The sequence below is a fragment of the Vulpes vulpes genome, chromosome 8, assembly GCF_048418805.1.
Source record: "Vulpes vulpes isolate BD-2025 chromosome 8, VulVul3, whole genome shotgun sequence".
Classification (NCBI taxonomy): Eukaryota; Metazoa; Chordata; class Mammalia; order Carnivora; family Canidae; genus Vulpes; species Vulpes vulpes.
The window spans coordinates 73581475-73651237 of NC_132787.1; the positions used below are offsets into that span (position 1 = coordinate 73581475).

Below are 69763 nucleotides of genomic sequence, written 5' to 3' on the forward strand. Positions count from 1 at the left end.
TCTTTGGAAGTTCTTGTGTTTGTCTAAATCTGGTTCCTCACAACCTTTTTTTCTCTTATGCTTGGGCTGTTCCTCCTCTGGTTTTTTTCTGCCTTCCTCTGGGTGCCTTTTCCCCTTCTGAGGTAGCTGTTTATGACTGGCACTGTTTTCTGAGGAGAGGTGCTTGTGAACTCCAGATTCTATGCTGTATGAGCTACAGTTATACTCTTGCTGACTAACGTTCAGGGGTGCTGGTGTTTCTGAGAAACAGTCCCTGGTGAACTGACAGTAGCTCAGGGAGCCAAGTCTTAGCCTGCTGGCATGAGCTGGTAGCCACTGAGGTAACCGGTTTTCCACTTTTTGTGAACTAGGGCATGATCTTGGGTAGGTCTGCACAGTTTCAGATGAGAGTCTTCGATCAAACATTCTATACCTTGGTCTGTAATCAGCCTCTTTGTACCTACAAGTTTCCCAACAGTCCTCTCTCAACTTTCTGAAACAAGTCTTTGGCTCTAAGCCTCTAGCTTTCTGCACTTTGATATAATCTTCAAGTTCATCTTGAAAAGAGTCATAGGTCTTCTTTGAATGCTTCATTGGGTTGACAAGGGATTCTCTGTAGAGAAGATGGGAGAAAACTCTTCTTACTAGATTATTTCATTCTGAATATTTTCTAAGCTCTTGAAGAGAGTGTCAAAAAAACAAAACAAAGAAGCCCAAACGAATTAAAACCTAATTCAGCATAAAAGTTAAATATCATGACATTATATGTCAAAAAGGTGCATTAGGATAGTTAAATATCTCCTGGGCTACTCACAAGTAACTCTTTCTCAGAAATGGGATGAAGAAGGCAGAAGGGAGATGGCATATAGGGTTCTGTTGTATGGCTAAAAATGTAAGGCATATAGGGATGTATGGATAAGAACTACACATCCCTGATAGATGGCCTGATCGCATGCTCATATGATTTCTAAAGCTCTGATTTAATCAGTTTCTTGTATATTGCTTTCTAAGAAAAGTAATAGACCACAGAGGGGTAATTTAATCTTTAAAATCTTCGGTTTACTCAAACAAAATAAAATAAACACATACTTACCTGACTAGAGTACTCTAAGACTTGATAAAAGGATATTTACAAAATAGTTTGGGAATGCTGGAAATTAGAAATTCAGCTATGAGACGAAACTACTCTTTAGTACGGGGCATGAGGGAAGATGAGGGAACAGAGTTCTGTACCTTCCGTACAGGGCTTGGATTTCATTCTGTGAGTTCTGATTGGTGAAAAAAGCATTCTAGAAGTCTTCTGGTTTGTTCTCTATTAAAGTACTGGTGGGAGCGTTAAGGGAGGAAATAGAGGTGAAAGCTGAGAGAGGGTCAGACTGATGCAGAGCAAAGTTTCAGGAGGAATATAGAGCCGATAGGCTAGTTTTTCATTGGCTTGTTTGATAATTTTGGTAGAGGCAGCACTATTCCTGATTTCCCCTCCCTCAAATCCTGCGTAAGTGCAAATATAGTAGAAAACACACTACAAGACGACAATGCCCTAGATATTTTTGGTGATATACTCTGTCTCCCAAAATTAGGATGCAGCATAACCCATGTAGAAGTTTCTCCCCTTTAATTGAAAGAAAGAAACCTGATAATAGCACTCCAGGGTCACTAATAATCAGCTATCTTTTCTGGAAATTTGAGATTAATAATAAAGTCTAAATGAAGCCTCAGTTGGCGAGTCAGAAAATTTAGCTCCTATTCAACTTAAATAGTATAAAAATTCTAACAGAATAATGTAACAAATATTTGATTAAATATAGGCAAAAGATTTAAACAGACACTTCAGAAAAGAATACACACAAATGGCCAATGAACACATGAGAAGATACCATTAGTCATGGAGTCAATGTCCATTAAAAACCACAATGAGACACTACTATGAACAGGAACATTCACTACGGTGACTGAGATCAAAAGAATGATATTATCAGTGGTGTTGGTGAGGATATGGAACAATTAGAATTCTCATAAATTTCTTGTAAGGGATGTAAAATGGTACAACCAACTAAGTATGATCTAGTTATTCCATTCCTAGATATTTCTCCCAAAAGAAAAGGAAATATATGTCCATACAAAGACTGATACATGAATGTCCACAGTAATTTTATTTATAATAGTCCCAGAAAGGGAAAAAACCAAAATGATGATCAACAGGTAAATGGAACAATCAAATAGTGATATATACATACAATGAAATATTATCAGCAATAAAAAGGAATGGATCATTGATACAGTCAACAGCATGGATGAATCTCAAAATAATTAGGCTGAGTGAAAGAAGCCTGACAGAAAGAGTATATAATATATGATTCAATTACATAAAACTCTAGAAAATGCAAACTAATGTATAGTAATAGTTTTTGCTTGGGGATGAAGCAGGAAGGGGTGGGTGGGATGATTATAAAGGGCACTTTTTGGGGTCTGGATGCATGTTTTGTACACTGATCACTTGAAGATATATACGTCTGTCAAAACCCATCAAAATATGTATTTTAAATACATAGTTTATTATACGTTAACTGTGCCTCGATAAAGCTATTTTTACAAAGTCACTAACAAGATTAAAAAGACATTAATAATTGTTGAAACTGGATAATGGGTATATGAAGGTTCATTACACTATTTTCTCTACTTTTATGTTTAAAAAACTTTTATACTTCATACCCACAAAGATGGCTATAATAAAAAAGAGGTAGATGATATTAAGTGTTGGCAAGGATGTGGAAAAGTTGGTAACTTCATTCGTTGCTTGTGGGGAGGTAAAATGTGCAGCTATTTTGAGAAACAGCAAGGGCTTCTGGCCCTGTGCACACAGGTCTGAGCCTACCCAGAGCCAGGTAGACAGTCACCATGAAGTTCCACCCCTTTGTGACTTCAGATGGTAGCAAAAACCCCCAAATGCCACTTAAATCTCCCCTGCACATGCGCAGGAAGATCACGTTTTTCCTACTTTCTAAGGAGCTGTGGGAAAAGTACAACATCTACTCCAGGCCCATCTGCAGGGATGATGGGGTCCAGGCAGTTCAAGGACACTATAAAGGTTAGCAAATTAGCCAGGCAGTCCAGTCATACAAAAAGAAATAGGTCATCTATACCAAGTGAGTACAACGTGAGAAGGCTAATGGCACAACTGTCCATGTGGACACTCACCCAAGCAAGATGGTTATCACCAGGCTAAAACTGGACAAAGATCAGAATAAAATTCTTGAATGCAAAGCCAAATCTTGACAAGTTGGAAAAGAGAAAGGCAAATATAAGGAAGCTTACTGAGAAAAATGCAGGAATGAATACAACCTGTTATGCAACCATAGTAGATTTTTATCCTACTCTGTATTCCTTTGAGACTTTTCAAGATGTCTCTTAAGCATTTCATTTCCTTCCTGTTTTGTTATTGCTATGTGAATCTACTTTTGCTGTTTTGTAAATCTACTTTTGCTGTTTTGATTAATAATTTTATGAATAACCACTGGAAAAAAGAAAACAGTACGGCAATTCCTCAAAACATAAAAAGTGTTACTGCATGACCCAGCAATTTCACTCCTAGGTACATACCCAAGAGAACTGAAAACCTATGCTCACACAAAAACTTGTACAGAAATGTGCACAGCAGCAATATTCATAACAGCTAAGAGGTAGAAACAACTCAATATCCATGAACTGCTGAATGGATAAAATGCAGTATATTCATACAATGGAATATTACTTGGCAATAAAAAGGAATGAAGTGCTGATACATGATACAACATGGATAAACCCTGAAGGCACGCTAAATGAAAAAAGTCAGTCCCCACAGCCCACAGGTCATGCACAGATCAATAAAGAGGTGAATGGAAACTTACTCGTATCAGGCTGAGAACTTGGTGAAGAAATCTGATCATAGTCACCCATTAATTGCTTCAGTTTTCTAGCATGAACTTTCCCCACATGGTGAAACTGTGCAACAATCAGCAAGCTAAAAAACACGATGCAGAGATCCCCAAATCGATTTCTGTGTAATACTCCATTCCCAGTCATCTGAAACCAAGTACAATCTTGTTATAATTTAATTATATTTAATTACATTAAATAGTTCAAAGTTTAGAATTTTACTATCAACATAGATCCATCATGTCAGAAATCCATCTCCAATTTCTTATTATTTCACTTCCTGTAAGTCTGAAAGTTAGGCTAACTCTCTGAGCATGTATTTTACCCCAGAATAATAAATATTTTGTTTTAGAACAAAGTGATCCCAAATTTCCACCTCTAAATTTGCAGATAGTATTCATGATTTTTAATATATTTAGTCTAGATGAAGAGTTTAGGAATAGAGTTTTGCTCACTCACAAATCAAAGTATCAGCTTCAGTAGAAATAATCCTATGATCTAGAAGATCTCTAGTTTCAACCCACCTCATAATGTCAAATCCTTTGCAATTCAAACTATATCACTACTCCCCGTATGCCTTTTACAAAGGGTATCTGTAAAAGTTCAATATTTATTCATTCATGGTATCTATGAATAAAATAAAGGGAGATAAGATAGAAGATCATATTAAATATTTAAGGTAATATTTTTTTAAGGTTTTATTTCTTTATTGACAGAGAAAGAGAGAGTACAAGCAAGGAGAACAGCAGGCAGAGGGAGAGGGAGAAGCAGGCTTACTGCTGAACAAAGAGCCTGATGTGGGGCTCCATCCTGGGATCCTGGGATCATGACCTGAGCTGAAGGCAGATGCTTAACCGAATGAGCCACCCAGGTGCCCTAAGATAATTTTTCAACCTTTAAATAGATATCATTTCATATACCATCTCAAATCTTAACTTCCTGAGAGGTTTCAAGGCTATATACTAGCTTTTTTGCTAATTACAATGAAATTTCAGTATGAAAACATTTAGGAAGCCTCTAGTCTTTAATATGGTAATATAGTTTTATTTAGTCCAGAAAATACCATTCTGAAAGAGAAGTTACTGGGTTACCAGTATGAGTGTATATCTTTTCTGATACCAATCATGGAACATCAAAATTGTACTTCCTATGCAGCCATTTATTTATTTTTTTTTAAGATTTTATTTGTTCACCAGAGACACAGACAGAGAGGCAGAGACATAGGCAGAGGGAGAAGCAGGCTCCATGCAGAAGCCGGATGCACCACTCGATCCCGGAACTCCGGGATCACGCCCTGAGCCAAAGGCAGATGCTCAACTGTTGAGCCACCCAGGTGTCCCCCTATGCAGCCATTTAAATGAATGCGTTGGAACCACATATACTGTCATGGAGAAATGTCCATGATATATTAATGGGGAAAAACGATGTAGAAGTCTATCTACCTATTTACCTATCTACTGATCAATCTAAGACCCAATTTTAATATAAAAACACTCAACATACAGAACCAAAAACTAAATAAATTCATATATGTATATTGTAAAGGAGTCAAAGGAGCTAGGCTGCAGTCCATTAACTTCCTTTCTGGGGGCGGGGAGGGGTGAGGGAAGAAGGCAGGTGACTTCTGGACCCCTGACTAAAAGACCAATGAATGCTATTAGCTAGGAGAAGGGGAATTTATCTTTGACATACCCTTAGCAAGATGTCTCTGGTTAAGGATTATCTATAGTAAATAAATTCAGGACCTATGAGGCAAAAGCACTCCAAGGAATATTACATAAATGGAGATGATTCATAATTTAAATACTTTGTGTGAGGTGACCCTCACTTAGAAACCCCATCTAGGGGATCCCTGGGTGGAGCAGCGGTTTGGCGCCTGCCTTTGGCCCAGGGCGCGATCCTGGAGACCCGGGATCAAATCCCACATCAGGCTCCCGGTGCATGGAGCCTGCTTCTCCCTCCACCTGTGTCTCTGCCTCTCTCTCTCTGTGACTATCATAAATAAAATAAATAAATAAATTAAATAAAATAAAATAAAAAAAGAAATCCCATCTATTATTTTGGGTCAGAGATGCATGACTAACGTAGGAAAACATAGTTTGAGGAGCCATCTTTCATGTTCTAAATATCTCTGCTTCTTTAGAGTTGTCTGATTGCTTGTATCCTTGAAATATGTAGTAAACCTTGATACTAGGTAATATTACTGATTTGTGTTAGTTTTATTTATTTATTTATTTATTTATTTATTTATTTATGATAGTCACAGAGAGATAGAGAGAGGGGCAGAGACACAGGCAGAGGGAGAAGCAGGCTCCATGCACCGGGAGCCCGACGTGGGATTCGATCCCGGGTCTCCAGGATCGCGCCCCGGGCCAAAGGCAGGCGCCAAACCGCTGCACCACCCAGGGATCCCTGATTTGTGTTAGTTTGATTTGACAATCTAATCTTGTATCCAATACCCACAGGAAAAAAATCAGAAAAGATATACACTAAACTTAATGGGGCTTGGGAAATGGGTTTAGGAAAGGAGTAAGAGACATTTAACATTTTGCTCTCTGCACACATCTGTATTAATTTCTGCAAGTAACATTACTCTGTAACTAAAAACTCCATAAAAAGTTGATTTAAAGGTTCTACAGGGTATCTTCAAATTAAGCTTAATTTTCAGTTACCAGTATATAGAGTAAAAAAAGTTTGCTTAAAAATATTATGAGTTCTGGATGCCGGGATGGCTCAGTTGGTTAGGTGTCTGCCTCCAGCCCAGGTCATGATCCTAGGGTCCAGGGATGGAGGCCCGTGTCCAGCTGCCTGGTCAGTGGGGAGCCTACTTCTTCCCCTCTCTGCCAATCCCCCCCACTCCTGCTTATGCTCTTTCTCTCAAATGAATAAATCTAAAAAAAATTATGAGTTTAAGAACTGTTAATCAAAAACATTTTAGAAAGGATGATGAATATTTTAAAATGTTTCTCTATTATATATAGTATCTCTCTAAATTACTTGAGTTGTTTTAAGGTTTATAACTTAATTACATATGGCTCTAAAGTTAAAATGAAAAGCAAGCCATAAAACAGGAGAAAATATTCCCATCTCACATATCAGACAAAGGACTTATATCCAGAATATATAAAGAACTCATATGACTCGATAAAACAAATCCATATTAACATGGGCAAAATATCTGGACACCTCAAAAAATATATATATGTAATTTAAAACCCTACACCATCACTGGAAATGATTAAAATTAATAGGATTGATAATACCAGAAGTTGGTAAGGATATTGAACAATTAGTTAGAATTTAAAATAGTACAGCTTTACAAAGCAGTTTGATATTTTCTTTAAACATTAAACAGGGGATCCCAGGGTGGCTCAGTGGTTTAGCGCCTGCCTTCAGCCCAGGGTGTGATCCTGGAGTTCTGGGATTGAGTCCCACATCAGGCTCCCTACATGGAGCCTGCTTCTCCCTCTGCCTGTGTGTCTCTATGTGTCTCTAGTGAATAAAATCTTAAAAAAAAAAAAAATTAAACATCTACCATATGACCCAGCCATTTCACTTGTATTAGCCCAAGAGAAATAAAAAGATACATCTCTGCAAAGACCTGTACATGAGTATTCATTGCAGATTTATAATAGCCCAAAACTGAAACCCTAAGGTCTGCCAATAGGCTAATGGATAAACAAAACATGGTGTATCTATATAATAATTATTCAGCAACAAAAAGAAACAAAAATATACACACAATGTGGATGAATCTCAAAACCATGCTTCCTGCAAGACACAAGAGCATGATTCTATATTTGTAAAAAGTTCTAGACATATAAACTAATCTATAGTAATAGAAAGTAGATTAGTGGTTGTTGGGGACAGAGGTAGAAGGAGGGATGGATTATAAAGAGGCCTGAGAAAGCTTTTGTTGTTGATGGAAAATATCTGGCATTTATTGTTTACAAATGGTTGTGTGGGAGTATACAACTGTCAAAAACTCACTGCCTTGTATACTTTAAGTATGTGTATATTTTAAGTATAGTGTATCTTAATAAAGTGTATCAGAGGAGCTTAAAGATCTGTAACAGATATTTTTGGAAAGGAATAATTTTACCTTAATTTGTTAAACTGGATTGTTAAATGTTGGCTTTGTTTCCAGGAAGATTGTTCACCTAACAAAGGCCAATTCACTTATGCAGAACTACTGCCGGTATAATATGTCACTTATCTCACTGCTTCTAGGAGCCAGACATAGGGACTCTGGAGTCAGTTCTGGCACTTATTAGCTGTGTAAGCTCGGTTAAATTTCTCAACCTCTCTGTGCCTTAAGTTCCTCATCTTTAAAATAGGGATATAACATACACCTCAAAAGAGTTGTGAGCCTTAAGGAAATGAATACATGTAAAATGCTTACAACGGTATATGGCCCATGGTAAGTGCTGAATGAATGAGCTACTTTCATTGTTATTTAGGATTTCATTTATTTAACTGACATAGTGAAATGTTCTCCCAAGCATTCTAGTAACTACAGAAAGCCAAATAAAGGAAAGGTTATATGTAAACAGAGCAGGAGTGCCTGACAGGAGGAGTACCTAATAATTTTTATTTCAAGCTAACTCATGTTTTAGAGGGACTTTTTAAAAATGAAAGCTGAGGGGCACTTGGCTGGCTTAGTCAAGTGTCTGATTCTTGATAACGGCTCGGGTCATGAGATCAGGCCCCGAGACAGTCTCCCTGCTGCCTGGGATTTTCTCTCCCTCTCCCCCTCTCTCTCTAAAATAAGTAAATCTTAAAAATAAAATTAAAATGAAAGCTAAAAGTTAGACTTGATCAGTCAATATTGTCTTTTATGATTGCTGATTATGAACCAATTTTTTGAAGATTTCAGTTTATATCCTGTTAATGTGTGTCATGTATATTTTAATACTCATAGGAGTATGGAGTATCAAGCAGACCTAAGATACTAGCTAATTTTACTATTTATAGGCTGGTACAAGGTCCTAAGCAAGAAACAGTTTGTCTTGACCAAAACTCATTTCTAATATTTTTGGAAAAAAATCTAACAAAATTCTGAAAACTTCCTATTTATACTGCACATATACCACAAACTTATAGATGAACACTCATAATGCTATTTACTTGCTCATTTACCTCTAGGAAATATATCATAGTGAAAAGAGCAAGAATATGGTATCTTTTATTTCAGAGAAATGAAACTATGTAGGTTATTCAATAGCTGGAGGCTTGGTCTTTATTTCAGTAAAAACATGGAAAGCCATTGTGGAAGTTAAAACACCATACATCAACTATTGTGTTAAATATGAAACACATGAGTAATATGAATTACTCATAATTCAAAACTGCCAAAAAGAGCTTCATATCTTAATAAAAAACTAAGAACCGCTCTACTTTAATTCTAAAACTGTCAAGAGAGAACTTGTTCCATTCCACCCACTCATTTAGAAATTGTAAAACCTGAACTTTGGCACTGTATGAAATGTTCTTAATAAGTCTCGGGTTTGGTGAATAAATCAACTGATTTTAAGTGAAAAATCTTATTAAAAAATTTTATGCCCCACATCATTGTGTTGTGCCATGGCATTTAAACCTCATACAGCATGAAGGTCTTAAAAAATGTTTATTAAATATTTCTGAAGAGAAAAATGGGCAAAATTAGGATGTTGATTTGGTTACTTTTAGTTCGATTCTTCCCCCTTAAAAAATACACCAAATAAATGGCATCATCTTATACTTTTAAATCTAATTCACTAAGAAGTATTAGGAGACATCTTGTATTTTTCCATTATTTGCATCTTTCTCTCAGAGATGTATTCGATTAAAACTATCTAAAAGTATTTTTTCTTAATGTATTAGTAAACAGTACTTTTTAAAATCTAAACTTGTTTGTTGCTAACATTCAGAAATACTATTTATTTTGTATATGGACCTTGTATTTTACTTTCTTGTTAAACTTATTCTAGTAGCCTTTTCCTAGATTCCTTGCTGTTTCCTACATATATGATCATATCATCTGCAAATAAAGACAGTGTTACTTCTTTCTCTCCAATCTGAACTCCTTTTGTTTTTCTTGTCTGACTGTACTGGCTAGGACCTTCAGCACAATACTGAATAGAAGTGGTAAGAATGGATATCCTTCCTTGTTCCTGCTCTTGAGTTTTGCAATCTTTTAACATTATTATAATCTCAGGAAAGATAAGCAGAGAATCGCATTAAGTTTTAGGACACTAGGTAATGGATTCTGTCTTACCTTTGCTATCTTTTGTAGTTGTTATCTTTGCATGTTTTTCTTTCTTTTTACCTGTTTTTTAGAGACCTTTTTTTTTTTTTTAAGATTTTATTCATTTATTCATGAGAGACACAGACATAGGCAGAGGGAGAAGCAGGCTTCATGTAGGAAGCTTGATGTGGAAGTCAATCAGGGGACTCCAGGATCACACCTGGAGCCAAAGGGAGACGCTTAACCGCTGAGCCACCCAGGCGTCCCTAGAGATCTAATTGTAATAGAAATGCATCCCTGTACCTGTTACCATCAAAAATACTCTTAGCTATTTTGGTTATTAACCTTGCCTTTTTAGGAAATGAGATTAGTATCTGATCTAGGAGTTTGCTAAGCTCTAGCTATTTCACACTAATACAACAAATCACAAAAATAATTAAGGGTTTACTACCATGGCATATTTCCAATGATAAAATACAAAATAATTAAGAAAATCATTAATTGGGAGTACTTCACATTTAATAGGCATTTAACATTTATGTCTCTAAGTCTGAACATCAATGGCTAGCTAGCTCAAGGATTCTGCTTGTGAAGTTAATTTTACTTGGACTCAGGCAGACATCCTACATCAGGATGCCACCAAATGCATTCCATTCCTTCCAAAGGGTTAGTAAATGTGAATAGGTCTGTAAGAAGGGATGCTCATGCCCCAATGCTCATGCCCTAACATATATTTGATGAAGTTAGTAATGGAAATCTTATTACTTGTTTTAACATGTTTAGTTAATATTTTCACATATTGACAGCTAATAAAGGCAACAAATCTGAAACAAATAATCATTAATGTCTCTCCAGACATCTTCCTCCTCAACCATTCTATCCAGCTGTCAACATTAGATTTACAACATAATGTGCTCTTGTGTGGATGTGGCAAATACGTCTTGGGCAGAACACAAATTTACAAAAAACAATGAACTACTCCTAATTATTTCAGGAGTCCTGGCTATTCCGCATTTACAGCTGCATTTTCTCTAATGCATTCACCCTGCTGCTTCTTACCAATTTTAGAGGTTGTCAATTAACCTGTCTTCTCCCCATCCCACTACGGAGAATTTGACTGCCTTACACCACTATCCTACATTTTCTCTGCAGCCATTTCAGACTCAGAGATAGAAGTTGTGTGTCAGGAATGGCAAAGCAGCCAAACCAGCTCTGGAGCATTCAGCTTTACTGTAATTTGAGAGAGAAATAAACTTTTCTTATGTTTAAAAAAACCCTGAATTTTCTCCACTTTTTTTCCTAATTTCACTAACAAACATTAATACTAAGCTCTTTAAAAGGGCTGTGCCTAATTCATTTGTATGTCCTTAGTACTGAGCAGAGTACCTGGTACATAGCAGAAACTCAATGTTTTCTGAATAAATGTTAACATGTTAGCTATTAGCTAGATTTTTCTGTCATTTGATCTAAATCTCTGCTTAATATCATGAAAACAAAGGAAAACATTTTTGGGCAATTGCTATGTAAATGGGTTAATGATTCCATGAGGAGTCAAAAATATCCTTTATTCTAAAACTGAGCCCATTTAATTTTTTTTTTTTTTTTTTTTAAGAGAAGCAAATAAGCAAGAATTGTCTGTTGTGGCTTTGTTTTTACTAATCCCTCAGGAATATCATTACTGAGTGAAAATTTTTTTTGAGTGTCAAAAATATTGAGAAACCTCACTGAATGAATTATAAAGTGTCCTGGAAAATCTTATGACACCTTCACCATAAATTCTACGTATATTTCTTTTCATAGAAGTCTGGTTAAGTGGTATTTCTTTAGGTTTCTGTGATGGAAGTCTAATTTCTCAATTTCTGGTTTGTAATCTTACACCTTATATATATTTCCTGTTTGCCAATATTTAATCCTTACATCTGTTCATTATCAAGTCCAAATCAGAAGAGCTCCTCTTAGAGGAGCTATAGGTGAAAATGGATTAAAGATGTTCTTCAAATCAGTTTTAATAGTCCTATCAGGATCTTGAGTGACTGGAATTTTAGTAACTAGATGCATGATTATTCTTTCATACCTTTTGCAAAAGCCGTTTAAGAAAAAAAAAAAAATACCGGATAAGTAACAAGTAACATTTTCCCCCCTCTTCTTATGTACTATTTTGACCGGCAATTATTTAGGGCTTTTACAAATATCTCAACTAAAAATATACTGACTCCCACCATTGTTTTAAATACTATAATATACCAAATATTGACCATTTGTTAGGTAGCAGTTAACTGAACAGTTAATGAGGATATTTACTCAAAATAAAGAGACAAAAGGTAATTTTTTAGGTAAAGAATTATATTTTGTTTTTCAAATCCTAGTGAATGGTCTCAGTCTTAACTCAGAGACTTAATCACTTTGTCACCTGATAGCCATTACAGTTGGAAGTTTCATGTTTTATGAACTGCTGTTCTACACAGCCAACCCATGGAAAGATTATCAGTGTAGAACTGTCAAGTTAGTTCACAATTTCAATGCTGTCAAGGACCTTAGAGTTCGGTTGGTGCAGAGATCAACCTTGACACTGACATCTTGGGTAGGAAAATCATTTGTTGGGGTGGGAGTGAGGCTGCCCTGTCCATTTTGGGATGTTTGCCAGCATCTCTACCCTGTATCATATATATGCCAAGTAGCACCTGTGCTCACCACGCCCCTTCTTGCCCAGTGGTGGAAATCAAAAATGTCTCCAGACATTGCCAAATGTCCTCTGGGGTGGGGTTGCAAAAAGACCCCTGGTTGAGAACCACTCAACTGGGGTAATCCAATTCCCCCTCCCCACAGATGACAAATCTCAAAAAATAAATTTGGGACTTTGAGTTTGAAGGAAAAATTGGGGACTTTTCTCAGGTCATATAGCTAGTGGACAAACTAGCACTAGAACCTACTACTTGTTAGATCCCTATTCCAGTATTCTCATTATACCACCTTGAAGTTGTATAGAAAGGTTACTGCTAGCATTGTGTGAACTGACACTGTATAAAGTCCTAAGTAATCGCACACATTCAAAGTCATCATACACACACACAAAATGTTATCCGGCAAACTGTTTTTCTATGAGAAACTGTTTCCAAATCTTCCTGTGATCTGGCTATGAGAGCCAAACTGAATTGTAGTCTCAAAACCTATAAACGGCTCAGGCTTATTTGGTGAGGGGCAGTAAGTTTGGTATGAAAACAAATAAATCCAGATTTTTTTTCCTCAGAACGATAACCTAGGCTGACTAAAGATCCTAAATCTAGTCTTCCAAAGGTTGCTTTCATTAAGAGACCTTGAATAGAACATCATTTGGTTGCAATGACTTTCTAATTCCATTTTTAGCGTATGAAATTTTTGTAAGGTGCTTACAAAAATGTTTTAAGAAATGTATGCACTTTTTTAAAAAAAACTACTTTGCCATTCCTCCAAAGTGAAGTATGTAAAAGATTATGGAATAGCACAGAAAAATAGAATATAATCATGAAAGGGGGTAAAAATGAAATTATTTTCAAGAGGTTATTATATTTATTGATGTCTCTCTCCAGAAAAGAGGAACCTAAATTATTCTACAATATTTTGGCTTCCACCATCTTTTGCTCTGGAGACAGAAAGCAACATGAGGCAACACAGCATACTAAAAATTACGAGACTGAAGATGGTTAAATGTTTTACTTGAGATGTGCAATGCGATCAAGCTCCACCACCTAAAATCATTTCCAAAACTGTCTTTACAGCCTTACCTCCTTACAGGCTGTTCATAGGTATATAGGACTTGTAAGAACTCAAACAATGTTTGAGATGATTCAGAAATAACTTTTTGTGTTAAGGGGTAACGTGTTGGTGATAACTGTGAAAACCTTGGACAGAAACCACCTCTTCCAAACCCCTTGCACCGGAGCCTTGCCCCAATTTTAACAGGCCTCCAACAGCTTAAGGCGGAATCCTGGGATGACCCAATCTCCTTTGGAGCTCCTGCTAAAAAGCTCAGGGCTGTCAAAATAAATGTACTGTTGGGCAGCCCGGGTGGCTCAGCGGTTTAGCGCCACCGTCAGCCCAGGGCCTGACCCTGGAGACCCGGGATCAAGTCCCATGTTGGGCTCCCTGCATGGAGCCTGCTTCTCCTTCTGCCTGTGTCTCCGCCTCTCTCTCTTTCTCTCGCTCTCCCCTCTCGGTGTATTCTTATGAATAAATAAATAAAATCTTAAAAAAATAAATGTACTGTTTTCAGAACCAGGCCCCTGATCTCTGTTTTTGAGTGTTTAACTCAAAATGGCTTTGGACTGTGAATCCTTCCGGTCTCTGAGATGATGTGTACCTCCTACAACTCCGAAGAGTCCCTCTCAGACACCGGAAGGCCGGCCGATCCTTTTGAGGTGTAATCTTCGGGAAGGTTAGGCCTAGGTCTCCCAGTGGTGGTGGGAGGGCAGAGCCCTAACTTCCTTACTTGCCAGCCAAGCACGCGGCTGGCCCGACACCATGCCCAAGGAACCACCTTTTGTAATTCCTCACCTCCCTGACTCTTCTTGAACCCCACCTCTCCTCCGGTCCCTCATTTTCCCTTTAAAACTCCCAGTCAGCTCCGCGCGAATCCGGACGGAGCTCAGCGCTTTCCCCCGCTGTCGGGAGCTTCAGGGACTTGTTTTTCACCGCTCTCCCTCACGTCCGCTTTGCTATCTTTGACACTGGCGGATCCGTACTGAGCTCAGGCCGCTATCAAGAGAGGCCTAAGAGATCTGAGCACCTTGTTCTACAGGGTGCTACCCTCAACAAGCCTAGGAAGACTCTCCCACGGGGCGTCTCCAATCCCTCTGCGCGCTTCTCTCCGCGCGGGCGCCCCCCCGCAGGGTTGGGCTCCCCGACACTCCCCCGGCTCGGCGAGGTCCTAACTCCACTCCGGCCTGAATACCTACTTTCCCGGAGGGGGAAGTGCACTCAGCCGAGGTTTCCTCGCCCGCACGTCTGCGGCCCTTCCTCGCCTCATCTCGGAGTTTCCTCACCAGTCCCGCTTCCCCGTCCCTGACACTCCAGGTCCGCACTTCCACCTCTCTGCCCGCTCGGGCCTCAGCGTCCCACTCCCCTCCACGCTCCAAGCTCCACGCTCCACCTGGGAGCCGTGGCGCCACGTTCCGGCGGGTCGGCGGGGCTGAGGGAGGCGAGTGGACGCCCGCCCGGACCCCGTCGGCCATGGCGCACACTCGGGGCGCGCCCAGCCGTCACCGGGCCGCGGAGTTGAGGGGCTGAGGCCCGGGCCGCCCCCGCCGCCGGGGCGGGAACTCACCTTCTCTGAGGCAGGGGCGGGCGTCTACAACTACTGTTCCCCCTCCCCGCTAACGCCGCCGGCCGGGGGACAGGCCGGGGTGGAGATGGCGGAGAGGTAGGGACAGCAGCTGTCGCCACCGCCGCCTCCGCCGCCGAGCAGGCGGAGTGAGAGGAGGAGGCGGAGACCGGGCTTCCTGAGGGGAAGTCTCCGCCACCACCCGCGGCTGACTGGACGGCGCCGGCGCCATAGCGGGAAGGCGCGCGATTGCGCTTGCGCGGGCCGCCCCGCTTCCAGAGAGGCCCTGTGGCCCCTCCCCTTCGGGCCCCGCCCCCTCGGGCCCCGCCCCCTTCGCTCCTCCTCCTTCGGGGCTCCGCTCTGACCGTGGCTCGCGCCCCTCGGTTCCCGCGGTCTTCGGCGGGGGCGGGGGGCTGTCTCCTCGTCGTTCGAGGGAAGGGAGAGCGCGTGTGGCTGCTCGCATGGGGTTAGTGAATCTAAAAACCGACTGGGAAAAAGTCTGGAAGCCTCTGGATTCCTCCTCCAAAGTATCTGAGAAATACATCATCTTTATCTGTCGTTCCTTTGTTAGGGTCTTTAACGTGCAGGGTTAAGGTGAGCAAAAGCCTTGTCGTGATACGTTGTGGTCATTGGTCCCTAAATGACTTTTGTCTCCCCTCCTTCGCACCTCATCTCATTCCCCATCTCCCAAAGAAACCGCGACCCTAGTTTGTAGTCCTCATTTCCTTTCATATATGTGTCTTTATCACATACACGTGTGGCTAAAGAAAGTTTATTTTGAATTTCATTAGATTGATAGCTTCCTCTGTGCAGTCTCCTGGAACTCGTTTCTCTCAACATTTGGAGGATCAGCCAAGCTGTTGCATATAGGTGTAATTTACTTGTTTCACTGCTGTCCAATATTCCACCCATTTTCCTGTTGGCGGGCATGTCTCCTAGTACATGGCCCAAAAGTTTCTCTTGAGTAGACTCTCCTGTCACACTGCCCTCGCCGAGTTTCGGGTGATCATCATCTCTTGTTAGAACCATGGCAAAAGATGCCTAACTTACCCTTCTGACTTCACCAGTCCCACCTGCTCTTCTATACTATTGCGAAAGCATTCTATCTAGAAGTCATTCCTGACTTTCCATTGTCTATTGGAGAAAGTCAAACAGCACTACTAGGCTTCTGGGCGCCTTGATCTCATTATCTTCCTACTGCTGTCACCTCCCCACCTTGCTTTCACTTTATGATTTAGCAACACTAAACCTTTACTGATTCCTATAAATACCAAACTGTTGTATATGCTACTTCCTCTTCTGAATGTTTTCTCTCTACTTCTAATGACCTCCTCCTCCCTCCAGAAGTAAATTGTATCCTGAATTCAGCATTTCTCTTTCCTGTTCGTTTCTTAATACTTTTGTAACATATGTATGTATCCCTAAATAACATGAAATCTTGCTTTGCATGATGTAAAACTTTATGTAAATGTTATACATATGTTTATTCACCTGCAGCTTACTTTTTTCACTTATCATTATGTTTTGATATCTAAGGTATGCTGAGGTGTGAGGATCTAATTCATTCACCTTCACAGCTCTATAACATTTCATTGCATGACTACACCACAAGCTGGCCATTCTCCTATTGATAGACGTCAAGTTTGCTTCCAGTTTTTGCTTTTATAGATAGTACCGCTCTCATGTTCTTATGTAGTCATTTTATGCACATGTGAGAGTTTCTCTGGGGTTTATACTTAGGAGATGCTGCTGTTTTTTAGCTAGGGGCCTCGGTAATGCCCACTTCGAAAGTTATTATGAAAAACGAGGTAATGTTAATAAAGCACAATTCCGACAATCAATCATTTATAGTTTAAAAAACTTTCAAATGTATATGAAACACTGGGACAAAGGCTATAGTCTGGTGCTCGAATGACAAACAGATATAATATGTGTGCTTCTGAAGCTCCTACAATACCCAACCTATTGTCGTTTGTACATAGTGCTATTTCTTTACCTCCACATCTCTGCTTGTGCTGCTATGTCCATGGGACTGAAATGGTCACCTGCAGCTCTGCTTCTCTTTCTGCCTTCTGTTAGCTACTTCTCTGAAATCTTCCCTGGCTCCTCAGGCTGCCAGGGATACCCCTTCCCTTTTGCTTCCTATATCTTCTCACCATCTTTACTTGCTCTTCCATAATTGTCTCTGGTCAGTCTCTTAAACACAGGGCCCACATTTTATTCATCTTTGTTTTGGGGCACTGAGCACAGTGCTTGATACATATGCCGATAAATGTATGTGGAATGAGCAAATTTAGGAATTCTTGGGAAGAAAGCAGTTTGTAGCCAGGGATTTCTAGGAGCCAAAGAAAAGCGATGGAAGCAAGCATGCTATTTTATTAAGAACACAGAGGCTAGAGAGTTTAAAGTTTTGCCAGTGAGGTAGTTATACAAGATATAAGGGACTATTATGGAGGAAACCTGTCCCTGTCTGGAATGTGAGTGGTAGATGTGCACAAGAACTTTTTCTTTGTTTCTGTCACTCATAGTGATTATGAAACAAATTAATGAATCAGCCAGTGAATTCACCTGAATGCAGTGAGCAGCGCCTGGCTTATTTAATGTTGCTAGGCATTAAGTTATTATTAGTTTAAAGCAGGCATTGGCAAACAGTGTCTGTAAAAGGCCAGATAGTAAATATTTTCAGCATTGTGGGCCATATGGTCTTTGTTGCAAGTATTCAACTCTGCTGTTATAGTGTGAAAGCAACCATAGAAAATATGTAAACAGACGAGAATAGCTTTTTTTTTTTTTTAAGTAGGCTCTACTCTCCATGTGGAGCTTGAACTCACTTCCCCGAGATCAAGAGTCCCCTTCTCCACCCACTGATCCAGCCAGGTGCCCCTCATATGGCTCTTATTTAATAAAATTTATAGTCACTGAAATGTAACTTTCACATAATTTTCATGTGTCACAACATATTCTTCTTTTGACATTTCCCCCCAACTATTAAAGAAGGTACAAACCATACTTAGTTCAAGGTCTCAAAGAAAACTTGTTGACCCCTGGAGGAAATGAACCTTAGCACCAGTACAAAGGAGGTAGAATCTAGTGGTCAGGGGCTGTTCTTTTACTGAATAAATCTTGAAGTTCTCTTGATTAGCCACTAGATGGTAGACCCTTGTAGGTGTGTGGCCCAGCAAGGGAGTCTGCGATAGAAGGGGTGATGATTGGAGTTTTCCCGTACAGTGTGGTAGATGAGCCGCTGCCATGCTAATGCAGGCATGCAAACTGTCCCAATATTTCAAAACCATTCATCTGGGTTTCATTTATGTCTCCACCTTCACACTTATTTGTACATATTCTCTCTATTGCAGCATATCCAACTGAAGGAAACGCAACCACTCTCAAGGCCTCTGAGATTATTTGCTCAGAGGCTCAGGAGAGATACAATGTGAATTCAGGCTGTGGCTAAAGATTTGGGGGCTGCAACTTGGGATATGGGAGCAGCTCCTACCCAAGATGCAGGCTAATAAATAAAATGGAGCTCATATTAAGAGGAAACTTGAAGCCCAAGTGTTAATATACTTAAAACTCCAAAACAGCCTCCATTCTAGGCTTCTTCATGTCACCTTCTCTAACCCTTAAGGTGCATGACAGGACCTGACATTACTCTGGCCCAGTATCTTCTGCAAGCTTCCCCCACACCTTTTTTAGGGTGTGGGAGTGTTTGGTGGCCATAGTGACACTTGGCACAAAAGTGTGGCTTGCGGTGCAAGGGAAGTTCAGCTGAAATAGAGGTAAATAGAAGCATGGCGGTTATTTCTGTCATAACTCTTTTCTGAAATCTCCCAGCTCAGATCTCTCTCCCAGACTGGGAGTCCTCTGGCTTGAGCTGTCCCATTTTCCCTCCCTTTCACACTACCCTTCTTTATCCAGACATATGAAGGAAAGAGACTGGATGGCTATTAAAATTGTTAACAGTATTAAATGTTTCCATTTTCTTGGAGTAGAAAACAGCTCCACAGAAACATGGCTTTAAAGGTATGTGAAGCTCAAGTCTATGATCTTAGCCACCATACCACACTGTCACATGGTATGTCTACTCTCCCCCCCAGTTTGATCTCTTAGGAAACATAAAATAAATCTGTTTTTTCCATACCTCAATATATGGTATTGAAGAAAGCTCTTGTTCTACCTGAATCTTTTCTGCTAAACATCTCCGGTAGGGCAATAAGATGTCCTTCCAAAACTCTAGATGAGGCGGTGCTCCTGGGTGGCTCAGTCGGTTAAGTGTCTGCCTTCTGTTCAGGTCATGATCCCAGGGTCCTGGGATTGAACCCCGTATTGGGCTCCCTGCTCAGTGGGGCATCTGTTCCTCTTCTCCACCTTTCCCCTGCTTGTGCTCTCTCTCTCTCTTTATCTCTCACCTGCTCACCCTCTCTTTCAAATTAATAAATAAACTCTTAAAAAAAACCCCAAAACTCTAGATGGGTTTTTCCTGTTGATGAAGACCAACAGTTGTCATGAAGGCAGTTCCACCACTTAGGCGGCATTTTAGAAATGTGTGCAGGGGAAAACTTCTGGTTATACAGTGCTACTGGCATATTGTGGGCAGGACTGAGGACACAAAGAAAGGTTTAGATCCCATTCCGGGGGGGGGGGGGAGAACTGGAAGGGGACAGGTGGGCAAAAATTTTTATATAGGATTTAGGTTGATAAGCAGTGGAATAGGACCATGTGCCCCCTTCCCTGTCACCAGCCTAATAACTAGAGCCAACATTCTCTATCTCATTGATCCTGCCAGAGATGCAAGTTATCCGGGGAAGCCTTATACATTGAAGATTCTTTGCCTGACCCTCACAACCTCAAATACACAGATGTACATCCTAGATAGGTGAAACTTTGTTTATAATTATCAGAGTCTAGAATTCTGTTTTATATGTAATCATAGAGTCTTTTTAATATTTGCTAAATTTTCCAGGAATGCAGCCTCTTGTTAACTGAAGGATTATACTTTTCTTTCATTCAGAACTTGGCTTAGAGTCATTCAACATTTCAGAAAAATCATGTCACAAACAACAGTGCCCTGTGTGGTGTTTGTGTCCCCAAAATCAATCTACATTTTTAGCTCTCACTATGACAGTGATTCTATGGGGGAGGTCCACACATCTGACCACTGTTTTCTTTTTTTTTTTTTTTTTTAAGATTTTATCTATTTATTCATGAGAGAGAGAGAGGCAGAGACACAGGCAGAGGGAGAAGCAGGCTCCATGCAGGGAGCCCAATGTGGGACTCGATTCTGGGTCTCCAGGGTCAGGCCCTGGGCTGAAGGCAGCGCTAAACTGCGGAGCCACCTGGGCTGCCCTGACCACTGTTTTCTAGGGCAGCTGTGCCCATGCATATACAAAATGAGCTTATTGACATATTTAATTTACCAAGAATATATACTATTATATTATAAGCTAACTTTGATTTTATTTCTCCCTTATTAGGTTAGGTAAATGGTTTAGTCCATTTAGTCCACAAAATGCCATAGACTGGGTAGCTTATAAACAACAGAAATTTATATCTTACAGTTCTGGAAGCTGGAAGTCTGAGATCAGGGCACCAGCACGGTTGAGTAAGGACTCTCTTCCATATTGTTTGTAGTCCTCACATACAGAAGGGCCTAGGGACTTCTCTGGAGCTTCTTATTTATGAGGGCACCATGTTTGTGACTGAAGCCCCATTACCTTAGACTTCAACAATTTGAAATTTGGAATGGGAGTAGAGAGAAGTGAGACACAAACATTCCAACTACAGGTTAGTAATTTATATTTTTTAGGCATAAGAGCTAGTAAATCATATTATATATGCCATTTCATTTCAGAGTAGCAAAAGAGATGTAATATTTTATATGCTTGCTTTCTATTGTTGCCATAACAAATTACCTAGTAGCTTAAAATAACAAATTTATTATCTTACTGGTTGGTGGTCAAAAGCCAGAAATGGGGTTCACAGAATTTAAATCAAGGTGTGATCGGGCTGTTCTTCTAGAGCTTCTAGGGGGAGAAGCTGTTCCCTTGCCTTTTCCAGTTTCTAGAGACCACCTGTATTTCTCGGCTCATGGCTTATCCCTCCATCTTCAAAGCCAGCAATATAGTATCTTCAAATATTTCCCTGACTCTGATCCTCTTGCTTCCATTGTTATATCTCCTTCTCTGTCTCTGGCCCCTGCCATTCTCTTAAAAGGATTCTTGCAATTCCATTAGGCCCACCTGGAAAATCCAAGATAATTTCCCTCTCTCAAGATCCTTAATCACATTTGTGAAGTTCCTTTTGTCATATAAAGTAACATATTCCCAGGTCTAGGGAGTAGGACCTGGACATCTTTGGGGGCGATATTCTATCTACCACACTAATATAATACTATTCTGATAGGGTTGACACTCACAGGTATAACTAAAGCATTAGGCTTGATGCTCCCTCTCTCTCTCTGACTTGGGGCATCTAGATTTCTTTCTTGACCTTGGCTGGGGTTGAACCTGTTCCAGGGGAATAGTGTCTAGAGAACAACCTAATCTCTACCAGGCTGAGCTACTGGGTCCTGAGAGAAGACTGGTTGCTGCAAGGCCCTGAGTTGCCAGGCAGTGTGAGTCCAGGTATTCATATGAAGCTAACTTAGATGGAAGAACTCCTTTTTAATCTTTTTTTTTTCCCTTTGGGAGCATGTGATGTTTACTCTTGGGGGCACTCTCAAAACTTTATTTTATTTATTTATTTATTTATTTATTTATTTATTGTTGTTTTTAAAAATTCCTTGCTTTTTATTCTATTTTTTTTTAATTGAAGAGTCATTGACATGCAATGTTATATTAGTTTCAGGCATATGATGTAGTGATTTGACAACTCTATACATTATGCTCTGCTCACAAGCGTAGTTACCATCAGTTACCATACAATGCTATTACAATATCATTGACTATATTCCCTGTGCTGTACCTTTCATCTCTGTGACATATTCATTCCACAATTAGAAGCTGTATCTCCTACTCCCCTTTTGCCCATTCCCCCACCCCTCTCCCCTCTGGCAGCCACCAGTGTGTTCTCTGTATTTGTGGGTCTCTGCTTTGTTTTGTTGTTTTGCTTTTTAGATTCCACATGTAGGTGAAATCATATGATATTTGTCTTTTCAACTTTAGTAACAGCTGTCTGGTAATCAAGAAGAGTAGCTTTTAGGGGCACCTGGCTAGCTCAGTCAGTAGAGCATGTGACTCTTGATCTCCAGGTTGTGAGTTTAAGCTCCACATTGGGTGTAGAGTTTACTTAAAAGGAAAAAAGAAAAATAACAGTGGCATTTAGGTCAATGGACATTTTAGAATTGTCCCTCCAATGCCCTCATTCCTGGGAAAGAGGAAAGACAGAGCATGTTGGTATTTTCCTGGCAGCAGACACATGTTTAAGGGAGACTTGATAAAAGGATAGAAATGAGGCTTTTCATTGCTAAAGCTTGCCTCTTCTCCAAATACAGCCTGCATCCAGCACACCTGTGTCATCAGGGAACTCCCAGACCTTCATGCCCTGGGTGGGGGTGCTGTGGGAGCCCCAGGTAGTACTGAAGAAGAGAAATGCCCCTGGTAGCCTAAATAATAATGTTATGTATATGCGAAGGGCGTCAGTTTGGCATCTGCTGTATTCTGCAAACAGTCTGCCTGTGGGGGAGAGGGAAGGTGACAAGGGGCCCATCACACTTGAGAAAGTAGAAGCCTGGCAGCTGAAGGTTCCCAGAGCAGCAAGCATCACCTCTTCTCTTGGACCATTTCAGCTGTCTGCTTTGGATTGACAGAGGCATCTGGCTGCTAAAAATACCGTACTGACCAAGTGCTCCCTATTCCAACTAAAGCTGAGCACAACTGCCATCCAGGACTGAGCTGCTTCTTGCAAAGGAACTTTTCAGTTTTCAGGCCCAATCTGAGAGGCACACCAGCCCATGGTCATTTCTGCCTTGTCAGTTTTGCTGGGTGATGAATGAGACCCTTGTCAGATCACTGTCCTCTCTTCTGCCCCATTCCCACCTCCAGGAAATGTGGCAGAGGGGGAGGTGAGGGCCCAGCAGCTGAGGGGGGTAGGGAAGGGGAGGTGCTTGTCCATTTATAGGCTTGCTCTTTGGGATGCTGAAGGTGCTGAAATAGCAAGGACAAGGGACTTGGCTCAGTGTGATATATCCACTGAGCTGCCTGAAGGACTCTGAGATGACAATAGGGAGAATGGAGAACGTGGAGGTCTTCACTTCTGAGGGCAAGGGCAGAGGTCTGAAGGCCACTAAGGAGTTCTGGGCTGCGGATGTCATCTTTGCTGAGCGGGCTTATTCCGCAGTAGTTTTTGACAGGTATGAAATGTGGGGTGTTGCCACCTTTTCTGTTGGTGTGGCTCATGCCAAACTCTGAAATCTTTTGCTCTCAAAATCCTAAGGGAAAGGGATAGAATCCATGTGATCATTTTTAACAAAATAGCACTTCTGACAGCTGTTTTCTGGTATCTTTTTTTTTTTTTCTGCAAAGAGTCATTGTTAATGTGATTTATTCTGGTCCCTAGGAGGGTTGTAAAGATAAGCAAAGGCTTTGGGGCACTTTTTTCACAGTACATTGAATGTTGAATGTGGAACGTGGCTGAGTGGGTGTGCTGTGTGTGGGGAGGGCAGAGGGAAGGGAAATGGAATGGTGGGTGTGGTCTATAGGAAACATTTTCTTACAGAAGGCTCCATGTTTTTAGCTTCTTGAGTATAATCAGTATATTAAAGCATAAAGTAATTGCTGAGACTTTAAAAAAAGCCATTGCAAATACACAAGTAACACTGAAATCCATTTACATTTGAAAAATTAGAATATTACCAAGAGGCTGAAATCCCTTTTTATCTTTTCCTCTGCCAATCCCAATCTTCTCTGTCTTTCCTCAGAGGTAATAGGTGTTATGATTTTAATGTGTTTACTTCTAGAATGTTCTTGCACTATTATATACATATATCACAATGTATAGCTGTAGTTTGTCTTTTTTTTTCTTAACAGAAGTGGCATCATACTTGAGATGTCATTCTAGAACTTGCTCTTTTCACTAAACATGTTTTTGATATGTATCCTTATGAGAACTATAAGTCTACAGATAATTCTTTTAAATCCTCAAAGATCTACTTCTTTTACCCACCTGTAGATCTATCTATGTTGATCCATATGCTATGTGGATTGCCTAACTCCTGTAGATATTCTACCCAATAAATACATGAAAACTTATTTATCCACTTCCCTATTGAGAGACATTTGGTGGTTTCCAGCTTTTCATTAAAACAAACATTTCTGCAGTTATATCCTTGACAATGTCTACTTGTACACATGTGTGATTATTCTCCAAGACATATGGCTAGAAGAGGAATTGTGTCATAGAGTGTGCTGTTTGTATTTTAATAGGCTCTCCAAAGTGGCTCTGTTAAATTTATATTCCCATATAACAACCATATGCCCACTTGACTACCAAAGTTTTAAATTAGTGTTAAAGCTTTATTTTAAAAAAGCAAACAAAACAAAACACCTTGCCAAGTGATTAAATTGTAAGAATATTTTCTGAGCCCAAAGTTGGGGTGACCTGCCTGACATTGATGTGGTCTGAATCAAGATGGCCTCTGGTAATCTAGGCTTTGTGCTTGGCTCACTGTACTCACCATCCTGAGAATGGGCACTGCTTTCCAAGGATAATTTGATTAGCATTCAGATTTTCGTTTCTTCCTGCCTACCAGGATCTTCAGGGAGAAGATAGTGAACGGAATATATGGCTGACAGTCACCTGAGGAATGTAAGGGGGCTGAGGTGACAGTAATACCTGTTCAACGGGAGTTTGTCTTACTTTATTAGTTTATTTGTGTATGTTTTGTGGCTGGAGGTGAGTGCAGTTAAGGAGTCAGTGGGATTCAGAATTAAGACTAAAAAGCTAGAAAACAAAACCTCTGAACAATGATCTTGGTGCTGTCACTGAGTTGCCACATTGCCTTATGTAGAATACTTCCTTTGGTGTCTCTAGTTTCCTAAAAGTTGACATAGTCAATTAGTATCCCTTTTAAGAGTGTTTGGAGTTGAGTGGGTTTTCCTTCCATTTTAAAAGTAAAACTAAAAAAATAAGTAAATAAAAAAAATAAAAGTAAAACTAAGGAAGAAATAAAATATATTTTCACACAAAGGTACTAACCCTAAACGTTGTTGTATATTTCCTTCCAGCTTATTTTAAAACATAGGTTTCATTTGTACTACACAGCTGGGATTTTATTACAGAAACTATGATATTTTACATTTAATAATTTAGCTACTTCTTTGTTAGTATGTCCTCTTCATAAACATAGTATTTAATGGCTGCCTGCTTTCCTACCACTTCTTTATGACTGAATATTTGGGATGTTTATATGATTTTCTTACTGTAAGTAAATCATTCATTTGAAGGAATGATTACAAAACAAATTTAGTATACATTGCAGATAAAATGCTAACAAAGTGTTGTATAATTATTATTATTATTATAAAAATTGGGGTGATTTTAAATTGATTGAAAAAAATAAAAAAGAAATACTTTTAAAAAGTGATTTTTCCCAAGTTTGTCACTGCAAAGATGAGAGGGCTACTCTTTGGGTATACCTGGGATAGCCTAAAGAGGCAGCAAAGGAAATCTTTGCCCATCGGGTCCTTCCATTTTGCCACTTCATGAGACACAGCCACTGTAGATAAGAAACCTGAGTGGGGAGGTAGGATTGAGTCACTCACAAAAGAGGCACATTCTAATCCATGTTATTGCAAGCCAGGCTTTCTGCCCTACCCTCCAAACACAAACATGAGGAAAGATTTTATTTTTAGTTGAGCACTGCATTAAGTGAAAATTCTTTCCAACAATATATGACATATATTGTATACATGAATGTTACGAAGCATAACAATAAACGAACACCCATGAAACTATTCCATGAAACCTATTTAACTGGAGTGTGCAATTACATTGCATCTTCTCTATCTTTCCCTATTCAGTCCCTGGTTTGTTCCAAAGGTAACTAGTGTCCTGAATTTTATGTTATTATTCCCCTGCCTTTTGAGTAATATGTGTACATATTCCTGAACAACATATAATTTAGTTTTTGTGTTTTCTTTTTGATCTTTGAAACAAAGGTATAATATATTTGACTTTATGCCACTTGCTTTTTTTACTCTGTGTTAAATATTCATGCATGTGGTTTTGTGTAATTAATAAAATGAATCAACTGTGTCAGTTTGTATGTACCACAGTTTATTTTTCCATTCTTCTGTCCGTGGTTGCAATTTTTGTTTTTATTTCTTGGTGGACAGATACATGAGGTATGTATCCTAGGAATGGAATTACTGGATCACAATGTATGTGACATGTAGCTTTAAAATATAATGCTGTATTTCTTAAAAAAAAATATATAATGTTGTAGTGTGTAATGTTGACTTGCAAATTTGCATTGTCTTTGCTAGGATAGACTTAGTTTAGCATTAACAGCAACAATCTAGGCCTTTATAATATAGTCCTTTAAAAATATTTTATTTATTTATTCATGAGAGACACAGAGAGAGGCAGAGACACAGGCAGAAGGAGAAGCAGGATCCTCAAAAGGAGCCTGATGTGGGGCTTGATCTCAGGACCCCGGGGTTCACACCTTAAGCTGAAGGCAGATGCTCAGCCACTGAGCCACCCAGGCATCCCTGTAATATAGCCCTTAGTCTGATTACAACCTCTCGAATTTTGCTGATTGGAAAATTGTGACTTTTTTTGATCCTTAAATATAAAGGAGCAAGAGTACAGAGACAATCATTTTAGGTTGGGCAAATATGTAACACTACCTCAATCCCTGCCAGGTATAGCTAATCAATTGGGTAACTCCTTCCTGAACTCCAAATTAGCCTAAGGATTTTTTTTCTAAAAACTGGTATTTGAAAGAACAGGTATTTTCCATCACTTATGGGGTTTTTGGTCGGGCTGGAAAGGGATGAAGGTGAAGCAGGTGGATAAGGTCAATTTACCAAGGAGCTATCTTTCATGGGCATGATCTTTTCAAGTGGATCAACCCTAAGGATGGTAAATGAACTCTTAAAAATTGCTTGCTACCCTTCATGCTTTCTACTCTGAGTGTGCCCAGTTTTGGGGAGAACAGAGAATAGGAGCCCATGATACCTTAACTTGAGTAATCCTGCTTATTTCTACATGAAGTGGGGTTAATCTGGGAATTCATGATATTGTCTTGTTCAGATTTTTTAGCTTGTTTTACAAAATGTAGAAATTATAGAAAAACCAAAGTAAGAAAATAAAAATTCTCTGCAACCTTAACATTCAGAGAAAACTACTGTTAACATACTGGCATATGTCCTTATGATTGTTCTGTTTTTGGAGTATAATTGACTCCTTACAATTGTTTTATGCAAATATGATGCATACAAAATATTTTTCCAATGATTTGTAGGTATGGTGATGGTAGTGGGAGAAACACTACATTAATGTACACCTTGATGGGGAAATGCTTCCCTAAAATTAAGATATTTTATTAAAATATGGGGAGGATGGGAGTTTATTTTACAATGAAAGGAATATGACACAATATAGTATTTTATTAATTTTAGGATACATATTTCATTTTAGACATCTCTGAAATCATGATGTATTGTACAATCTGTGGCTCATGGTTTAATTGGGAGAATTTGTTTTTTAATGGTTAAAAAATGATATATTTAGTATATTGACAGTATCTTAAGTTCAATGTAATTAATGTATACATTTCTTCCTTTCACAAAAGTGGGCTGTTGTGTAACTTCTTTACCTTACAATATATTATGAGCCACTTTTCAAACCATTATCCTTCTAAAGCATTTTTAATGACTATATAGTACTCTTTTTGTTGACTGTTATACATCAGTTTAGCAAGTGCCATATTTTGGATATCAAGGTTGTTTCCTGTTCAGAACTTCTAAACTGTTTGAATCCTTCTGCATCATTTTGGTTTATTAGCACTTATGATTTTAACTCTTTTCTAATCCTCCGTTGCTTTTAATTAATTAATTAATTAATTCACTTATCGAGTAGGCTCCATACCTCACATGAAGCTCAATGTGGGGCTTGAATTCACAACCCTGAGATCAAGACCTAAGCTAAGATCAAGAGTTGGATACTTAACCAGCTGAACCACCCAGGCACCCCTTGTCCTCAGTTACTTTTGACTTTCTATAATTTTTCATATCTTGCATTTTAAAAACTATTCATTTTTCTGTCTTACATATATCTTTTAAAATTATATCCAAACTTAAGTTTCTTTTTTTTAAGTTTATTTTTGTTTTAGTTACTTATTGTCATTGCATTCCTTCACTTCCCTTTTTATAGTTTATTTAGTTCATTTTATGCTAAGGGGAAGAAGAAGAGAAATGGTTTTAGCCTTAAGTGTGATTCAGGCCATCAACAAAATTAGATCCTTATCTTTTTTGCTGGTTGGTCATGGAAGGACTCTTCCAGTACTCTGAAATAGAACCTCCATCTTTTCCAAACTGTAAAAATCAATTGGTTAACCCAGTTGACCTACAGACTAAGGTCCATGGGGTATCATTTATTACACTTTGAATAAAATAGCGTCATCACCATCACCATCATCATCATTATCTTTACATAAAAGCCACAACTAAATGGATTCTGGGCCAATCTGGCATAGAATCAGATTTGACCAAGATAGGAATTTGAAGCATGTTTTACAATAATATTGGAGAACAACTTCTCCTAATAGCTATCTACAAATAATGAACTGTTGGGCTGTTGTCTGCAAGACAAAGGGTACTGAACCTTTTTTTTTTTTTTTTTTTTTAATTGACAGAAGGGTGAGAACCTTGAGCAGAAGTTACAGAGTCATATTTCTGGTTAAAATGGGGTATGTGTTTGGGGGGTAGTGCTAGTTAGAGCTCACGCCATCTAAGAATTAAGTAAAGTCCCTTTTGCTATGTAGTGTAAAATATTCACAGGTTCTGTGGATTAGGATATTGACATTTTGGGGGGCTATTATTCAGCTTATCACAACTGATAAGATGAATTTCATGTTAATCTGACTCATCACAGAAGATGTTAAGAATCATCAAGGATAGTGAACTTTAAAAAAAAAAAAATTCTTTAAATAAAAACTAGACTGGATCCTAAGTGATTCTGTTTAAAGAGTTGAAAGTGTCCAGGAGATCATGCATACACGTGTAGGAAAAAACAAAGATAAGAACATAAGAAAAAGTAGAATACTTTAGAAGAAATTAATGCTAGCCAGGCTTTTTTGAAAATTGGAGCAGTTATGAGCTTCAGGTCCACTGGAGACAGCTGGGCTTTTAGCTGGAGTAATTCTATGTGGGTTTGTGGGAACACCAGGATTAGCATGGCATACACACCAACACACTGTGGCCTTGAATCTGATAACAGCTGGTGGGTGGGTGGTGGGGGCAACTGGTGCTATTAATAGAAATCATTTAATAAAGGGATTAGGGAAATTCCTGAACAGTTACTTCAGAAAATGAATGAATCACTATTTGTTATTCAAGGTACAGTGTTAAACATTTACACTTGGTGTTCAGAAAATGAATGAATCACTGTTTATTATTCAACTTACAGTTGTCAAACATTTGCACTTGTTGTTGAGGATAACCATAGCAGATTTAGAAATATGTCTTTATTTGTTTTATTTTAGTCTGGCATTTTAAGTTGCAGAGGCAAGACACATGAAATGTCACATGACCTGTTATGAGCTGTATTGCTAAATTTTTTGAAATAATCCTTAACTGCAGAAGTTTGAGGATAATTGCTTTTTCAATATAAATTAGATCAAATACCAGGTTGTCCTCACAATGATATCATTTTCAGTCTTGTGCATCTGAAGATGTGTTTTGAACATGGGAAATGGGGCATGGTCACTGCCAGAGGGTGGGAAATGCAGACAGGAGTGAGTTGGGTGTGTGAACTTCATCGTGTGAGTTGTGGCAGAGGAAATCTTGAGAATACCACTTTAGTATGGAAGAGATGTTAAAAATAAATAGGCAATACCTAGCTTTGACTTGAGGAAACAGTATCACCTAACTTCTTATGCTAAGTTATGTGTAGTACAAACATGAATCCAGCGATGCCCTTAAGGGTTGACATGGGCCATATAAAAATAATATTAAGTAGATGCCATGGGGAAAAGGAAAATGAGCCTCCCAACTCTGGGCGTGTGTCTTCTCTCTGCAAAAGCCTTCGGTGGCTCCCCTTTGCCTGCAGAATATGGACATACTACTGAGAGTAACATTCCAGGTTCCCCCTGTGTCTGGTCATTGTTTCAGCATTATTTCCCAGTGTGGTGAATCCTATGATCTTGTCAGATAGCTACTCCTGTCTCCTATATGTGCCTTCACCCTCCCAACATGGATGTCTTTGACTCAAGCCAGTGCTTCTCCATGGAAGAACTTGACATTGTCTGAGTACAGACAGTGCCTCCTCCCCATAGATGACTGCCTTCTCAGATTCCTTAAGTCCCCCACTGGTCTCCCTTCCTTGAACCCTGCAGCATGTTACCTGCACTCCTGAGTGACATGCCTTATCTTGCCCATATGTGTTTATGTGTTTATCTTTAAGGCCGTCAATTACCAAGTCAATGCACAGCACATAGTAGATGCCCAATAAATACTTGTAAAAGGAAAGTAGAGTGGAAGGAACAAGGAAGGAAGGAGAGACGGAATTTAAAATATTGTAAAATCCTCTGGGTTTTTCTTGAGGGATGGGGTGTTCTTGAAGACACAGTCCCTTCCCCTGGGTTTTTGAGGGGAGAGCTGCTGGCAGACTGAGTTTTTTAGCAGTCCAGAAAGCCAGTGTTGGTTCAGTCCTTTTTGGCTATATTTTTAGAGGGCTTGTCCACCTTACAGGCACCTTCTCTTTGCATTTATCTATCCAGTAACTGATTATTTCCATACAAGGAGCTGAGCAGCAGCAGCCCTTCCAGCCTCTTGACTCTGACAGATGACATAACCCAGGGCAGGGCTGCAGAGCAAGGAGTTAATGGGGACCCACTGGCCAGGGCAAATCACGCTCAGGGCTGCAGGCAGAGCCCAAAGTGGGCTTTGACGGCTTCCTCTGTCCTCTGTGCTGGCTGCAGTGGCAGGCATAGGGAATCCCTATAAGAATAATTTCCCTGGTAGGACCGTGATCTCTATTCTAAAGGGTTGTTGTGATGGTTTAACAAAGGGGAATTGCATACAACATCTCTTTGAAAATTGCAAAGCATTGTGAAAGTGGGAGTTAATATCCTCTGTGGCACTGAAAAAAGAGAGAGAAATAGAACTTCTCAGAGGTCATCTGGCTAAGCCTGGCTAAGCCTGGCTGGAAGAAGCACCTTTCTCTTGGAATCCAAAAAGTGGGTTTAGGACTTCCTGTCTTCTGGATACTCTTTCTCACTGGGGGAAGTAAGAAGGAAGAGAAGGTATTTTTTGTCAGAGAATTACCTGCCCCTCCTGCAGGGGTTCTCCTCTAGCTGGGATGTCTTCCTTGCTGGTGACTGCCTGAGAATTAGTGGATCCTAGAAGAGAGCAGGAGCTCTGAGATCACCTGGCCCAACTTCCCCATGTGACAGATGGGCAGGTGGACCAGGCTGACAGCTACAGAGCTCTCATCTTGTGCAAGGCTCTTTGAGCTGGCTATTTTACATTTCATGTAATCTTCAAAATCACTCTGAGAGTGGTGGGATTTTCTTTGTATTTTCTTTGCTTGAATTTCTTTTCTTTTTTTTAAGATTTTATTTATTTATTCATGAGAGACACAGAGAGAGAGGCAGAGACATAGGCAGAGGGAGAAGCAGGCTCTGCACTGAGCAGGGAGCCTGATGTGGGACTCGATCCTAGACCCCCAGGATCACGACCTGAGCCAAAGGCAGATGCTCAACTCCTCAGCCACCCAGGTGCCCCACATTTCTTAAAATAGTAAGCATGTTTCATTGAAAAGTAATATTCATCTGTCTGAAAGATTTCAAAATCAAGGTGTTGTTATTCCCATTTTCACCTAAGGCAACAAAGGCTCAGAGAGTTTAGGGTACTTGCTTGAGATCACACAGCTGATAGATACTGGAATCAGGAGCTGAACTCAGCTCTGACTCCAGGTTTCATCTTCCATAGGATTTGTCCTGTCACCAATAAGGGAGGTGGAGAGCAGAGGGACAGGATTTTTTTTTTTTAATTAAACTTCCCCTTCCTGCCTGCCTGACACTTTTTCATGCATATCCCACTAGAAGGAGCAGGTTTGCTCTCATTTCTACATTCTTGTTGCTCAAAGTTACAGCTTAGTATCACCCAGGAACTTGTTAGGAATGCAGAATCTCAGGCCCCACTCCAGATCTACTGAATTGGAACCTGAGTTTTAACAAGATCTCTGGTGATGTGTATGTACATTGAGGTTCGAGAAGCCCAGGTCTGCTTCAAACACACACTCCTTCCTTCTCAGTTCCAGCCTCATGGCTAAGCCTTATTGTCAGGTGAGGTGATGGAGAGAAAGGGCAGCTTCATCCCAAGGAGATCTAAATTAGGAGGTAACTCACAATGCTTTTCACCAGGATTTAAAACTTGACTCTAGGCCCTAGCAAAATTGTAGAGTGGATTATAAAACAAGTGTGTGAGCCTGTAGAAAATAGTTTGTATGGTTTTTATATCACCATACACCAGCAATTCTATACAATGTCAGGGATAAAATGCTCCTCCTTGGGGAAAAAAAAAAATCTACATTGGTCTCAGTTCAAAACAATTGCTGTTGCATAAACTTCAAATTAGCACATTTTAAAATCACATATCCCTTAATAAACATTATATTCTGCCTTGAAGTTAATCCAGAGGACTCTCAGTTGCAGTTGCATGGTTAGCCCCTAACACCTGTGCCCTCCACTGCCTGTTTGTTGCAAGAGCAAATTATTAAGATTCTTAAATACTTGAACTTGCACAGGCCATGGTTCATGTCTTCAGCCCCTGTGCTACTATCTCTTCCTGAAGCTTAAATATATTAGAAATAAGCAGAGCACATAAAGATGATGCAGCAAAACTTCTCTTATTCTAGGTGACCACCTGGAATTTGTGGTTCTGTTTAAAATGTGAAATACAGTGTGAGAACAGCAAAGCGTAATATTTGGTAGGTACAAATTCCAGTTTCCCCATGAAATATGTCTATGAATGTGAATATATGTGTACAAATAAAAATATGAGGGTATTATGCTTGAATATTTTAAAAATTATTAGTTTGGGTGTAAAATGGTAGAGCAGTCCCGATGGGGAGTGGTTCCCTAATGGGCACCCCTAGAGCAGGTAGGCATAGAGCTCTAAGGGACAAGTCACAAGTGACAGCCAGCATGATCGTGTTTGTTTCTTTTTTTTTTTTTTTTTGAAGATTTTATTTATTTATGACAGACACAGAGAGAGAAAGAGGCAGGGACACAGACAGAGGAAGACGCAAGCTCCATGCAGGGAGCCCGACATGGAACTCGATCCTGGGTCTCTAGGATCATACCCCGGGCTAAAGGCGGCGCTAAACCGCTGAGCCACCAGGGCTGCCCTGATCGTGTTTGTTTCTCTCTTCTCTCTAGACCATTTCCCTTTCTTTCCTGCCTTGGGTTTGTATTCCTGGTCCTGGTCTTGATACCCTAGAGGTGGGCATCTGCTCCTCCTTCCCCTTCTGAACCTAAGACTTGGTCTCAGCCTTGCAAATGATTCAAGCCTCAGCATACCAATGTAAGTGATGACAGAATGAAAGTTCTAAATGATCTGGACCACTTGGAATACTATCAGCTAGGGATAAAGGGGAAGACCCACTTCAGGTTAAAAAAAAATTCAATGTCATGCAGAAATTTTAGGCTCACTGTCTTGGTCATGGTGATGGTTTCACAGGTATGTGTATATGTCAGTGTCTATCAAGTTAAAGATTTTGGATATGTATGTCAGTTATACCTCAAAGGTATTTTTAAAACACAGCATCATATGGACACATGGAGGGAAGCTCTGACTTGGTTACAACACCTTTAAGAAAACTTGGGAGTTTCTAGTGACTAGATTTGTAACCTGATCTTAACTGTGAATTTTGAATTCCATTTATTTATAAATGGAATTCACAAGTCCAGCTCCAAAAAGTGTGAATAGTACCACACCTGGATACCATATTCTGTTCTGGGCACCATAATTATAAAGCACTATGAACCCTCATCTACCCTTGAGAGGCCAGGAGACAGAATTTGGAGCCTCATGGGGATCCAGATTACTTGAGCTCTTCAGCAGTTCAGTCTATACTGATGATTTTCACATTCCTGCCAGAGAATGCCATCTTGACTTGAGGTGGATGTGAGAGATTCATAGTTCCCCATCTCTAGGGGTTTGGAGATTCCACTAAATTGTCAGGGTCCCTGCCTGTGTATTCTGTTCTACTGGAGCGCTCATGGCAAATGACCTTCACAAGCAGGGAATACCCTCTGTGGCAGAGCTATGATGGGCGGCAGAATCTGCAATTCTAAATATGCTAGTGTAAGTCTACTCTTCCCCTCTCTTTGGGAAAGCTTAAGGGATGGCATGGGAGTGAGGAGACATTAGTATGGGGATAACCTTGAACTTGCTCTGAACTTACAAATAACTACTAACTTTCCATGCCTATGAGCACTTCATGACTAATAACAAATTATTAGCAAGGTGCCTCACAGTAGATGAGGACACAGCAGTTTGTTAAGGTAGCCACCCAGAGACTGAACACTGGACTTCAGGAAGCCCAGGACCTAGCTTGCAGCAATAACCTGTGTAGTGCCCTCAGTTTGGCTCTCTGTCTCTCCATTTCTTGATGCTGTCCTGGGACTACAGGGCCTGGCTTTTGGGCTGATTCTTGAGCCTGATGCCCTAGCATTGGTTGCTGGATCTTCCTTGATTGTCCTGATATACCCACCTTCCTTTGGCTGTAGGGACCCTCTGTGGGTACATCGGAGACCAGAATGAGACTATTGAAGAGACTGGGAGTGTTTGATGTAGAGGAGAAGTGAAAGGGAGTCACAGCCATGGTCTTCAAATTCTTGAAGCACTGACCTGCCCAGACATATTCCACAGGACAAGCATCCAGAGAGCCAAATTAGATGACAGGAGTATGCTTCTCGGGAAGTCACATTCGAGCCTATCACAAGGAGGAAATCTGCCACAATTAGGACTGGCCAACAGTGGACTAACTGTTCTTGGAAGCAGTGCACTCTTTTTCACTATGGGAATTTTAAAAGGCATGGTCAGTGATGGACACAGGGATTTCCTTACTTGTATGTTTTATTGAAAGTCCTTTCTTCAGGCTCTAGAATTGTGTGATTTTAAAAGCCCCTGTTTTCCTATACTTTTTTAAAAAAAGATTTTATTTATTTATTCATGAGAGACAGAGAGAGGCCAAGACATAGGCAGAGGGAGAAGCAGGCACTCTGCAGAGAGCCTGATGCAGGACTCGATCCAGGATCCTGGGATCACGCCTTGAGCCAAAGGCAGACACTCAACTGCTGAACCACTCAGGCATCCTGTTTTCTTCTTTTGAGATCCCTCCTTAGACTGTAAACTCCAGCATGAGTTTACATACCCCATTTTTCCCCAGGGAGCTCAGTGTTTCTGTGCACACTCCTGAGCTTGTTTTCATCATTTCTTTGCTCCAGTGGCCAGGATTTCTTTATCCCACACTGCAGAGAAATTGATATATTGTGCATCATACCAACATTTCACTCACTCTGGGTGTCAGGTTATATCTTGAAGTACGTTTCCTTCATGCTAACCTATGCCCTCTTCTGCCTGAAAGCCGGCTCTAAGCTGGGAGACACAGCTCTCTCTTGAGAAAACCGAGGGCTGGAAGCATGGGGAAAGGAAATTCATCTTTGTACGCCTCTCTCCATCTCCCATTGAGTGGGCAGGCATGATCTGTGTCACTGCCCCTTGCTCCCTGAGCCAGGAGAATACAGTGGATAACCTCACTTACATCAGTGATCTCGTATTATTACTCTTGCAAAAACACGCAGAACTGTGACATGTATCACAATGCAGCAGACCCCATTTTGTGTAAACTGTATCATGTTTCATGTTCCATCATACTGTAGATAGTTATGAGTTTTATTCTTTGGGGAAAGGGACATGACATTTCAAGAATGAGAAAGTCATGTGACACAGAGTACTCCCTCCCATGCCATGGAGCCAATGACCTGTGGCTTTTGGCAAGGAGACCATGAAGAATTTCCACCCAGTCCCTTGGCCTGGAAGACTTCCTGCGCTCCTCAAGTGTCTGTTCCAGTGTGTTCCAGGAACACCCCATGGGTCTGCTCTCATAGCGTCCTCATGGAGGTTCACTCGCTCCTCTGGTGGCTTAGGTATTCTCAGTGCCTACTGCATAGGGGTCATAAATCTATATTTACTGAGTTAAATTGGAAGGCTTATATGAAGGGTGCAATAGTGTCCCCCACGTGGGGACCCAATATCTAGTGTGGTCCTTTATTGCTGTGCCACCCCAATCATTTGTTTCTCCTTCCATTTCCAGCCTTGTTAACTTTGTGTGCCATACCTGCTTCAAGAGGCAGGAGAAGCTCCATCACTGTGGACAGTGCAAGTTTGCCCACTATTGTGACCGCACCTGCCAGAAGGATGCTTGGCTGAACCACAAGAATGAGTGTTCGGCCATCAAGAGATATGGGAAGGTGCCCAATGAGAATATCAGGTCAGAGTGGGGCCCCGGGGGTGGTCCTTAGAATTCCCAAATCAGGCGGGGAAGGCCTTAGTGACAAGCATTTCCAGGTGCAAGGAAGCTAGGCTGAGCACAGATCAGGATAGAGTCTCAAAGAGACTGGAGAGGGACACTTCTGTATCTGGGAGCTCATCTAGAACTGGGTGTCTACAGCAGCCATTCCAGTCCATAGCCACTGGCTGGAGCTGGCTACAGACCTGTTCTCAATGGTTCCATAGTGTTTAAATTTTTTAAAAAAATTTGTTTTGCCAATGTTTAGAAAATTGGGAAATTCCACATTTAAAAAATTAGGATTTCTGGTTTTTCTTGAAAAAAAATCTGAAGATTTGGCAAAATGAGCTAGAGCTCAATAGCAGCAGCTACCTTTAAAAACTACAGTTTTTTAAAAAAAGGTTTTATTTAAATTACAGTTAGTTAACATACAGTGTAATATTAGTTTCAAGGGTACAATATAGTGATTCAGCAATTCCATCCATCACCTGGTGCTCATCACAAATGCCCTCCTCAATCTCCATCACCTATTTTTTCCATTCCCCTCTGGTAGCCATCAGTGTGTTCTCTATGGTTACATAGCAGTGTATCTGCAATCATCAAATTATGGCAGCAGCCCAGGTGTCCATCAACTGATCAATGGACAAGGAAGACGTGGTATATATATATATATATATATATATATATATATATATATATTAACTGTAAAAGGCTTTAGAAATCAACTGATCAATGGACAAGGAAGACGTGGTATATATATATATATATATTTTTATATTAACTGTAAAAGGCTTTAGAAATCATTTTCTATACAATTAACATTTTAGGATGGTTGTGTGATGTACCATATTTAAAGGAAAACTGCAGTTAACGTGAATATAATAAGGTTCCTCACCATCTGCAGAATTTTAATGTCCAAACAGGTTTAAGTAGTATGGGATTATTTGTAAACCTCAATTATGGACCCACCCACCAGAACAAAATGTAACTGCTGTTTTCCTTTAATGTAAACCTGGTTTTGTATTAAAAATAAGATATTCTTACTGGTGCTGGTCAGTTTAAAAAGGTCTCCCAAACACTTCTAATCTGTGGACTTATGGGGTGGCATTAGCCAGCAGCTGGTTTCTATTCTCTGGCAGAGTTTTGAACTTGAATTGTGATAGAAGCATTCAACATTATGAGGGGTAGTGGGTAGGGAAAAGTCCAAAGCTTTTGACTGTATATATATATATATATATATATATATATATATATATATATATATATGAAGGAATATTACACAGCCATGGAAAACAATGAAATCTTGTTTGCAATGACATGGACAGACCTATAGTATACTATCCTAAATGAAATAAGTTAGAGAAACATAAATACAATATGATTTCACTTATATGTGGAATTTAAGAAACAAAACAAAGGAGCAAAGGGGGAAAAAAAAGAGCAAGAAAAAAGGCAGAGCTTTTCAAGTCACCATATCCTACTAGTCCCTGGGTGCTGTACACCACCCTCTGTACTCATTATATGAGAAAGGCATTTGCAATAGTTAGTGGTGTTGCTAGGTGGCCATGGCCAGAAATCTGTGTTGACACAACCAGGTAGGGCCGCAGGTCTGTGCTTAGAAAGTAACAGTGAAGAGCAGAGGAGATGAGAAAGGTGAAATTGAGAGCATTTTCACTGGGTGTGTATGGTACAAAGTTAAAGACAGAATGGAATCATCATATCTTATTAATTTTTAAGAAACCACAAAGTGAAATGGCTCTGCCAGCCTCCCCATCCTCCTTAGTTCCATCTGTTGAACAACTGCTTCTTTTTAAAAAGTTCTTTTGTAATTTTACTTTATTTTAATTTTTAAAACATTCAGCTTTATCAAGGTATAATTGACATATAAGATCATAAGATATTTATTTATTTTTTTAAAAGATTTTATTTATTCATTAATGAAAGACATAGACACAGAGAGAGAGAGAGAGAGGCAGAGACACAGGCAGAGGGAGAAGCAGGCTCATGCAGGAGCCCAACGCAGGACTCGATCCCAGGATTCCAGGATCACATCCTAAGCCGAAGGTAGACGCTCAACCACTGAACCACCCAGGCATCCCAGATTGTAAGATATTTAAACAGTACATCATGGTGACTTGATATATGTGTACATCGTGAAAGGACATCCCCTATCTAGTTAATTATCACATCTATCCCCTGACATACTTATCCGTTTCTTTTCAAGTGAGAACATTTATGTGTTACTCTCTTGGAAGATTTTAATTATACAATACAGTGTTACCAGCTACAGTCACCATGTTTTACCTTAGATCCTCAGACCTTATTCATCTTACAGCTGAAAGTTTGTGCTTTTACTAGCCTCTCCCTGTTTCCTACACTCCCCAGACCCTGGCAGCCACTTTTCTCTGTTTCTATGAATTTGACCTCTTTTCTTTCTTTCTTTCTTTCTTTCTTTCTTTCTTTCTTTCTTTCTTTCTTTCTTTCTTTTTCTTTCTTTCTTTCTTTCTTTCTTTCTTTCTTTCTTTCTTTCTTTCTTATTCTTTCTCTTTCTTTCTTTCATCTTTCTTTCAAGATACCATATATAGCTGATACTATGCAGTTTTTGTCTGTGTCTGGTTTGTTTTGCTAGTATAATGCCCTAGTAAGGTCCATCCATGCTGTCTTAAGTGGCAGGATTTTCTTCTTTCTCATGGCTGAATAATATTCCATCATGTTTTTTACTACATCGTCTTTATCCTTTCATCCATTCATGGACCCTTAGGTTGTTTCCATATCTTACCTCTTCTGAATCATGCTGGAGTAAACATGGAGTGCAGATATCTCTTCATTATCCTACTTAGTTTTTAAAGCCCAAAGTAAATGTTACCTTCCGTGATGGGGAGCTCACTCACTTTATCTGCATAATCCCAGTTGGTAGTTTCTCCTGATACTGAGTTGAAATCTGTTACCCATTTTTCTTTACTCTCTGAGCTTTGGGACCATTTCCCTAATATTTACAGGTAACAGACACCCTACCTGAGCCTTATTTTCTCTAGTGCTGTCCTGTGGGGATACCTGGGTTCCTAAGCACCTGGGATCCTCAGCAGGGCATCTTTCCAGAAATAACTCTGTGATCCAAATGGGAGCAGAAGCGGGCCTGTTCTTTGCCAAGGGAGCCCCTTGGGGACTGGATCTGCCTTGGGTCACCAGGCCCTCACAGGTGCCTGGCCAGCATGAATTCAATGAGTAGTTGAGAGTTGCCAAAATGTCCCTCAGTCAGAGGCTTCATCTTGTGGGCACGGGCTGCCTAACAGTTAACAAGGGGACCCTCACTGTCCTCAAGGTGAAGTGCAGCCCTGTCTCACACTCAATGCCCTGTGCTCTCCAGGGCTCCCTCCTGTCCCACCTTGCGTCCACGCCTCCTCCAGAGCCCTCCACACCAGCCAGGCCAGCCCCTCCCTGTTTCCTGCATCTGCTTAGCCTCTGGCTGCCTCCAAGCCTTGGTTTACACTGTTTCCCCACCTAGATCATCTTTCCTACCTCTCTCTTTAATCACTGAGACTATAATTAAGTTCACACAGATGTGGACATCCATGACATACCATGTCACAGGATGTGCATTATCCCTCTTGGGGATAAGTTCAGGGAGTTTCAAATGAATTGCTCGGGGTCAAGCAGTAACTGGAAATGGACTTAAACCCAGGCGTTAGACTCCTTCACCATTGCCCATCTCAGTGAGCCATACTATCAGGAAAGACCCAGGCTGTCACACCTCAGTGTCCCCAGACCCCTTTCATGGTCTCATAGACCCCATGTGACTTGGTTCCTGCCCACCTCTCCACCTACATTTGCTCTCCACTCCTCACTCCCTGTGCTGCAGCCACTTTGGTCTCCTTGCTGTTTCTCCATCATTCTTCAGGGTCTCTGTACTCACTGCTCCTTCCCTATGTGCACAGAACCAGCTCCTTCTGTTCATTCCATTTTCAGCTTGAGTGCTCCTTCTTCATGTTACCTCCCCTGATCACCTTGGTTTCCCTTCCCCCAGCCAGTCTCTCTCATGTGACCCTATTTTACTCTCTGCATAGCACTTAACACTCGGCTTCAATCATTATCTTTTTAACTTGGGTCTCTCCCACTATAAAAAGCTCCCATGATAAAAGAGATTCCATCTATATAGTTCAGCCTGGCATGCTGTAAGTCCTCAGCAAGTGTTTGCCAAATGAATGGATGTACTGAGACCTCCCTAACCCTGCCCCTCTCCACAGGCTGGCGGCCCGCATCATGTGGCGGGTGGAGAGAGAGGGCACCGGGCTCACAGAGGGCTGCCTGGTCGCTGTGGATGACCTGCAGAACCATGTGGAGCACTTTGGGGAGGAGGAACAAAAGGAGCTACGGCTGGACGTGGACACTTTCTTGCAGTACTGGCCACCCCAGGGCCAGCAGTTCAGCATGCAGTACATCTCGCACATCTTTGGCGTGGTATGATTCCTCATAATGTGGCAGGGACAGGATTGGTCAACCAAGAATTATTCAGAGGCTGCCAGGTGGAGTGGGGAGGGGAGGCTGAGAGAAGGGCTAGAGAGGACAGGGGAAAGTAAAGAACTTTCATACTTTTTCTGTCTTTCTGGCCTTGCTTACTAGAAAGTCATTCCTACCCTATTGGAAGCTGGCATCCCCACACACAAACTATTTGTTATCTCCAAGCGGTAGATTTGGATGGAAATTTACCTTCCTGTTTATCGACATTTTCTACTTTTTCTCCTGTTCATATTGAAAATGAAGACCCAGTCACCATCCCTTATTGCTCACCAGTCACTTTGGAAATGAGACCATTCCTTTTCTCAGATATGGTGGGCAAGATAATGGAGAGCCTGGAGTCATGGGCTATGGACATTAGCGAAAGAGAGGAAGGACCTTTGGAGACTGCTGCCCTGGAGCAGCAAAGCTGGACCTCTTGTAGCCATGAGTCCAAGAGGTGGGGGTAGATGCCTATGGATCAGCAAGCTCAGGCCATATAACCCACCGGCTCTACACACACAGAGTAAAACAGAGCAGGGCACAGAGAGAAACCAAGGTAGAAACTGGGGAAGATTCATGTGAGACCCAGACACAAGAAAAGGGGGAGACTCCTCAGAACCAACATTTCTGTCTTTGGCCTTTGTAGAATACAGCTACCCAAAACTTCCGAGGTGGCTTTGCATTTTAACAAGTATGGTGCTCATCTTGAGGGTCCTTTGGAGTGACCTAGAGAACAGGAGATGAACTGTTTTGTTGCAGACTCTCTAAGCATCTCCAGGATGAGATTGAGTCTTATATTTTCTTGAACTTTCAGCAGCCAGGGTGGTGTTCTGTCCCTGACCTATGTGTGTCAACTTGCTCTTTCATCTTTTTCTCTGGGTAGATTAGCTGCAATGGCTTCACACTCAGTGACCAGAGAGGCCTACAGGCAGTGGGTGTGGGCATCTTCCCCAACCTGGGCTTGGTGAACCACGACTGTTGGCCCAACTGCACTGTCATATTCAACAATGGCAAGTGAGTATGTCTTTAACTAGGGATGGTGTGATGGGGATGGGGAGACCTTATGGCATTTTCTCCACTTGGCCTAAACCAAATAATGGAACGAACTAGCATGAATTTTGATGGGGAAGTTTCATTCTAGAGTCATTGTGGATAGGAGAAAGGTAATGAAGAAAATAGCAAAGAATTCCACATGGGTAATTTCTGAATCTTTGCATATTTCTTGAGGCTGGTTAGATGTGTTAGGTAAACCTCTGACTACTATTTTAAAGCTCGAAGCCTGAGATTATCTATCTAAAGGTCACCACAGAACAGCACCAGCTGAGAAGGTGCTTGGCAAGAGCATATATTAGTCAAGATCCCAGCAGAAATCAGAAGGCACACTCAGAGTTTACTCAAAGAGAATTTAATAACAGGACAATCTACAGAAATAAGGGTAAAGTTTAAGAAACTAACAAAGAATGGTGAGGTGTCCAGAGTCTAGCAATAGTATATAACCATTATGACCTCTAGACTTAGATGGGCAGGTGTACTGTACTATTTCTGCAGCTGGTGAGAGTACAGCCATGGGAGAGGTTCCTCTCTCTACCCCCCATCCAATAGCTTGGCTGTACTAGTAGCAAAAGCAGCCACTGCTGGAACCATTGCGAGGATGAGAGGGAGCCAGGAGATGAAATACCCCAAACTCTCTCTCCTCCAACCTTCTGATTTCCTCCCATTGGCCAAATTCCAACCAGAAGCCAGAGAACAAATGACCCAGGGTGATGAAGCCCCTTAGGGACCAAACCCCACCCCCACCCCCTACTCCAAAGGCACAGATCAGGGGACAGAAGGGCAAAGCATGTGTCTTGGGGGTGGGCACAAGTGGAGAAGTCAGCAAACAGGAAGAGACCCTCCTTTTCCATGGCTCAGGGCTGGGGAGATTGGGGGAATGATGCCTAAGCAATATTATTTATTTTGCTCTTAGAGATGAGACAAGCTTTTATGACAGATGCAAGTTAACTCCAAGCCATGAACAATGAGCAGGTTTCCCCAAAAAACTTGCTGGGAACCAGAGACCATGGTTTCTGGTTCTCAGTCAGGAATCAAGCCTAAACCCCAATCTAGAAGGGACTCTGATTCTCCTTTTCCTTCCTGTTTCTGGAAGCAAGGGCCTGTATGACACCAGGCACTCAAGCAGGTGAGAAAGTCACTGAAGACAGAGAAGTTTATTTGGGACCAAGATGATCATTTCCCCCCAATATTTGCATTTCCCTTCCTAACCCTCTTGGGGTCACTGGCATGACTGAGGATCAAATTCAGCCACATATGGGGCTGGTCTTTCAAGATGCCATTCTTCCAAGCAGTGGTGACCCAGGGCTCCCCTTGTTGGTACGTGTGACAGCCACAGGAACCTAGGAGCTCTTTCTTCAGATCATTTCTGGCGTCTGCTCTGGCTTATTTGCATCCACTAATTTTGAGCAGCCACATTTTACCTGGCTTCTTGGCTGTTGTGCAAGAGAAGGTGACTTTGCAGTCATGGCCTAGCTGCCTGCCATAGTGGAAAGAACCCAATTCTAACCCCAATACATTTTTTATACTATCTGTGTGACTTAACCAGTCTCCATACGCAGTTCACATAGTCCCCAAGATAGACATCAAAGAGGCAACATTTATTTGGCCAAGGTGCTTGTTAATGGTATAACAATACCATTCCATTACATTTTTTAGCACCTACTTTTAAATGCACTGTCTCATGGCAGTCCCATTACCAGGTACAGGTTGAGGACACTGAGCCCAGGAAAGGCTGAAAGGACCTTTGAACCCAGAACTTCTCATTCCAAATCCAGTGCACTTTCCACTATACCAGCCTGTCTTGTCAAGTAAGCCCCACTGGAAGGGGCTGGGATAAAAAGGTGGTTGGATGGCCAAAGCTTTGATTGCATCAGCTGGAACTCTGTGCACCCTCTTAGCTGTACTGATGAGCCTATGGTAATGATTTCCATTTGGGTGTCTGTTTTGTCTTTCAGTCATGAGGCAGTGAAATCCATGTTTCACACCCAGATGAGGTGGGTCAGTCTTCGCCAGCATCCCTGCTCCTCTGACCCATCTCCCTCACTTGCCTGGTTTGCTGGGGCCTCCCCTTCCTGAGACTCCGTGGCTGCTCTCTGGCTGTAATGTCCTTCTGCACCCCAGAGTCTCATCTTGTCTGAATGCTGTATTTTAAATGCATATATAGGAATCATTTTGTTCCTCACCCACCCACTCCCTGCTGTGCCTTTGCTTTTCTTTGCTTCTTTTCTTTCCCATCTTTCACGCCTTACTTCTCTCTCTCCCCCAACTCCAAAGCATGATGATCCCTTCTAGTCCACATCACCTTAGCAAAGCCCACACTGTCCCTCAAAATCCTGCTTATCATAAAAATAAGGACTGCTAATATTATTGAACTACTAAAGGACTGTGTTTGTTTATAACTCCCAACTTCTCACCCAGACTGGCTTCTGAAAATAGCACCCATAACTGTGATATTTTTGATAAATATTTATTCACAGTATTCTGTTTACTGCTTCTGGCCAACTAGTGGTTTAGGTTAGATTTTGCCTTGACTTTTCTTAATGACAAATTAATGGCTCCAGATGGGTCTTTTCTCAGGCTTGGTTTGAAAGTACTTGAAATGCTCTTTGGATTAAGAACAAAACTCTGTGTGGGAGTTAGGTCTTTGGGTAGGCAGGGGTAGGAGTGGTTGGTGCATTGGAGTTTGTGTTGACCTGCATTGCACATGACTTTGGATGATTCCCTTCATCTTCTGGGTGTTTGGTTCCACATCTATAAAGCAAAGGTCAAGGTGAGAGCATCTTTAGGGACCTTCCTAGTTCTAAGTCTCTGTGACTCTGGGCTGCATTTCTAATCTCTCCAAGAAATGCTTAAATAAATTGCTTATGTGTGGCTCAATTAGCTGAACTCTAGAATTGCAGGGCATTAGAGATGGAAGTGGGAAAATGGAGTGGTAGTCACCCCTGATTCCGAGTTCCAACTAAGGTAAAAATGGGGCTTGTATATTTTCATATTTAAGTGACTTCAAATTAATTTGGTTTTGAAAATTCTCTAACATGATTGAAATAATTTGAGATACTCTGAGACCTTGCAAGAATTGGCTGAATCATGATGAGAAGCAAAGCTACTAGAAATCCTAACTCAGCTGGCACTGACTCACTGTTGAATGTCATGATGGAGCTGTGCCTATAGAAGGGTTTGGTGGGGGCAGAACTGCTGACTTGTCCCATGAGGATCAGATGCCAAAATCCACACTCAACACTGGCCCAGGAGTTGTTCACATGGAACTATTTAGAATACTGGCAGTGCTCTAAAAACAAGGGCTTTGATCTTTCCTTTCTTGAGCATAGTAGACCTTGGGAGGCAGACTGAGGACAGCCCAGGGAGAGCAGTATGATGAGGTGAAGCACGAATGGCACTTGATTTCTGTTCTGTATTGTTGCCAAAGTGCTGTGGGACCTCCAGGGAAATTCCTTCCCCTCTCTGGGTGGCAGCGCCCTCCCTTGTGAAATGGGGAGGCTGATCCCCTGCAGCTGGGACTGTGAGAATTCTAAGCAGAGCTGTGAGGACATTCACACAGCCCTTCACACCCTCTCACCATTTATTACTGCAGTAACAGCTGCTATCCCAAATTGGGGTGGGGAACAAAAGAACAAAGTCCCAATGGCATATGAACAAGCACTGAGACTTTGCTAGGCTCTCTATGAATTGTTTGTATATATTATCACATTTATTTGACATGTCAGTGTACTCCAATTTGGGAGAAGGCTGTTTAACCTCAAGTGGTCACCTCAGATGCTTGGACACACATGTCACTGCCCATTCAACAGTTACTTGCTTGGTTGTCACTTCAGAGCACATGGAAGGGGCTGTCTTTTACCTGCTGTCTGACTCAGGCTCTCTGGGAGGTAAACAGAATCTGTCTGCAGATGTTTTCCCCAGCCCTGTGCATTGTGCTGTTCTTTCTTATGGTGATGGCTTTCCACTGGGCAGTGAGGAGATCCTGGGGACGTATAAGAGGATACCTTAGGATCCAGCTTGCTGGGCTCATTGATTGTTTTCTGGAGCTCTTGGGTTCCCTGTGGAGGGTACATGGCTGAGAGGCCCATGGGCCGATCTGCTTGTCTGACTTAGCTGGATGACAGCTCTGCAGTGGACTTTTGTCCTCAGTACCTTCTGTATCTCTTACTTGGTAAGGTGATAGTGCTGTAGGTAATTGGGGAGAGTCAGGTCTAGGCTGGAAGGGGATGGAAATGCCATCTGTTCTTGCTAACCACATTTAACCAAAATCCATGTCCCCCAGTAAATACAAAAGTGGACAATGCAGCAGGCTAACAGAGCCAGCCTTTGTTTATTTGACTTCTTGATCTCCAGGCATGTCTCCTGACATAATGTAGGCCAGAACCAATGGACTGAAAGACAGGGGAGCAGGGGCTTAAAGTTAGACCCAGAACGGGCCACGATTGTGAGCAACTGAGTGTATGTACTTCTCATGAGAGAGTGGCCTCCAAACTAAGCAAAACTACTATCGAGTCTTCTCTTGTTTGAATCTTTGCTTTATTGTTTCTCCCTTCCTTTGTTGCAGGCAACCAGTAGCTAAATGTACAGGGGTAATTGCAGGCATGGAAGCTAGGTATAGCTTTGTGACCAGACCCAGCCCTCTCCGGGGAATCTACTGAATTGGATTTCAGAGCAATTAACTGAATGGAGAAGATTTGTTTACAATGAGTAGAGCAGGATTATCCAGACAACTATCCTTTAGATCACCTTTCCCCTTTTTGGGGGGAATGGGAATTTTCTTGGAGTGCTGGTGGAAGTTGTCTTTGAGACGCAACTCCTTGACACCTTGAAGAGCAGAAACCCCACTCTGATAGCCCTGGATCTGACTTACTCTTTCTTTTACCCTCTCTAGAATTGAGCTTCGGGCCCTGGGCAAGATCTCAGAAGGAGAGGAGTTGACAGTGTCCTATATCGACTTCCTTAACCTCAGCGAAGACCGCAAGAAGCAGCTAAAGAAGCAGTATTACTTTGACTGCACATGTGAACACTGCCAGAAAAAGCTGAAGGATGACCTATTCCTGGGGGTGAAAGATGACCCAAAGGTACACGTAGCCCTGCTCCTGGGCTGCTTGCGCTCATCTTCTCCAGGAGCCCGCAAGGGTGGATTTCAGAGCTAATCAGTGCACCCTGGCTGTCAGTTCCCAGAGAACCAGCCTGTACCTTTTGGAAAGTTGCTGTGGGATGGGGGACAGAACATTGATGACAGGTCCTCAGCTAGTGTCCTGGGGCTACCACTTGCCAGGAGTTTTCTTTGGAAAGTTGCTCAGTTTTCTCATCTGTAAACTAGGAATGATGGTGTCCACAAGAAGGGGTTGTTAGGAGGATTGAACAAAATGATATATGTAAAGAGAGAGGCATAGAGGGTAGGCACTGAGTAAATTTTAATTCCTCTCTTGGCCCTTTTGCTGCTAATCCTGAGAATTTCATATATTGAGACCAGATAGGCAAAGGATTGGTTGCCTGGCTATCACAAACGTATTCCTAGTCCCCTGGAAATGAGTAATGTAGAGATGGGGCAATGTGGAGATTGGTTAGTATGCTTCCACTCCTAAGTAGCTTGTTGACTCTTTGATGGTGAGACTGTTGAGCGGCTGAAGGGTTACAGAGGGGGATGTCAGGAGCTCAGCTAAGCTGAGAGAGAGCCCAGCAATGGTATAAACAAAAGGCTAGACCTGGATTCCTTTCTGTTCCACTTTCCCCCAAAGGTCAGGTGGATCAGCACAGATGTGGTGGTCTTCTCACTGCTGAAGGGCTCAGAACAAAGAGTTCCAGCACTTTCATGGACCCCGAGGTGGGGAGGATGAGGGAGAGGGTGTGAGGGGAAAGCTAGGCATGGAAAAGTAGTGAGTACTGAGTTAGAGAGAGTCTCCAAGTTTTCCTCCTCCTCCCTTGTAAAGAGGCCTCTGGAGGTCACTTCAGACCTTTATCTGAGGTGACCAAGGCCTCGGATAAAGAAACCAAGGAATAAAGACCCCCTGGCTAAGAATGCAACTGTGCAAAGAAACATGAGCGGCAGGGAGCACCTGGGTCCTTGACTGGACTCTCTTCAGAGACTGTTGGGAGGGCACTTTCCCCCACAGGCCTGCTAGGTAGAGCCTTTGTGATTGTCTGTGGTCAGGTCTGTACATGTAGGTTTTTAACCGGGAGCTGGACTCCTCTGGGGAGGCTATCCAAGCACTTCTCTATAACCCACAGTGCACCAGTGCATTTAAGATACAAATACACAAATATACTTCTTAATTAACTTCTGCATCCTACGTGTGGGCAGAAATTTGTCTCTGATTAGAGCAAAGAAAGACTACAAGCAAAACTGACTTCTAGGTACAGATGGTGGGACTACTGTCAATTCATTACTCAGTGGTATTAGTGCTAATGTTCAGGTAATACTATTTCCCTACTTGGTTCATTTCTTTTGTTCATCCTCTGGCCAGTCTAGACTTTTTTTTTTGCCACTAACTTATTTCTTTTAAGATTTTATTTATTTATTTGAGGAAGAAAGAGATATAGCACAAGTAGGGGTGGGAGTGGCAGAAAGAGAGGGAGAAGCAGACTCCCCACTGACCAGGGAGCCAGACATGGGGCTTCTGGGATCATGACTTGAGCCCAAGGCAGATGCTTAACTGACTGAGACACCCAGATACCCTGCCACTAACTTATTTTTATTCTTAATATATCATTTTTTAAACTCTTTGCCCAAGAAGTTCTACTTCTAAGAATTTACCTAGCAGAGTTACTTCCATATGTGCACAAAGACATGTGTATAAAGAAATACATTGCAGCATGGTCGAGAACAATTGAATAAAACCTAAATAACCACCAATAGGGAAATATTTAAATTAAATTACCTTGCAGTCACTAAAACTTATGAGGCAGATTTTTGTGTACACATATGGAATGAACTCTCTTCTTGAGGGAAAAGAATTAAGAAGCCAAAATTGCCATGTGCATTAGTTGACTAGGGTTTTCATAACACAGTACCCCAAAGTGGGTGGCTTACACAAAAGAAATGTATTCTCTCACAGTTCTGGAGCCTGGGAGTCTGAAATCAAGGTGTCAGCAGGGTCGGTTCCCTCAGGGGGCTATGAGGGGGGAGCTCTGCTTCAGCCTTTCTCCCTGGCTCTCAGATGGCCATCTTCTCTCCGTGCCTTTTCATGTCTTCCCTCTGTGTATCCCTTTTTCTTCACTTGGTATTTTTTTTATAAGGACACCAGTCGTAATGGGTTAAGGGCCCACTCTACTCCATTATGACCTTATCTTAACTGATTAAGTCCGCAGTGACCTATTTCCAAATAAGACTGCATTCTGAAGTACTAGAGGTTAGGACTTCAACATATGAATTTAGGGAGGGTGCAGTGCAACCCATAACACTGAGTATGCTATCATTTATAAAAAATAAAAGGACACCCTCTCTCTCTCTCTCTCTCTCTCTCTCTCACACACACACACACACACACACACACACACGCACACACACACAGATCCATGCACACACATGCCTGTGTAAGCATAGTCAGGCTTGATTCAAACAGGAGGAGGAGGGGAAGGCTGTAAGCAACAGATCAATGATGCTTGGTGTGGACATGTTGAGAGTCACCCTTCCCAGGCAGTTGGGAACCATGGGTTAATATGGGCTTTTTTTTTTTTTTTTAAGAATTTTATTTATTTATTTGAGACAGAGAGCACTAGCTGGGGTGGGGAGGTGGAGGCATGGGAAGGGCAAGGGAGAGAAAGAAGCAGACTCCCCAATATGCAGGGAGCCCAATGCAGAGCTCCATCCCAGAACCCTGGGATCATAACCTGAGCCAAAAGCACATGCCTAATCAAGTGAGCCACCAGGTGCACCTAATATGTTTTTTTTTTTTTGTAGGAACAACCTTCTTTTCACAGAATCAAAGGTTTGGTATTCCAGGTATATTGGCATGTCTGGGCAGGGCACCAAGCACAGTACCATAGGAGTGACAGGAAAGAATAAGCTCCTGTGTTCACCCTCAGCCTGACCTTCTAGAACCTGTGGGATAACGTGTGTTTTATGGCAAGCCAGCCAGTCCACCTTCCTGATGTGTGGCCCTGAGTATTTGTTTCATATCTTGTTCCCACCACTACTTTATTTTTAATTCAGAGACCAGACTCTTTTCTCCCTTTCAAAGTTAAATGTATATTGTAACCTGGATAAAAATCAAAACCAAATATTTTTAAAAATGAGAAAATAACACCAAAATGTAGAACATTCCTCTCAACCGTAGCTTTGGAGCCTCCTTGTTTAGATTGCTGAGATTTCTTTTTTTTTTTTTTTTTGCTTTCCCCGGCTCTTACCCCTGGTTTTCACAATAGGAAGCTACTAGTGTTTCAAGGTTGGGCAACCAGCATCCCTCTTTCACTCTTCTCTTCCTCTTCTAGTCCCTCCCCCTCCAGTGGCTCCTCCCTTTTGGATGACTCCTCCCCTTCTTTTGACTCCTCCCTTTCCTCCTCTAGTCTTCCTCTGGTTTCTCCTCTACTGTCATTTCCCCCTGCTCCAGCTCCTCACTCTTTCCTTCCTGGTTTTCTGTTTACTTTGTGCTTCTAGGGAGGGGAGTCTCTCTCTGCAGGGTTCCTTAAATCCTATCTGCAGATCATGTTTTCCTCCTACCTTTACTCTTAAAAGTGGAGCCAAATGGAGCAGCCCCATTTCCTTTCTCAGAATAGCTTTATCACATATTGCACATGTAATTAACAACCTTCTAGCCAGGTTGTTTTGAGAATCTTGGCAGTTGCCTCCTTGAAAAAATTTGATTCACTTCCAAAGCTTGAAGTAACACCTCTTCCTTACAATATCAAATTGAACTAGACTTTTTATTAACATCTGATCACTTGGTATTCTCCAACTCTATCCGGCAAGCTACTGATTACTCCAGAAGATTCACTATGAATTTTGAGTTTTAAAGATATTGGAACTTACAGTAAATTAGAGACTAGTGGTCATAAGCTAGATGTGATTTTATGAGCCAATTTTGGGGCAACAAACTATGGATGACACCAGAAGTCTAGGATTGACAGATTGGTGGTATACCTCTGGATTACCAGTTACAGAGCTCTGTCTTACCAGTTATGACCAGGTGAGACATGGACCCTCTCTCACTTAGGCGCTTGATTCAAATGAGTTTAGGAAAGTGAATATGCACTTAAATGACTTGTCTGAAATCAAGACAAGGTCTGAGTTAACAGAAGACTAAGTAGTACTCTGGGGCCAAATGATAACCAGTGGTCAAGACAAAGGTTAGGTCTGGAGTGAGGCCTGTGAACAGGAGTCACAGCAGTGGTGGATGCATCAATTGTTGAAGTCAGGCCATGTGACAAGTATAGGTAGATATGCAGAAGGACTCAGGGAGACTAAACGCAGAAGGTAACAAGGATAGTCAAAATTGTAGGGCTAGTCAAGAACTTCACAGAAGCTGAAGTAAGTGAGGTGGGTAGAAGAATAAATATAAGGCTTGTTCTTTGGAAGATCCTGACCCAGAAGCAAGCCATCCTGACCAGGAGCCTCTCATACTGCAAAGTGGACACTGCAGAACTGGCTCAGGACAGCTGAGAGACTGAGGGAAGAGCCTGATCCAATCATTAAAGTAGTGTGTTTTTAAGAGAATGGATACCCATCCTCCTGTTACTTGTCGGTAGTTCAGTGAAGGTGACCTCACAAAACAGTGTCAGTGGCAAATCTAAATGGAGCCACTGAACTCAACTCCTTATAGTGAAAAAGTTGGAAAACTGGTTAAATAAATTATTCTGGCCTTTATACAGTGGAAAACTCTACAATTATTGAAAGTGTTGATATATTTTTATATTGATATGGGAAAATATCTATATTTGCTGAGTGAAAAAAACAAACTCAAGGCAGAAATCTGGTGCGATTCCAGTTAGAAGAAATATTTGGTGCTATTGGCTTATACACACATGCATGTGCACACCTACAGGAATGCAGTTCAGCCAGCACATACGATAAGGCCATAACAGACATGCTCTTTATGGTATCTGTTCTGATTGGTCAGTGTCTTTCCTATATCAGTTGTTAAATATTTTCAATATTATTTCTGTATATACACATTGGAAAATGTTCCTCAAAATGCTGTGTTCATCTTTGGGTGGATTCCAGGGATTTCTATTTTTTTCTCCATGCTTTTTTCATATATTTTAATTTTTTATAGCTTCCATATGTCAGTTTTATGGTCCAAATAAATAATAAAGTTATTTTCATTTTGGAAAAAAGTTTTATCAGATTCGCCTAAGCAAAAAAAAAAAAATATTCCAGAAGAATTTCTGATATAGATGAGCATAGCAAATAAATTTTTCTTTGGACATTGAGAAGTCTGGAACTCTTTCTTCAAAATTATAATGTCCTCATGGGCTTTTTAATTAAGGTACCTCTTTTCCTGAAATATTAAAACCTCATTAAAAAAAAATAAGATCACTATAGGGGCACCTTAGACATCTGACTCTTGGTTTTGGCTCAGGTCAGGATTTCAGGGTCAGTTCAAGGAGCCTGCATCGGGCTTCTTGCTCAGTGCAGAGTCTGCTTAAAACTCTTTCTCTCTCTCTATCTCTATCTCTCCCTCTTTGCCCCTCTCTTCCACAAATAAATAAATAAATCTTAAAAAAAAAATAAGATAACTAGACTGCTCTGGCAAATGCTGTAAGCCTAACAAATCCAGATTTCAGAGACAGCTGACAAACTCATGATATAATTTGGTCAAGACAAAGAAATAGGAACTGGATGCTAAGATACTTTGGAAGGATCTGAATGCCCACAGCCATAGGTTTCCTTTTTAATGAACTCCAATGGCAAACTAGAGTAGGATTTTTTTTTCTTTTTTTTTTTTTTTTTTTGGTCAAGCCATAGGCTTCTGTCCTCAGCCCTGTGTTGGTCAGTATTTAAATCAGTGAATTGAGTGAAGACTAAAATGCAAGAGCGTGCCTGTGGAACATGTGGTTAACTTGAAGTAAAGAGAAACAATGGAAAATATTTTGAGTGATAGAATGAAAATACAAAATGCCAGAGAAAATACCACAGAGATCAATGTTAGATTCTGCCTTGGGGTCCAAAAACCCATACATAAGCATAAGGTAGAAAACAACTGGCTGGCAGCAAGGCTCCAGAGCTTGGTCAGTGGAAAATGCACATGAGTCAGAAGCATGGTGAGGGAGCTGCAAAAGCTATAGGGATCTGGAGCAACATGTACAGAAATGAAACATTCAGAATGAGGAAGGCATCACTCTTGCACGACACTGAGTGTCAAAGATGTCAGCTATTCAGAGATGCAATGGGTTGCTTTATGAAGACGTCTCTAAATCACTGTCCCTGTCTTTCCCAGCCCTCTCAGGAGGTGGTAAAGGAGATGATACAATTCTCCAAGGATACATTGGAAAAAATAGACAAGGCTCGTTCTGAGGGTCTGTACCATGAGGTAAGAATTCATTTTCATAGGGATGAGATGGGGAAGAGGGCAGAAAGGTTCTCTGGTAAGGGGGGGGAAATGGGGTAGGGTGGAGATGGGGAGGCTATCAAGCAGGTTGTTCTTCTTAGGATATCCCTTGGTTTGGACTCCTGTTGCCCTTAAGCCTTTAGCACCTCTTAGATAGATGTGTTCTCAAGTGATTGTTCAACCTACTGATACTGTGTCTGAGGAGAGCCCAGGCAGACTGACAGGGGTCCCTGGGGGATCTGTGATATCTCAGGTTGGCATCAGAGGTGGAGAAATGGAGATGGCATGTGGATTGGTTTCTTTTTTGTAATTGAATGCATAACCTGGTAACAGTTTTCAGTTCCTACTAACTGAGCATTCAACCCTGGCTCTCAAAGCAATGGGAGTTGTCAACTGGCTATACATTAGAATCACTGAAAAATCCTGATGCTCAGACACTGACCCAGGACAACTTTACCAAAATCTCTTCGAGTGGACCCAGAGATTAGGATTTTTCAAACTCTCAGGTGATCTCAGTGGGCACCCAAAGTTGAGACCCACTGCCAGACACTGACCTGCAGAGCATTGCATCAAATTTACCTGGGTAGCTTGTTGGAAATGCACAGTCTTGCATCTCACCCCCTCAGATGTGATTCATCCAATCTGCAACAGACTGTGAATCAGTATTTTATTTCCAAGCTCTTTAAAAACAACTCAGGCTTGTAGCTGGGTTTGGAAGCCACTAAGGCAGGGCAATGTGAGAGATTATGTTTATTTCTATCTGCTTTTCCATTATCTTCATCCTTCTCATTTACTCATTCATTGCACATTTTCAAACCCCGAGTGGGGTGACAACACAAGACATGCTCCTTGCCTCCCAGGGGTTCTCTCAGATGGAGAGGCAGTCACATCAATAGAGTGTTATTGTACAACATGGAAAACCCATGTCAGAGGCATGGCATAGAAGCTGGAGCAATTTGGAGGGCTCCACTGGTTCCATTCCTCTGTTTTCTCTCCTCTTTCTCATTTCTCCTCCTCCATTCAAACGTAACGGGGCCAGGGGTCAGGTTGGACACTGGTCCCATGGGTTTAAGAGGATTGTCTTCAGGATGGATTGATTGCCAGCCCACATTTTGTCACGTGGGGCTCTGGGAAAGTCTGAGAGCAAAATTAGCTTCTGCTCATTTGAAACGGAAGGCACTGTGTGGCATTTCTCCCATGGCAGTGGCAAAGGAAGAAGAGGAGAACAGAGAACAACTAAAATCTAGAGACCATCTCAATTTGGTCTCACACCTAAGCCTATGTGTAAACATGAGTCAATCAGGGAAGCCTGACTCCAAGCTAACACGGGTCAGGCTCATCTCATTCCTCATCAGGACCAATGCAACATCCTCCTGGGAGCCTCCCTCTCTGCCAGCTCATCTTGTACAATTCCATTGGGAAATGGTTGTCAACCTCACCGTGCATAAGGACCACCCAGGGGTTTATTTGAACTATGGATTCCAGGGTTCCTCATCCAGATATTTGGTTTCATTTGGTATGGGGTAGGGCCCAGACATTGCTGTTTTTTTAAAAGGTCTCCAGATAATTCCAGAGCCTGGCTAAGGTGGAGAATCACAGGACTGATGGTTAAGATAAAATATGACTGCTTAGCTTGAATTCTTACTCCATGTTTTACTACCTATGTGACTTGGCAAAGCACTTACCCTCTCTGTGCTTCAGTTCCCTTATCTGGCAAAATGGGAGTACTAGTAGTCCCTATGTCATTGCATTGCTGTGGGAATCAATCAATCAATCAGCCTCTCCCTTTCATAACTCTCTGCTACTTACTGACTGATTATGAGAACACCTCGCTTTGGCATGTCACCCATATCTCCCACCGTTACCCTCCTCATCCCTACACTGTAGCCAAATAGGACCATTTTGCTCTTCAGATCACAAACCACTGCTTTTCCACCCCTATCAGCAGTGTCCTCAGCTTTAAAAGAATGAGTGTCCAGTGTCGTGATGATGCTCCCTTATGTGAGTACAGGGCATGTTGTGGTGCAGTGGTAATGGACAGGTCCTGTGTCTCCTCCAGGTGGTGAAATTATGCCGGGAGTGCCTGCAGAAGCAGGAGCCAGTGTTTGCTGACACAAACCTCTACACGCTGCGGATGCTGAGCACTGTTTCCGAGGTCCTCTCCTACCTCCAGGCCTTTGAGGAGGCCTCGTACTATGCCAGGAGGATGGTGGACGGCTATATGTAGGTAGCAATGCTGGGTCTCAGGAAGTCTCCTGGAAATGTGTCTATTCCAGGGATGGTAAATAGATGGCACACACACTGCTATCTCTCCCTCCTGTAACCCACAGCAGGCATCAGGAATCAGTCGTGGTCCCCTTTATCTTTACAAATGAGCCTTTTTACCACAGTGCTCCAAGCAGTAATGACCAAATCATCAGGGCTGGTTCCTGAGATGAAGCCTATCTGTCAACCCTGGTCTTTCCCAAATCCTCCAGCTCATCTATTACTTGGATGGCATCTTCTGCTTTTGGTTTTCTTTTTCTTGTTTTACAGATTTATTTATTTATTCATGAGAGACACAGAGAGAGAGAGAGGCAGAGACATAGGCAGAGGGAGAAGCAGGCTCCCTGCAGGAGCCTGATGCGGGACTTGATCCTGGACTCTGGGATCACGACCTGAGCTGAAGGCAGCCACCCAACTGCTGAGCCACCCAGGCGTCTCTGCTTTTTTTTTTTTTTTTTTAAGATTTTATTTATTTATTCATGAGAGACAGAGAGAGAGGGAGGCAGAGACACAAGCAGGGTCCATGCAGGGAGCCTGATGTGGGACTTGAGCCCAGGATTACACCCTGGGCTGAATGCAGGTGCCAAACCGCTGAGCCACTCAGGTGTCCCAATGCTTTGGGTTTTCTTAAGGCTAAGTCCACCTTGATTTCAAGGGCTTGGAAAGGTTTGTCCCCCTAGCAGTTAGCACAGGCAATCCTGCAACCTTTCTTTTATTAAAATAAAATAAAATAAAAATAAATAAAAGAAGTGTCAGGCATCCTTGCTTATAAAATGCAAAGCCCTCGCCTTCCATGTCTATATTGGCATGTGACTTTGTATCTTTGGCTCTTTGGCCAAAAGAGTAAGTTGGTACAAGCAGGTTCTTTTTTTTTTTTTTTTTTTTTTTAGAGAACATTACTCATATATAAAAGTCAGGAAAACTGTACAATATGCAGAAGGAAGCTCTGTTAGGAAGGTGCCAAGGAGATGAGAATACAGTTCTGTCCCAAGAAGGACATTGAAGTTTTTTTATTCCCCTGAACTTCTGCTTTCCAGGAAGAGGGCTGGGGTGTTCCCGAGAGCTCCCAGCTTCCTGTTATCTTGCAGAGTCCTCTGACTCTTTTGCCCATGATGACTAGGCTTACTGGCCCAGGGCAGAGTCTCACTCCCACAGGCTCACCCTGGGGAGTGTTTGGTAATTCCTCCCTTTCTCTGTGGCTCAGTTTCTGCTCCATGGGCTGCAGATGCCTCACAGCACTGGTGGGAGAGCAGATGGACCAAGTCAGTAAGGGTACTTGGTAAGTCATCAGATGCTGTGCAAATGTAAGGAAAGTTGGGATTATCTGTTACATTGATTTGCTATGTCCTCACAGGAAGCTCTACCACCCCAATAATGCCCAACTGGGCATGGCCGTGATGCGGGCAGGGCTGACCAACTGGCATGCTGGTAACATTGAGGTGGGGCATGGGATGATCTGTAAAGCCTATGCCATTCTCCTGGTGACCCATGGACCCTCCCACCCCATCACCAAGGACTTAGAGGCAAGTAGCATCTCAGAGCTGGGTCTCCTTTTCTGGTCTAAGCTCTCTCTAAGGGTGGGAGCTGGATTCCAGTTTCTGCTTTTGCAAAGTCCACAGATTGCCCACTGGACCAGAAGGGAATTCAGAAATGCTTTAGTTCACTCCCCTTGTTTTACATCTGAGCAAACTAAGGCCCTGGGAAGGGGAGTAACCTGTCTATAGTCACATAGTGAATGGATGGCACAGCTGAGGTTTGAAGTCTGAGATGCTCCAAGTATGGATGGAGAAAGCCTACCCAGCAATGTGGGTGCAGCCATGTACATTAGATGTGCTTTGTAGAGTGGAGCTGGGGAGCACAGGCTCTGGAATCAGACTGCTGGGATTGAACTCCAGATTCACTACTTTCCAGCTGTGTGAGTGCAAACATGGAATATGTGGGCCTCAGTCTCCTTATCAGTAAAATGGAGAAAAGGGATAGAGCTGTGATAAGGGTTCAGTGAGTTAATGTGTGAAAAGCACTCAGAACAGTGCCTAGCAAGTAGCATGCTCTTTATAATTGCTGGCTTCCTTTGTGCTTTGAAGGGCTTGTTTATTTGAGGGTGACAGGGTTCAAAGGACTGTACTCAGGCAGTATGGTACAGGGAAAGAGGACAGACTTTGTTGTCATAAAGTGTCTGAGAAGACTGACTTTATGCCTATTATATCATTCACTGCTATATTCTCAATTCATCAATGATGACTGGCCCTTGAGAAATATTTCTTGAGTAGAAATATGGGTGCATGGGGATTTTCCTAGGTGTCACACACTATGATCTTTCTGGTCTGTTATGAAGTATTAAGGAATCTCACCCATTTATGTCTGAGGAAACTGAGCACTAAAGGGATTGTCACTGGCCTAAAGTCCCACAATGTTATTTGGGACCTATGTGTGTATGATCCAGGATTCAAATCCAGTTCCTGCAAACAAACATTCTCTGCTGAGAACAGTCCCTTGAGCTCCTCTCTCTTTCTCCCTAACAAACCAAGCCCAGTCCCAGGACATTGAAGCCCCTAGAGGATGAGTATGTGTGTGTGTCAGTGTGTATGAGTGTGTGTCCGTGTGTCCTCTCAGTGGATACAGCTGAATCTCAGTAACTAGGAGTTATTTGCCCCATTGTCTGCCCTTTGGAAAAGAGCCAAGGAAGATCAGAAGCCAGTATGTCCCAGTGGCCTGTCATCACTGTTTATGGTGTGTCTGTGTCCCACAGGCTATGCGGGTGCAGACGGAGATGGAGCTGCGCATGTTCCGCCAGAATGAGTTCATGTACCACAAGATGCGTGAGGCTGCCCTGAACAACCAGCCCATGCAGGTCATGGCCGAGCCCAGCAATGAGCCAGCACCAGCTCTGTTCCATAAGAAGCAATGAGGACCTGTCTGGTGGTGGGGTGGGCACCATGGCTGGAGAATTGGGGAGACATTTTGGAGTTGGTGGGTTTGGGGGAAGACCCTTGATGAGGAAGGCTGGATAATGTTCACTCTTATGGCTGTGGGAATGTACTGTTCTGTGTTCCTCAGTTCATTTTGATTCATTTAAACTCAGTTCAAGTTAATTGAACTCTATCCCAGCCCAGCCTAGCCCAACTTATCCTACAAATATTTATTGGGTGGAATACCCTAGGGATAAAGAAGCTTCAAATGTAGCGGGGGAAGCAAAATGTAAACAATTAAACAAGCTTAATAAATGCAATGGTAAACTATATGGGGGCTTCAGTGGAGGGCATGTGTCTGGTATGTGGCGCATGTGCATGTGTGTGTATGTGTGATGCATTGGGAAGGATGTCATGGAAGAGATTACGTTTGAGCTGAGGGTGGCAGGTGCCTGAAATCTCAGGTGGCTGCTCACCTATCTGTGCAGGTCTCTCTGGGGCTGCTGGTCTTACTCATGGTCTGGAATACTCAGGTCTTATGTGACTAGGATTGGTGATACCCAGTTTCCTCAGGTTAGTGTGGGGTTATAAAGAAGGGGCCATGTTCAGGCCATTTAGGTTCTACTCCGAGAATCAAAACCCCTTAGTAAATATGAGAATGAGATGAATATGCACAAAGAGGTAGGGCTTTGCCCTTAGCCACTTGAGGCCTCATTTTAGGGTCTGGATTCCAAGTGTTCTGAAACTATTTCTAAAACACACAGGAGTGTCTCCTGCTCCCCACCCCCCACTGCCAAGCCCTGATTCCCTGTGATGTGGGTGTGACTGGGACAGTAACCGAGATTTTCCTGGCCATTGGCCAACCAGGATTGAAGTCTTAGCGGGGTGAAGCTGAGGGAGAAACTTGGAAACACCTATACCTGATGATCATGAGTTCAGAGGAGGTGATTTGGGGGGTTTTATTTGGTTACATGTGCCTGGATGGTCTTTATCATCTTAGACATCATCATAGGCCCCCAGTAAATTTCTGTTCTTAGTAAGGAATAATTATAATTTCCCTTGCTTCATTTCTTTCACTGCCCATGCCCTGGGGCTTCTGCTTTTTTCACCAGGAGGAATGTCTAATCTGGACTCTGCATGCCTAGGTTAGGATCTCCTTGGGGTTGTGACCAACTTGCAATTATGTCCTGGGAAGTTCTGTGGTTTCCACCCAAAAGCGAAGGTCTTAGGATCAGCCAGTCTAGTTGTTCTGTTATCTTCTGGGGTCTTAAATTTTTCACCAATGTTTTAGGAGAATCCTTGAGCAAAGCTCTCCATTTGGGAGTGTCACCAAAAACTTCCATACCACCTGGGGCCACCCTGGACCCCACAGCTCTAACTACTACCTCCAAGCCCCATTTGTCATCTCTGCCTAAAGAGTTAGTTTCTCCATCCCCCCTTCATCCTCAGACCTACCTGCTGCCTCCCTCTTAACCTCTCCAAAGGCTCTGCAAATATGCCCAGAACTGGTCCAAAGCTCTATGAATGTGCTACTTCTTTGCAGAATTCTCATACCTGGCATTTGGCTCTTCTTCAAGGATACCCCCTTCTCCAGAAGTTTTCACAGGAAGATTGACAAGTCTTCCAAGCCTTCATTACTAACAGGACTAGAGATGGCACCAACATTCTCCCAGGGACCCAAACTCACATTCAAATGATCACTCTTCTGCTGTCCTGTAAAACCTCATCCAGGGCAGCGCAGGTGGCTCAGCGGTTTGACACCACCTTCGGCCCAGAGAGTGATCCTGGGGACCTGGGATCGAGTCCCACATCGGGCTACCTGCATGGAGCCTGCTTCTCCCTCTGCCTGTGTCTCTGCCTCTCTCTCTGTGTGTGTCTCTCATGAATAAATAAATAAAATCTGAGACAGAACATAAAGACTCCTAACTCGGGGAAACGAACTAGGGGTGGTGGAAGGGGAGGAGGGCGGGTGTTGGAGGGGAATGGGTGACGGGCACTGAAGTGGACACTTGACGGGATGAGCACTGGGTGTTTTTCTGTATGTTGGTAAATTGAACACCAATAAAAATTAATTAAAAATAAATAAATAAATAAATAAATAAATAAATAAATAAAATCTTAAAAACAAAACAAAACAAAACACCTCCTCCAACCCTCTGCCCTTCTTTGTCACCTGCTGGTCATCCTCCCATATGCATGGTTTTGTTTTCCATTCCCTCTGCCTCAAATTTGGGGCTTCAGTGTGCAGTTACAAAAATCATCTAATCTGCTTGCTTCACAGATTCTTAATTTACTCAACGACAGATGTTTTTCCAGTTTCTCCATTAACACCCTCTCCTGGCCATAATTTCTCCATATTTGATGTCTAACTTTCTGGTCATTGCTTCCTACCTTTTCACCACTCTGTCTTTTTTTTTTTTCCACCCCAGATTACTCGATGATATCATGTACACTCTAGTGTTTCACCCTCCTTCTGTCTTGACCTCCTTCCAAATAAGCCAGTTCATCAGTGCTCCTTCCTACCTACCTATTCTCCCTTCCTGCCTGGCAAAGTCCCAGCCCTGGATTAATTCAGCTGTCTTGTTTTCCCTCTGCTGCTCCTGGAGATGCTGAGCATAGCCAGGGAAAACAGTGCATCTCTGAATACAGGCACTTCCACAGACTCCTTGCCAACCTTAGCTCTCCTTTGGGCGCAGCCTGGAAGTGTTTCATGTGCCCCTGGTTGACTGTCTCTCCCTTTTGCACACTAGCTATTTCAGGCCTTGACTCCCGTCCTCCAGTCCTCTGCTTTCAGCAGAACCTCACTCCTGCTTCATAGAAGAACAGAGGCCAGAAGATGCAATGCCCTCAGTCCCTTTCCCATATTCACTCATGTCTTGTCTGTGCTTGACCTTCTTTCCTCCTCCTCACACCAGTGGAATGTGAGCCCTTTTCCTCGCATGAGCTAACCCACCACCTGTGCTCTGGACCCCTGCCCTTCTGATGTCCTCGGGGCCTTGCTTCACCTGTGATGCCCTCTTCAAACTGGATCCTTAACATTCCTCCACCCGCTGCCTTCCTCAGTGCCATCCACAAACATGCTGAGGACTCTTTGATCATAATCTTCACAGCTAAGTTTTTCTTTTTTTAAAGAACTTGTCTCTTGTAGCTACTATCTGCTTTTCTTCACTTTCCATTTCTTCCTGAACCCACTGCAGGCTGGCTGCCTAAACTCCACTAAAATGACTCGTACAAGGTCAACTCTGGTGGGTAGCTTTTAGTCCATATGTTATTTGGCTTCTCTGAATCAGTTCTCACTCCCAGCCCTGGATTCCTGGAAACCACTTCCTTAGGATGATCCTCTGATGTGGTTTCTTCATCTTCCTCCCTGACCCCATTTCTCTTCCTACCCCTGATATGTCGGCATTTCCTGGGGCTGGGTTTGTTCATCTTGGTCATTCTTGGTTCCTTCTCTTACTCTGCACACACTTCCTACATGAGCCCAGCCAGGCCCTTCGTTTAATCACCTTGAGGCTGATATTTTTTTAAATTTAAATTCAATTAGCCAACATGTAGTACATCATGAGTTTCAGATATAGAATTCAATAATTCATCAGTTGCAAATTGATGCTCTCTCAAATGTTCTCCAGGCACATCATGCTCAGCAAATCCAAAATGAAATTCTTTCTCTTTCCCTTGTCCCCTCCCCCACATCTGTCCTTCAGCATACCACCTGAGAACACCTGCCTTCTGCTCTAGTCACTCACTTCCATTGCATCCTAGACATCACTCAAACCCACTCACTTATGGGCCCCTGAGGGTGACCCATGTTCTCCTGGGCTTCTTTTCAAATTTTGAGACATTCTATCTAAAATATCTAAAACCTGCCAATTCCTATTCATCTTTCAACATCCAATCAGGAAATCACCCCTTCTATGAAGCCTTCCCTGAATGCTTAGGTTCTGCTGGTGCCTGTCTGAGTCCCTCACATCATCCTTGAACTCCCAGCCAGAGTACTCTCCTCATGGCGTTATAATTGCCTTTTTACTTGTCTGCCTCCTCCATCAGATTTTGAGCTTCTGGAGGGCAGGTGCCATATCCCTTTATTTATCTTTCTATCCCCAGAACCTAGCGTGGGTCCTGGAACATAGTAGGCACTCAGCTAATGTGTGTTGAATGAATGAATAAGTGAATGGATTTGCTTATCTCAGAGCAGAAGAGACATAAAACTGCATATTTTGAGTTTTTATGTTACTACAGTCAACAAAGGCCATTAAATCATCTGTATATCCAAGCAAATATGTGTGATCATAGTTGATTTAGAGCAGTGCTATCTAATAGAACTTTCTGTGATGATGAAAATATATTGTATCTGTATTGTCTAATACAGTATCCACTAGCAACATGTGACTATTCAAGCTCTTGAAATGTGTCTAGTAGGAGGGAGGAACTGAATTTTAAATTTTATGTAATTTCAATTAATTTCAGTTTAAATAACCCACATGGCTTCTGGTTGCTGTATCAGACAATGAAATTTTGGAGAACAGTGTCCTTTTAAGATTATGGACATTGAGACCAGTGAAGTTCCTATCTCAACTCTCCTATATGTCAGCTGTATGACCTGGGACTAGTGATTTCACCCATGCCTATTTCCTCATTTCTACCTACCACACAGAGTTGCTGTGAGAATTAAACTTCTAAAATGTAAAAGCCCTTTGAATGGTGCCTGGTCCATTCTAAGCACTCCGTGGGCACTCTAGCCATGCTATTTTTGAGGGTCCCTTCCCCTACGGAGAAAGTGAAGGTGAAGGGTAGACATGAGCCCCAGTAGGCGGCCAGCTCTTACCAGCTCATGAGAGCTAACTGCGCACATCACATTGATAGCTTGACATTGGCCATGGTGAGAATATTTATACTGGGACAATTGACTTAACTTTAAAAGGTTAATTTGGGTGTTGTCAATCTATTAAAAATGGGGTTTGCTTCATGGAAGTAGCAGAACAAAGAATTAAAAACACCATTAAAGGGCACCTGGGTGGCTGGCTCAGTCAGTTAAGCATCTGCCTTTGGCTCAGGTCATGATTCTGGGGTCCTGTGACAGGAGCCCACATTGGTCTCCTTGCTCTGCAGGGACCTTGCTTCCCCTTCTTCCTCTGCCCTTCCTCCCTGCTCATGCTCCCCGCCCCTCTCAAATAAATAAATAAAATCTTTTTAAAAAAACCAAACACTATTAAAGAAATCTTTACTTAAACTGGGGTGAAATCTGCATTCCGAAGTCTATACCCCTCAGGTCCATACCTAACAAATCTAAGACCACTGATTACTCCCCTTCAGACTAAGTACTTGCTCACTGCACCATTTTGATCTATTGACAGACATATGTATTAAGGGCCCGATATAGCCACTGCTTGGGCCAATTGCTCAGGATTTTCTTCTCTAAAGAATGCAGGAGGGAATTGGTATAGTTGCAGCACACAGCAGAGAATGGCAACATATCTGAGGGAAGTCAGAGGTGTAAATTCCTGGACCAAGCAAGGCGTACACAGTTGCAGATGATAACACACAGTGTGTGAGGATAAACAGCACTTCTGGAAGCTCCTGTGTCTGCTCCAGGCTCAGATTACATACAAATACCCTTCCTTGATGAGGAAAATCTCGTCAGTCTTAAAGAAGCACAGAACACAGCATGACTATGGGCCACCACATGGGTTCAATAACTTTGGCATGAACTCCTCCTCATTATCAGCACCCCCAGCTCAGCTTGGTCTGAGAACACCCTGGTCCAGGCATGGCTAAGGTTTCTCAAATGTCTTTAGGAACTGTGTTTGTGTCCTACTGTTGCTGTAACAAATAAAACAAACTCAGTGGCTTAAAATAACACCGATTTATCATCCTATAGTTCTGGTGATCAGAAGTGCAGTGGGGCTCACAGGGCTAAAATTGAGGTATCAGCAGAGCTGGGTTCCTTCTGGAGGCTCTGGGGGAAGAATCTGTTTCTCACCTGTTTCAGCTTCTAGAAACTTCTTCTAGAATGTCCACACTCCTTGGTCTGTGGCTCCAGTCAGCAATCTCATCATTCCTTCTCTGACTCTCCTGCCTTCCTCTTTCACTTAAAAGGATGCATTGGGCCCACTTGGATAATCCAGGATAATCTTCCCATTTCAAGGTCTTTACCTTAATCACATGTACAAAAGCCCTTTGCCATGTAAAGTGACCTATTCATGGGGTCCATGGCTAGCGTGTAGACATCTTTTGTGTCGTGATTCTGCCTCCCACAGTAGTCCCGCTATTAAGCTCTCAGAGCAGTCATTTATGCATACCTGCAAGCTGCTGAGCAGAAGATTTGGGACTTGAATCTGGATCTCCAGGATCCCGGAGAATGAATCTTCCTTCCTTTACATCACATTGACAGTTGTATGCAATTTGCCTTCTTTTCCTCATTCACCAAGACAGGGGTTGTAAGTTCTCCCTAAGTAGACTACAGCCCTGTCTCACGGTCTTCCTTCTGTCCACCTGTCCTGGGCAGGTGTGGTGTGTGTGGAATCCCTTTGTAGAGTAAGCACCTTCCTGGGTATGGCAAAGAGCCAGGAGCAGTGCAGGGACCTACAATTTGAAGCAACAGGTAATGTCCAGGTGTGTGGTTTGTGTCCTTCAGGGGCATTTACATTTGGCCTTGTAGGACAGCTCTTTCCCCTTATTTACCATCTGGCTTGTTAGAGTGTGTTTCTTGAGGGGAATTTTGCCTTGCTTACAATAGTAGATGTTCAGACCCTTCGTGTTCATAGCTACACTCATCATTTCCCTCCAGATCTCCATTCAGCATTCACCTAGTTCCCCAAGATCTGGGCTATTAGATGCCTCCCTCTCCTTCATTCCCTATAATGAGCTTCTGAGCTGGTCTCTTCTGCCCAGCACCTCTCCAATTCTGAAAACAGTGCTGACTCACTGACTGGAGACTCTCCTCTGCACCATAAAGTTCATAAGAGGCTGCTCAGGACAGGTTGCCTCAGGACCCAGACTGGATCAATCGTGGTGTAGCATTCCCTGACACACAAAATGATGTGCTGATAAATATTTAACAACAATGTTAAGAAGAGCCCTGATTTGTGACATTTGCTGATTTTTATGGTATACATACAAATCCTCACCATCACCAGCATCCTAAGCTACCAAGCTATATGTTGAATTGGGAGCTGGTACTAACTGATTCCAGCACACGACCCTATGTGACCCAAACTAGGCAATTAGACTCTTGCCAGGGCCCTTCTGAATTGGAGGAGAAAGAGTCCCTGCTCTTCTCTGGGAATACAACTTTCAATTTGTGACCGTGGAAGTGCTAGTAGTCATATTCACTGGTGTTTGGAAAGTTCTGGGAGAACATAGCTAACACAGAAGGAGAAAAAGGACTGGATAAGAAGAGAGAGCAGTATCGGTAACATTGTTCTCAGACTTTGGACCCATCTGCTCTTTCCATTTCTGAATCAGTGAGCCCCATCTTCCCCCATCCTACTTTAATTTTGGTCTAAGTGAGATTAAGTGGGTTTTTCCCATTTATGACTGAAGGAGTTCCCATTGTCCTAGCTTGTTGCCATTTATCTTACATTCCTTCTCCACCCCTCTCTACTCTGCTCTTTGCCCAGAAGGCTGATCTCTGCTTTATTGCTCAGCCAATGGGAGGCTCCAGGAGAAGATGGGAAGGAGATGTGTTATTCCTCAGAGCGACCCTCCCTTTTCTGTGCCCTCTCTGCCTATCCAGGCTTCTAGCTTTTGTTGGGTGGCTCTCTGATGGCTCCAGTGCTCAGTGAGTTCAAGTAATGCAGTCCCCCATATTGACCCTTCAGGCCTATGGATGGTAATGGCTTTCAGTGGTTGCTCATCCCTGGGTGTCTCACCTACCTGAGGGCTCCCTTTACTCAAACCACACCTGTGTAAATAATGATTCCATTAAATTCTCACCAGGAGAACACTTTTGAGTGAGCCTTATTTCCTGCTGATATATCCCTGACACATATCTTTCCAGTGCACTTCTCACCTCTAGTGGCTAGTGCCCATTAATTCTTATTTGTGCTCTTGGACCTTTCCACTTTGCTTCATCCTCACAGGCAATGCCTTGGTTCAAGACCCACATCTTTCACCTGGGCCATTGCCGCAGTCTCTTAATGGTGTCTTTGTATTCAGCATGGGCCCTTTTCATTGGTCTTTGACACCATGGCCAGAATAATTCTCTACAATGCATTTAGCATCCTGTTATTCTTGCAACTAAAAACTCTTCAGTGATTCCCCACTGTCTCCAGGATTGAGTCCAGACTCCTTATCAGAGTAAAAGAATATTCATGACAGAGACTCCATATCCTTTTTCTGCCTCATCTTTTGCCAAGTGTCCATTTATACCATGCCTCTTGGCCATGCAAATATCCTTCTGAATTCTTTGAGAGTCAGCTGAAATGTCACTTGCTCAGGCAGGGTTTGGAGCTTGTGCCCACCAGGATCACAGCATGGATCATACTATCGCCATTATGGGTTGATCTCATCCCCCTAGACAGCAAGTCTCCTGGGGATCTTTGTCAGAGCTTACCACTGTTCAGTCCTGATTTGACTGAATGAGGGTGGATTGTGTGGAGAAGATACATTTAATTTAATTTAATTTAATTTAATTTAATTTAATTTAATTAAAAAAATGATTTTATTTATTCATGAGAGAGGCAAAGACATAGGCAGAGGGAGAAGCAGACTCCCTGCAGGGAGCCTGATGTGGGACTCGATCCCAGGACCCTGGGATCACGACTTGAGCAAAAAACAGTTGAGATGCCTGATGCTCAACCACGGAGCCACTCAGGCATCCCTACATTTAGTTTGATATCTCCATATTTACCCCATGTTTACTCCATGAAATACTAGAAAATCATGGGATGGCCAATGTGCCTCTGATATATATAGAAAAAGTACTCTGAAGATTGAATGTAGATTAAGTTAGACACCCCACCCCCTATAATCACTTCCTTTACCCTAATGGGAATCAGTTTTTTAAAAAAGAAGATATTTGGAAAAGTCTACATTTGCATGAATATAGACGCCTAAATTGACTTTTTACAAATCAATCAGCATTCATGGGTACAGAGTGCACTCTGTTGTTGGGATGCTCACAGGACAGGTGGAGAGAAGGGGGCAGGCAGGAGAGGAGGGGTCAAGGCAAAAATAGCTGATACCATCAACAGCTGTTTATTCAATTTATTTAAAGTTGACTTCAGGCCCAAAGTTCTCTGGGCACCTGTACAAAATCCAAATTCAGCATAAAATTAATTTCTTTTTCAGGCACAAACACACAAACGATCCCCTCCAAAAGCAAGATTTGTTACCAGGGGAACCTCAGATAGGAGGAGGCTTTGGGAATTTTGTCAGATCCCAAGAGTCTTGGTTGAAGAGGTCTTGTTTCTACTATGTTCCTCCTCCTGTGTAGCTCATCAGTTGAGTGGTCTTAGCAAACCTCTTTCCTCTCCGTGTCTCTTCATCTGTACACAGATGCTTCTCTGAGCACAACAGAGCTTCTGCTAAAGTTGTGGAGGTCAGACCCAACTGTAGTTCTCTCAGGAATCCAAAGGACAGTAGTGACATGCCTTGTTTGGATGGCACATGCATCATTTCACTGGCTCTTTACCAAAACCACAAGAAGAGGTATTGTGCTGCCCATTTTGCAGATGAGAAAACTGAGATCCAAAATCAGGGATTAGTTGACTAGAACCATGTCTTCAAGACCAATTTTTTTTTTTTTTTTAGAGAGTGAGAGAGTGCACACATGTGGGAGCAGTGGAGAAAGGGGCAGAAAGAGAATCTCAAGCAGACTCTGTGCTGAACTCAATCTCACCATCCAGAGATCACTACCTGAGCCAAAACCAAGAATCAATGCTCAACCAACACACCTCAAACCCAATATTTTTACTCTAAATCATCCACTTCTTAAAAAATCAGCTCCACAAAATTAGCTCTGTGCAGAAAATTCAATATAAATAATGCAAAAAGTTATTTTGACCACCCATACCAGAGGTGATGGTTAGTATCTGGCTTTCCAACAATCTATGGTTATATGCATGCACATAAATGTCTATAAACAGATAATTTTGTTTCATATTTGAACAAAATTTACATGATCTTGTACAGGTGATACTATTCAGAAACTTGCTTTAAAAAAAAAAAAAGGCTTTGAGAGCTCTATGACAGCACCTAAAGATCTGACTCCTTGATTTACTTTACCACAAGATATTTCGTAGTTTGGCTGTACAATAGTTTATCTAACTTTTTCTTACTCATGGACATTTGTTTCCAGTTTTGGCTATTGTATCCTTTATATGCTTTTTTTTTTTTGTATGTGTTTAAACACTTCTCTAGAGAGACATACAATGTTGGCATTGCT

At 42.0% G+C, this 69763-nt stretch overlaps 2 protein-coding genes and 1 pseudogene across 4 annotated transcripts in view; 2 read left to right on the forward strand and 1 right to left on the reverse strand.

Moving 5' to 3' along the window:
* Nucleotides 1-15567, reverse strand: part of KRCC1 (lysine rich coiled-coil 1) — a 16061-nt gene extending 494 nt beyond the window's left edge. The window contains exons 1-3 of one of the 2 annotated variants that reach the window (XM_025994391.2): nt 15420-15567; nt 3867-4041; nt 1-592 (exon numbers count right to left, since the gene is read on the reverse strand). The exon at nt 1-592 is cut by the window's left edge and continues 494 nt beyond it. In XM_025994391.2, the coding sequence (XP_025850176.1) occupies nt 1-573 (573 nt within the window). In that variant the 5' untranslated portion in view covers nt 574-592; nt 3867-4041; nt 15420-15567. The remainder of the gene's footprint in view (nt 593-3866; nt 4042-15419) is intronic. The other variant, XM_025994392.2, reaches the window with a different exon arrangement.
* Nucleotides 2431-3297, forward strand: LOC140593741 (ribosomal protein uL24-like pseudogene; annotated as a pseudogene).
* Nucleotides 15568-23522: 7955 nt separating the features above from the next.
* On the forward strand, nt 23523-59706 carry SMYD1 (SET and MYND domain containing 1). 2 transcript variants are annotated; one of them, XM_025994669.2, is made up of 10 exons: nt 23523-23766; nt 36966-37142; nt 41405-41618; nt 42541-42671; nt 44666-44704; nt 47602-47791; nt 54092-54184; nt 56262-56425; nt 57822-57990; nt 59217-59706. In XM_025994669.2, the coding sequence occupies exons 1-10, from the start codon at nt 23630-23632 to the stop codon at nt 59373-59375; spliced, it is 1473 nt and encodes a 490-aa protein (XP_025850454.1). In that variant the 5' UTR covers nt 23523-23629; the 3' UTR covers nt 59376-59706. The 2 variants fall into 2 exon arrangements, with proteins under 2 accessions (XP_025850454.1, XP_025850455.1); XM_025994670.2 differs by lacking the exon at nt 44666-44704 and having other exon boundaries at nt 23579-23766.
* The last annotated feature ends 10057 nt before the right edge of the window (nt 59707-69763 follow it).

What these genes read in the sequence shown, in the direction of transcription:
- SMYD1 (XM_025994669.2), top strand. Translation starts at nt 23,630, where the DNA reads ATGACAATAGGGAGAATGGAGAACGTGGAGGTCTTCACTTCTGAGGGC. An exon ending in TCTCGCACATCTTTGGCGTG is followed by an intron (nt 41,619 to 42,540) that starts GTATGATTCCTC and finishes TTCTCTGGGTAG; the next exon opens with ATTAGCTGCAATGGCTTCAC. An exon ending in ATGTTTCACACCCAGATGAG is followed by an intron (nt 44,705 to 47,601) that starts GTGGGTCAGTCT and finishes TACCCTCTCTAG; the next exon opens with AATTGAGCTTCGGGCCCTGG.